Source organism: Sapajus apella, unplaced genomic scaffold (genome assembly GCF_009761245.1).
Source record: "Sapajus apella isolate SASKATOON/1434 unplaced genomic scaffold, GSC_monkey_1.0 scaffold2, whole genome shotgun sequence".
NCBI classification, from domain to species: Eukaryota; Metazoa; Chordata; class Mammalia; order Primates; family Cebidae; genus Sapajus; species Sapajus apella.
Window position 1 is genome coordinate 47,343,346 of NW_022436942.1, and position 72,089 is coordinate 47,415,434.

The 72,089-nt window shown below is 35.5% G+C and overlaps 1 long non-coding RNA gene and 1 other non-coding gene across 2 annotated transcripts; one reads left to right on the plus strand and one right to left on the minus strand.

The window, feature by feature from the left end:
* Positions 1-26,208: 26,208 nt before the first annotated feature.
* Positions 26,209-50,478, minus strand: LOC116557053. The gene is made up of 3 exons (XR_004271333.1): positions 50,466-50,478; positions 41,073-41,077; positions 26,209-26,284 (listed from the first exon to the last, which is right to left on the minus strand). It is a non-coding gene; the product is annotated as an uncharacterized LOC116557053 (long non-coding RNA).
* An 8,456-nt stretch (positions 50,479-58,934) lies between these two features.
* LOC116527776 lies at positions 58,935-59,037 on the plus strand. Its single transcript, XR_004258731.1, has one exon. It is a non-coding gene; the product is annotated as a U6 spliceosomal RNA (small nuclear RNA).
* The last annotated feature ends 13,052 nt before the right edge of the window (positions 59,038-72,089 follow it).

A 72,089-nucleotide genomic window follows, 5' to 3' on the forward strand; every position in this document is an offset into this window, starting at 1 on the left:
TGAAGGAAGTACTAAATATGAAAAGAAAAAAATGGTACCAGCCACAGTAAAAAACATACCAAATTGTAAAGACGTTTGACACTATGAAGAAACTGCATCAACTAACAGGCAAAATAATCAGCTAGCATCATAATGACAGGATCAAGTTCACACGTAACGATATTAGCCTTAAATATAAAAGGGCTAAATGCCCCAATTAAAAGACAGACTGGCAAATTAAATTGAGTCAAGACCCATTGGTGTGCTGTATTCAGGAGACTCACTCATGTGCAAAGACACACATAGGCTCAAAATAAAGGGATAGAGAAATATTTATCAAGCAAATGAAAAGCAAAAAAAAGCAGAGGTTGCAATCTTAGTCTCTGATAACACAGACTTTAAACCAACAAAGATCATAAAAGACAAAGAAGGACATTACATACTGGTAAAGATATCAATGCAACAAAAAGAGCTAACTGTCCTAAATATACATGCACCCAATAGAGGAGCACCCAGATTTATGAAGCAAGTTCTTAGAGACCTACAAAGAGACTTAGACTCCCACACAATAATAGTGGGAGACTTTAATACCCCACTGTCAATATTAGACAGATCAACAGGGCAGAAAATTAACAAGGATATTCAGGACTTGAACTCAGCTCTTGACCAAGTGGGCCTAATAGACATCTACAGAACTCTTCACCCCAAATCAACAGAACACACATTCTTCTCAACACCACATTGCATTTATTCTAAAATTGACCACATAACTGGAAACACTCCTCACCAAATGCAAAAGAATGGAAGTCATAACAAACAGTCTCTCAGAACACGATGCAATCAAATTAGAACTCAGGATTAAGAAACTCACTCAAAACTGCACAACTACATGGAAACTAAACAACCTGCTCCTGAATGACTACTGGGTAAATAATGAAGTTAAGGGAGATATATACAAGTTCTTTGAAACCAATGAGAAAACGACACAATGCAACAGAATCTCTGGGACACAGCTAAAACAGTGTTTATAGGGAAATGTATAGGACTAAATGCCCAGAGGAGAAAGCGGGAGAAATCAACATTCTAACATCACAATTAAAAGAACTAGAGAAGCAAGAGCAAATAAACTCAAAAGCTAGCAAAATACCATAGATAACTAAGATCAGAGCAGAACTGAAGGAGATAGAGACACACACAAAAAAAAACCCTTCAAAAAAATCAATAAGTGCAGGAGCTGGTTTTTTGAAAAGACTAACAATATAGACCACTAACCAGACTAATAAAAAAGATAAGAGAAAAGAATCAAATAAACACATTAAAAAATGATAAAGGGGAGATCAACACTGATCCCTCAGAAATACAAACTACCGTCAGAGAATACTATAAATACCTCTGTGCAAACAAACTAGAAAATCTTGAATAAATTGATAAATTCCTGGACACATACATCCTCCCAAGACAAAACCAGGAAAAAGTCAAATCCCTCAATAGACCAATAACAAGTTCTGAAATTACAGCAGTAATTAATAGATTACCAACCAAAAAAAGCCCAGGACCAGATGGATTTACAGCCGAATTCTACCAGAGGTACAAAGAGGAGTTGGTACCATTCCTTCTGAAACTATTCCAAATAACAGAAAAAGAGGAACTCCTTCCTAACTCATCTTATGAGGCCAGCATCATCCTAATACCAAAACCTGGCAGAAAAACAACACAAAAAGAAAATCAGGCTAATATCCCTGATGAACATCAATGAGAAAATCCTCAATAAAATACTGGAAAACTTAATCCAGAAGCACATCAAAAAGCTTATCCACCACAATTAAGTAGTCTTCATCCCTGAGATGCAAGGCTGGTTCAACATAGGCAAATCAATAAACATAATCCATCATATAAACAGAACTAATGACAAAACACGTGATTATCTCAATAGATGCAGAAAAGGCCTTTGATAAAATTCAACAATGCTTCATGCTAAAAACTCTCAATAAACTGGATGTAGATGGAGCATATCTCAAAACAATAAGACCTATTTATTACAAACCCACAGCCAATATCATACTGATGGGCAAAAGCTGGAAGCACTCTCTTTGAAAACCAGCACAAAACAAGGATACTCTCTCTCGCCACTGCCATTCAACATAGTATTGGAAGTTCTGGCCAGGGCAATCAGACAAAAGAATGAAATAAAGGATATTCAAATAGGAAGAGAGGAATTCAAATTGTCTCCATTTGCAGATAACATGATTGTATATTTAGAAAACCTCATTGTCACAGCCCCAAATCTTCTTAAACTGATAAGCAACTTCAGCAAAGTCTCAGGATGCAAAGTGAATGTGCAAAAATTACAAGCATTCCTATACACCAATAATAGACAAACAGAGAGCCAAATCATGAGTGAACTCCCATTCACAATTGCTACAAAAAGAATAAAATACCTAGGAATACAACTTACGAGAGATATGAAGGACCTCTTCAAGGAGAACTACAAACCACTGCTCAAGGAAATAAGAGAGGACACAATCAAATGAAAAAACATTTCATGCTCATGGATAGGAAGAATCAATATCCTGAAAATGGCCATACTGCTCAAAGTGATTTACAGATTCAATGCTATCCCCATCAAACTACAATTCACTCTCTTCAAAGAATTAGAAAAAAAAAAAACCCTGCTTTAAGTTTTATATGGAACCGAAAAAGAGCCTGTATAGCCAAGACAATCCTAAGCAAGGAGAACAAAGCTGGGAGCATCACACTACCTGACTTCAAACTATACTACAAGCCTACAGTAACCAAAACAGCATGGTACTCATACCAAAACAAATATATAGACCAATGGAACAGCACAGAGGCCTCAGAAATAATGCCATACATCTACGACCATCTGATCTTTGACAAATCTGACAAAAACAAGCAATGGGGAAGGAATTTCCTATTTAATAAATGATGTTGGGAAAAACAGCTAGCCATATGCTGAAAACTGAAACTGGACCTCTTCCTTACACCTTATACAAAAATTAACTTAAGGTAGACTGAAAACTTAAATATAAGACCTAAAACCATAAGAATGCTAGAAGAAAACCTAGACAATACCACTCAGGGCATAGGCATGGGCAAAGGCATCATGACTAAAACACCAAAATCAATTGCAACAAAAGCCAAAATAGACAAATGGGATCTAATTAAACTTAAGAGCTTCTGCACAGCAAAAGAAACTACCATCAGAGTGAACAAGAAACCTACAGAATGAGAGAAAAAATTTCAATCTATCTATCTGACAAAGGGCTAATAGAATCTACAAGGCATTTAAACAAATTTATAAGAAAAAGAACAAACAAATCCAGCAAAAAGTAGGTGAAGGATATAAACAGACATTTCTCAAGGAAGATATTTATGTGGTCAACAAACATGAAAAAAAACCTCATTCTCATTGGTCGTTAGAGAAATGGAAATCAAAACCACATTGAGATACCATCTCACGCAGCTAGAATGGCAATCATTTAAAAATTCAGTAAACAACAGATGCTGGAGAGGATATGGAGAAATAAGAACACTTTTACACTGTTGGTGGGAATGTCAATTAGTTCAACCATTGTGGAAGACAGTGTGGCGATTCCTCAAGGATCTAGAACTAGAAATACCATTTGATGCAGCAATCCCATTACTAGGTATATACCCAAAGGATTATAAATCATTCTACGGTAAAGACACATGCACACATATATTTATTGCAGCACTATTCACAATGGCAAAGACTTGGAACCAACCCAAATCCCCATCAATGATGGACTGGATAAAGAAAATGTGGCACAATTCACCCCGGAATACTATACAGCCATAAAAAGGGATGAGTTCATGTCCTTTGCAGGGACATGGATGAAGCTGGAAACCATCATTCTCAGCAAACTAACACAGGAATAGAAAACCAAACACCATATGTTCTCACTCATAAGTGGGGGTTGAACAATGAGAACACTATACAGCAGGGGGAACATCACCAACCAGGGCCTGTTGGGGGTGGGGGACTAGGGGAAAGATAGCATTAGGAGAAATACCTAATGTAGGTGATGGGTTGATAGGTGCAGCAAACCTCCATAGCACCTGTATACCTATGTAACAAACCTGCATGTTCTGCACATGCATCACAGAACTTAAATTATAATTTTAAAAAAGCAAAAAAAAAAAAAGTGCACATTATTTGATGTGGTGAAAATTAAAGAGGCTATTCTCTTAGGAAGTTACATAGATTAAACATACAAATTGATTTAAGAATAACTTAGATAAGTTAATGAAAGATAAGTTCACAGGTCATTGAGGGAAGCTTTGTGTAGTAGCAGGAAAATTTTTAACCTTTTAAATGTACATCACAGTGAGCAGCCATCTTTCAAAAAACATCTTGGTACTACTGGAAGAGAAAGAATATTGCAATAGAACTTTGTTTGAGTATTATAATTCTTTCACATTTATATAAGTTGTTAATAAAAGTGAATCAATAAAAGTGATTAATAAACGTAAATCTTGACTATCAGTTTTTAAAAGGTGACACAAATTTAGTCAATTATGGGATTTATGAACAGTAACTTCCATAGTTATGCAATAAAATAAAATATTGATTACCGACCGGAAGATTTTATTGAATTTGTATGCACATAGCAAAGTTAGTGAAACTTCTCTGGCAAATTTTATCAGAACATTACATGAACTGAGGCCAAAAAATATTCAGCATGATTTATCCAGTTTGGCTGATATAATAAACTAAATCTCAAATCTACATCTGGTGATTTGCTTTTCAGAGGCTATCTTTAACTATAATTTTATATTTCCAAAAATAGATGTTGGAAGAAGCCAAAATTCAGTTGGTCTATTTCCTAGCATTCTTACTAGTGCATAAAGTTTTGATTATTTGTGAAATGAATTTAGAACCGTGTCACAGGGACTCAGATGAAGTCTCTGACTGCATTCATGAGACTGAATTCTTACAGAGGGCCTAAACAATGCATTCAAGTTAAATTCTCATCAAGAAGAAAGATAATTATCCATGAAATGATACAAGAAATAACACATTATCACAATTCCTTTCTTAGATCTAAACTCCTTAAAGGCAGGTATCATATTTTATGCTTCTTATGTAACCACATCCACAACATTTAACACACCACTGATTGCATTAGGCGCTCAATGAATACTCATTGTATGACTTATTTTACTTTATAGATTTGGAAGGTACTCTTAAATTTATTTTACACCTGGTCATTTATTCTGTGCTCTTCCATTATTGATATTAAAGTGATACTAGGAATTTTAACTGTATTAGGCTACTGCCTACCACCGTTCTTTTACTGTTTCAGTCTCCTTAAGTCATTTTAAGTGATAAAAGAGAACAGATATTTTCACGTGTCAGAATTTTAGGAGTTTTTGAAATACCACCTTATCTTTTGGAATTGTGGGATTGTAGCTTTGGAGAGCTCTCAAATCAGCTCAAGGAAAGATATCTGATGAAACTTTATAAGCTACATATTCTTTCTCTAATTGCAACATTCCATAGACTCTAGTAAATTTCAGTAAGTCTCCACCTTCATCAGCATAACAGGCATTAATAAGAGAGATGGGAGGAGTAAGTCACCAATGTTACCTTCATCTTTAATTTGGCCTAGGAACACTCACATTTTTCTGTAATTCTCTAATTCTTGACATAAAATATCTTTTCTTGAGCAGTACTAGGGTTCTAGATGGCCTGGAGATTTCTTTAACATCTTAGCACTAAAGGATTTGTTTCGATTTTTCCCTGTAGACTGTGCAATTAGATTAGGCAAGTACCTATATATGCAAAAACCCTATATGTCAAGTTTAGGGGGAGTTTGATGGCCAATTATTTTAAGATAATAGAAAATGCAGGTGATTGTTATGTGTTCAATATAATAAATAAGACAATTTAGGATGATAGAATCCAGGAATCGTGCCTAGTTTAACAGAAGAGGTAATAAATAACACCAACCAAAGCAGATTTGAAAATCTTTGCCAATCCTTATTGGCATCCCTTCAGAAAGCTTACTTATTTTCTACAACACTAATTTAAACAACCCAAGCTTAAAGACCTGATATCTAATTAGGTACTACTCAACTTATAAATGAGGTAGTAATTTTATTTAGAATGTGTAAGGAAAACACTAACACCATTCAGTACTGTATTTTATGCCCCCCCCATTCGGAATTCAAGCCTCAACACCTCTTCTCCTTCTCTTATAGCACTTGCCATCTGTACCAAATCAGGACATTTTATTAAATAGTTTTGCAGTGAATGCACTTCCTTTTCTAGCAAATAGAAATTAGTTTGCTCCCATTGGTCTTGCATCTTAGTTTTGCAGAGCTGATCTGAGTATTACTCTCCTTAGCTGAGTTCAGAAAAACACAAAGTAAGTCAAGAAGGTGGTGTAAAGTCCACTAGCGATGATGACAACGGTCTGGATGAGAAAATAATAGACTGATATCCAGTAGTTTTTTTTTTTAATGAAACTGGTGGTTGAATCACTCTGGAAGGACAAAGTCTTGCTTGAAGCCATCTGTTTATAAAGATCTTTTCCTCGCTTTTTAGCCTGTCAGGTTCACTGAGGCCAGCCAGGGTTCAGGAGGCCGGGAAAGGCCATTTATAATGCTCAGGCAACCTCTGGTCACAGGTGAAAAATCAGGCAAGAGACAGAAAATATGTAAAATGTACTCAATCAAATTATTTTAAAGTATATTTTATTCATTCATTCATTTTTATTTTAATGGAAAACTAAATAAATAAATAAATAAATAACCAAGAAACTACATTTAGGCTTCTACAGGATCCAAGTTCTTAGTGTTCCTTAAAATAGAAATGCCTCTTATATTACAAATCATTTGATCCATGGAAATAAAGGTAGCTACTCATTTATTTCAGTTCCTGCCCCTTCCCAACTTGGTTTAGAAGCAGAAACTACGTTTGCCCTCTTTGAACTAAAGCAAAGCAGCACGACTCTGACATGGGGTAACTTCTCCAAAAGCACTCATTAAATCTCTCTTTCTTCTCAAGATGAAAAAGATCTTTAAAAAACAAACTGAGGTTTTATATCTGCAGGTATTACATTCTCCCTTTGCATTTTCTTTAGTTCAATGTAGGATTTGTATGGTTTATTACAACGTCTTTCATGTAGCAGATCTAAAACCCCTTTGTGAAGTAGAAGATAATGGCATAGTGTGCTATAGGTTTTAAAAGATCCTGTTTTTTTAAGCCAGCAAGCTGCCCTTTGCAGAGAGAAGCTGCCGTGCCGATGTGAAAAGTTTCTTTTTCTGGCTTTGGTTTAATTCTCCATTCATTTTAGGAATTGCTTTCTATAAATACATTGTTTGGTGGCCATTTTTTCCTCTCTATCAGGCCTAAAGCAGAAGTTGCCAAATTTAAGGGTAAATAAGAGCCACCTGGAGTATTTACTAAACTGCTTATTCCTGGGTCCCTCAGCTAATACACTGATTGAGTATCCTGGGGAGTGGGGCCCAGAAACCTACTTTGTCTTTCTTTTGAGATGGAATCTCATTCTTGTTGCCCAGGCTGGAGTGCAGTGGTGCAATCTCTACCCACTGCAACCTCTGCCTCCTGGGTTCAAGCGATTCTCCTGTCTCAGCCTCCTGTGTAGCTGAGATTACAGGTGCCCACCACCACGGCCAGCTAATTTTTGTACTTTTAGTAGAGACAAGGTTTGGCCATGTTTGCCAGGCTGGTCTCGAACTCCTGACCTCAGGTGATCCACCCTCCTTGGCCTCCCAAAGTGCTGCGATTACAGGCGTGAGCCACTGTGCCCGGCCGAGGAACCTACTTTTTTTTTTTTTCCCATTTATTTATTTTATTGCATTTTAGGTTTTGGGGTACATGTGAAGAACATGCAAAATTGTTGCATAGGAACACACGTGGCAGTGTGATTTGCTGCCTTTCTCCCCATCACCTACATCTGGCAATTCTCCCCTTGCTATCTCTCCCCAGCTTCCCACCCCCCACCGTCCCTCCCCTGTTTCCCCCCAACTGACCCCAGTGTGTAGTGCTCCCCTCCCTGTGTCCATGTGTTCTCATTGTTCAACACCCGCCTATGAGTGAGAACATGCGGTGTTTGATCTTCTGCTCTTCTGTCAGTTTGCTGAGAATGATGGTTTCCAGGAAACCTACTTTTTAAGTGAGCACTCAGTTGATTTTGATGCAAAGGGATCGTTTAGAGAACACTGTCCAAAACTAATTCTAGAAAAACGTGAACATGAAAGTATTAAGCAGTTTTCTTTGCAAGATAGTTTCTGACTGTTGAAATCTCTTTTATTCCAAATAGTCATAAATAAAGAAGTAAATTATTTTTTAAAGGAAAAAAAGATTTAAGAGAAAGTGCCACTAGTTGGCTTGCCAATTAGTATGATGAATATTATGCACAAACATGAAATGGAAAAGCAAATTAATCCACTTGTTGATTACAAGGCACTACAGAGATTTCATGAAACCTAATTATATGTCATGAAGTCCAGTTCTTACAGAGTCTTGGTAAAGATAAACCTACAGATTAGACTGTAGATTAATAAGATTCTGCTGTGTGTTCCAACTTGTTGGCTGTCAAGTCAGCATTATACTACATGCAGAGATGGCAAAATGCCTACCATTCTATTATAAATGTTGACATGTTCTCCACTCAGAAACCTAACACAGACTTACATCCTTCCCTACTTGAGTTCAGTTCATGGCCTGTTGAAGGGAAAAATGATAGTAGGCCATTGTTGACAGCACCTGGAAACCAGGCACACCTGGAGACCCTTCAGTGAAACCCAGGAATGGGAAAGAGAATATAAAACATCTGAAGTATTCTGGTGGGCCACACAGTTATGCTGCTCAAACTTGCTCTGCCAGCTGCTGGTAATGTTGCCAGCTATGAGGAATTGGCAGGCAATCTACAACACCTTGAGAAATGACAAAGTCTACCTCTTGTAGTTCCATGTTACACAAACAGACCCATAATTAATTAATTTGGATATATACATGCTTGCTTAGCTGGTTTTAGTGTCAAAGTCAGAAGTTTTCAACTCTGTGAAATTGAATATTGCTAAGAAAAATGAACTATCATCGAATCAATCAATTATAGCAGTAGTGAAGAAATTAGAGGAAGTATAGTGAGGTAAATAGGTAAACAGGTTCTGCATTTAGAATGCCAAAATTAATAGACTAGCTCCACCAGTATCTACCTCTGAGCCATTCAGCATATTAATGGAATATTCTGTGTTTCAACTTCTTTATGTATAAAATGGAGAGAGGAGATGCCATACTTATGTATGAAGTATCATAAAATTCTTAAGAGGATCAAATTAGTTAACACGTATAAAGCGGTTATCATAGTGCAGGGCACAGAATAGGGGCTCAATAAATGTGAGCTTTTAAAAAAAATTGTTGTTGTTGTTGCTATTCTTAGAGAAAATAGGTGGAAAAAGCATCATTCTCAACTTGTAGATGTTTTAAATCAACTATATTGAGGTATACTTTTACATATAACAAAATACATGTTTTAAGTGTATAATTCATTGATGAATGTATACAGCTATATGACCAGCATTTTCACCAGGTGTGGTTCATGCCTGTAATCCTAGTGATTTGGGAGGCCAAGATGGGAAGATTGCTTCAGACCAGGAGTTTGAAACCAGCTGGGCAATATAGCGAGAACTTGTCTCTAAAAAAAAATAAAATAAAAATTAGCCAGGCAAGGTGATTCACATCATGCAGGAGCCTCAGCTATTCAGGAGGCTAAGGCAGGAGGATTGCTTCAGTCCAGGAGTTTAAGGTTGCAGTAAGCTAAGATTGTGCTGCTGCACTATAGCTTGGGTGAGAGAAGATAGCAAAACCTTATCTCTAAAGTAAGATACGCATATATCTTACTTTGTATATATATATACATATATATATATATACACATATATATATAATCTCCATTATTCCAGAAAATTCCCTAATGTGCTTTGCAATGTTAAACACACCCCACCCACACCCAAGGAAACAGTAAAAACCATAGCTTTACTTTTGCCTATTTTAGAACCTTATATAAATGGAATCATATAGGATGCACACTTTTGTATCTGGCTTTTTTTAGTCACCATGATAGTTTTGAAATTCATCTTCAATGTTATATATATCAATGGTTTCTTTGTAACAAAATATTGCTAAATTTTCTATTTTTTAAAATATGCCACAGTTTAATAAAATGCTGATGAACACGGAGGTTATATAGATTGTTCAGGTTTTCGTTACTGTAAAAAAAACTTACAACAGTCTTGTACCTATGTCTTTTTGTAAATAAATGTTTTCATTTATTTGGTGTAAATGCCTAGAAATTGAATTGTTGGGATATAGGTTAGATGTATGTTTAAGTTTATAAGAAACTGCAAACTATTTTCCAAAGTAGCCTCATTTTACACTCCCACCAGTGATGTATGAGATACCTTTAATCCAGATCACCATTAATTGGTATTGTTATTTTTAATTTTTTCCTTGTAATAGTACAATGTGATATCTAATATTGTTTTAATTTATATTTTCTCAAAAACTAATAATGTTGAGTACCTTGTTATGTATATTTTAGAAACTCCTATATTTTATTTTTTTAGATGTCTCTACAAATCTCTTGCACATTTTTATTGGATCATACTTTACTTACAGAGTTGGTGAGGTTATTTATGTAGTACTTCAAATATATAAAATGAATTATTAACACAGCCATTTTATTGTCTCAATGATGTCTCCTTAGAGTTTGATTTTGATAAAATACAATTTATATATTTTTTTGTTTTATGGTTAGAGCTTTTTATGTCCTAGGAAATTTTACCTATTACAACATTGTAAAGATATTCTCCCCTGTTTCTTATAGAAATTTTAGTGTTAGCTTTATATTTAGGTCTATGATTGATACAATTTGAATTTGTGACCCCACCCAAATCTCATGTTGAATTGTAATCCCCAATGTTGGAGGTGATTGGATCATGGAAGTGGACTGCATTTTGGTCAGATGGTTGTAGATGTGTGGCATTACTTCTGAGGTCTCTGTTCTGTTTCATTGGTCTATGTGTCTGATTTGGAACCAGTACCATGCTGTTTTGATTACTGTAGCCTTGTAGTATAGTTTGAAGTCAGGTAGTATGAGGCCTCCAGCTTTGTTCTTTTTGCTCAGGATTGTCTTGGGCTCTTTTTTGGTCCCATATGAAGTTTAAGGTGGTTTTTTCCAGTTCTGTAAAGAAGGTCAATGGTAGGTTGTTGAGGATAGCATTAAATCTATAAATTACTTTAGGCAGTATGGCTATTTCATAATATTGATTCTTTTTAACCATGAGCATGAAATGTTTTTCCATCTGTTTGTGCCCTATCTTATTTCCTTGAGTAGTGATCTGTAGTTCTTCTTGAGGAGGTCCTGTACATCCTTTGTTAGTTGCATTCCTAGGTATTTTATTCTTTTTGTAGCAATTGTAAATGGGAGTTCACTCATGATTTGCCTCTCTGTCTGTTACTGGTGTATAGAAATGGTTATGATTTTGCACATTGATTTTGTATCCTGAGTCTTTGCTGAAGTTGCTTACAGCCTAAGGAGATTTTGGGCTGAGACCATGGGGTCTTCTAAATATACAATCATGTTGTCTGCAAATAGAGACAATCTGACTTCCTCTTTTCCTAGTTGAATACCCTTTATTTCTTTTATTTGCCTGATTGTTCTGGCTAGAACTTCCAATACTATGTTGAATAGGAATAGTGAGAGAAGTCACTCTTGTCTATTGCCAGTTTTCAAAGGGAACGCTTCCAGTTTTTTCCCATTCAGTATGATATTGGCTGTGGGTTTGTTGTAAATAGCTTTTTTATGTTGAGATATGTTCCATTGATACCTAGTTTATTGATAGTTTTTAGCATAGAGAGCTGTTGAATTTTATCAAAGGCCTTTTCTGTATTTACTGAGATAATCATGTGGTTTTTGTCTTTGGTTCTGTTTATATGATATTATGTTTATAGATTTGGGTATGTTGAACCAGCCATGCATCCCCAGGATGAAGCCTATTTGATCATAATATATAATCTTTTTGATGTGTTGTTTCATTCGGTTTGCCATTATTTTATTGAAGATTTTGCATCAATGTTCATCATGGAATTGGCCTGAAATTTTCTTTTTTAGTTGTGGCTCTGCCAGGTTTTGGTATTAGGATGATGTTGGTCTCATAAAATGAATTAGGGAGGATTCCCTCTTTTTGTATTGTTTGGAATAGTTTCAGAGGGAATGGTACCAGCTCCTCTTTGTACATCTGGTAGAATTCGACTGTGAACCTATCTGGACCTGGACTTTTTTTGGTTGGTAGGCTATTAATTGCTGCCTCAACTTCAGACCTTGTTATTGGTCTATGGAGGGATTCAACTTCTTCCTGGTTTAGTCTTGGGAGGGTGTAAGTTTTGAGGAATTTATCCATTTCTTCTAGATTTACTGGTTTTTTGTGCATAGAGTTGTTTGTAGTAATCTCTGATGGTAGTTTGTATTTCTGTGGAATCAGTGGTGACATCCCTTTTATCATTTTTTAATGCATATAGTTGATTCTTCTCTCTTTTCTTTTTTATTAGTCTGGGTAGTGGTCTATCTATTTTGTTGTTCTTTTCAAAAAACCAGGTCTTGGATTTATGGATTATTTGAAGGGTTTTTTGTGTCTGTATCTCTTTCAGTTCTGCCTGATCTTAGTTACTTCTTGTCTTCTGCTAACTTTTAAATTTGCTTGATCTTGCCCTCAGGTTCTTTTCATTGTGATGATTGGATGTCGATTTTAGATCTTTTCTTGCTTCTCATGTGGACTTTTTGTGCTATAAATTTCCCTCTAGACGCTGCTTTAAATGTGTCCCAGAGATCCTCCAGAAGAAAATTCTAAGCAGACAAGCATTCAAAGGGTGGTCTTGATGCTTCTAACAGCCTATGCCTATATGCATTAGCAAATAAAGGATGTAGGACTGGAACATATATCTACAAAGGGAGTAGAGCATAAAATTTGAAGAATTAGCACCCTAGCTAAGTGGTAGAAAAGGAAAGCCTGTTTTTTTTTTTTTTTTTTTTGGAGACGGAATTTCGCTCTTGTTACCCAGGCTGGAGTGCAATGGCGCGATCTTGGCTCACCGCAACCTCCGCCTCCTGGGTTCAGGCAATTCTCCTGCCTCAGCCTCCTGAGTAGCTGGGACTACAGGCACGCGCCACCATGCCCAGCTAATTTTTTGTAGTTTTAGTAGAGACGGGGTTTCACCATATTGACCAGGATGGTCTCGATCTCTTGACCTCGTGATCCACCCGCCTCGGCCTCCCAAAGTGCTGGGATTACAGGCTTGAGCCACCGCGCCCGGCCGGAAAGCCTGTTTTTAGGGGAGGAATTTGAAAAGGCTGCAGAAATATGCATAATCAAAAGGAAAACAAATGCTAATAGCCAAGATAATAGGAAAAATCCTTTGAAGGCATTTCAGAGACATTCATGGCAGGCTTTTTCATCACAGATCTGGAGGCCTAGGAAGGAAGAATGATTTCATGAGTCAGCCTCAGGGTCTTACCACACTGCGCAACCTTGGGAAACTGATCCCTGCATCCAGCTTCAGCCATGGCTCAAAGGGGCCCAGGTACAGCTTGGGCCACTGCTACAGAGGGTGCAAGCTATAAGCCTTGGCAAGGGCTACAGGTGTGCAGAGTTCAAGAGTTGAGGTTTGGGAGCCTTTGCCTATATTTCAGAGGATGTGTGGAAAAGCCTGGATGTCCAGGCAGAAGCTTGCTGCAGGGGTGGAGCCTTTACAGAGAACCACTATTAGACCAGTGTGGAGGGGAAATGTGGGATTGGAGTCCCCACTGGAGCAGTGCCTAGTGGAGCTGTGAGAAGAAGGCCACTGTCCTCCAGACCCCAAGATGATAGAGCCACCAGCAGCTTGCACTATGTTCCTGGAAAAGCTGCAGACACTCAACGCCAGCACTTGAAACTAGCCTGAGGGTCAGAGCCCTGCAGAGCCATAGGGGCAGAGCTGCCCAAGGTCTTGGGAGCCCACTTGTTAAATCAGTGTGCCCTGCATGTGGACATGCAGTTGAAAGAGATTATTTTGAAGCTTTAGGGTTTAATGACTACCCTACTGGGTTTCAGATTTGCATGGGGCCTATAGACCCATTCTTTTGGCTGATTTATCCATTTTACCACAGGAGTATTTACCAAATGCTTGTGCCCCCATTGTGTCCTGAAAGTAACTAACTTGTTTTTGATTTTATAGGCTAATAGGCAGAAGGGACTAGCTTTGTCTCAGATGAGACTGTGGACTTTTCAGTTAATTCTGGAATGAGTTAATACTTTGAGGGACTGTTGGGAAGATATTTTGCAATGTGAGAGGGACATGAGATTAGGGAGGGGTGAGAGCAGCATAATATTGTTTAGATATATGTCCTCACAGAAATCTCATGTCAAACTGTAATCATCAATGTTGGAGGTAAAGCCTGGTGAGGGGTGATTGGATTATGTGGGCAAAATTTCCCCTTTGGTACTGTTCTTATGAGAAAGTTCTCATGAGATCTGGTTGTTTAAAAGTTTGTAGCACCAATTCCTTCTTCCTGCTCTGACAATGTGAGATGTGCCTGCTTCCCCTTCACTGTCCTCCATGATTGAAAGTTTCTGTAGGCCTCCCCAGAAACTGTTATCTTTTCTGTACAGCTTACAGAACCAAACCATGATCCAACTAAACCTCTTTTCTTTATACCAGCCTCAGATATTTCTTCATAGCAGCATGAGAACTGACTAATGCAATGTTACATCTTGAATTAATTTTTAGCTGTAGTAGAAATTGAGTTTTGTTTTTCTATGTACAGTCCGTTTCCCCAACAAAATTTCCTGAAAAAATTATTCTGCTTTTGAATTACCTTGCTACTTTATAGAAAAGATCAGTTGACCATGTAGGTGTGTGTTTATTTTGAAACTTGCAATTCCTCTATTTACCTAATTTTCTCTTTGCTACCACATTTTCTTGACAAATGTAGCTTTATATTATGCATTGAAAAGAGGAAGCAATTGTTTTGACCATTCTATCAATTATTTTGAGGAGGTGGTTTAAAAATCTGCACCTATGATGGTGGATTTTTCTGTTTCTCCCAGTAGTTCTGTACATTTAGCCTCATATTTTTAAGCTACATAATTAGATGAGAACATATTTAGAATTATGTCTTTCTGACTAACCAATTATTTTGTCATTACAAAGTAACCTTCTGATAATACTTGTCATATTGAAATAATCTAGTTGTATTAGATTTTTTCAGTTTCAGTGATTGAATGTTGTGTTTATATTTTATCCTTTTATTTCTGACTTGTTTCTGTCTTTATATTTGAAGTAAATGTCTTTCAAATAGTATTATTTGATTGAGGCTACAGTTTTTTTGTTTGTTTATTTTGGAGACAAAGTCTCGCTCTGTTGCCCAGGCTGAAGTGCAGCGGTACAATCTCGGCTCACTGTAACCTCTACCTCCCAGGTTCAAGTGATTCTTGTGCCTCAGCCTCCCATGTAGCTGGGACTACAGACATTCACCAGCACACCTGGCTTATTTTTTATATTTTTAGTAGAGACAGGCTTTCACCTTCTTGGCTAGGCTGGTCTTGAACTCCTGGCTTCATGTGATCTGCTTGCCTCAGCCTCCTAAAGTGCAGGAATTACAGGTGTAAGCTACCATGCCCAGCAAGCCAAGGATTTTTAAATGGCTTGACAATCACTCAGCTACCTTCTGGGATTTTATCTTAGCTCTTCTGATAGGTTTTCTTGCTATACCTATTTATATTATTTATAGTGGTTGCTTTAAAGATTATGATATACATATTTAGCTTATCAGAGTCTATTTGAATTAACATTATACCACCACATACAAGAACCTCACAACAATATAATTTGAATTATTTTTTTGCTGTCCTTTGTAATATTGATGTCATGTGTTTATTTCTACATATGTTATAAGCCACATAATACATTGATGTTGAATTTTTCTTTAAATAATTAACTGACTTTCAAATATTTCTTAAAAAGGTAAAACAATGATTTATACTTACTCACATATTTTCTATTTCCTTTATTCTTCATGGAGTGATACACTTCAGGTAGTAGTATGACCTTTTAAAGACATATAGAAGAAATGCAGACCATACATAAAAATTGCAGCTCATACATAGAAATCATGCTCTGCAGTAATAAAATGTGATGCAGTTCCCACAGGTAAAGCCTGAAACAAAGACTCCATCCAGCTCAAGCAATTTGTTAAAGAAGTGTTCTCAGGAGAAGGGAAGTGATTGAAGCCAGACAGGGCAGGGTCAGGGGAAGCTAAGTGAGACTCTGGTTTGAGCTGGAGAATAATTTTCTATCTGATCTCATGGGGAAGATCTGCAGCACAAATGGTATCACATAATTCCATATTGAGCAAGGGTGCTTATCTTTTGTACATTGTGTGGGTCAATCATTGGTTAGAGCCTACTTCCCTGCCCCTGGAACAGAGGTGTGCATAGCCTCCTGGGCTGAGTGGTTTCTGTTAGCTGAAGGCTATTCTCTAGTGAAGGGTAGATGTGGTTTGTTATCAACCAAGATCTGACTGGGGCACCAAGACATGCACTATAGGGCTATCCTTTACATGAAGTGCATACCTTAAAATTCACTCACTGTTTATTGATGTGTCCCCAGTAGGTAGAATATATAAGTTCAGAAATAAAGGGGTAAAAATAGGACCGTACCCCTTTTATCTTCTCTCCCAGTGAACTAGGTGGGGAAGTTATATTTTCTGTCCCCAGATGTTTAGGCTCTGTGTGTCTTGACATCTTGGTTAGGAGTGGGAGTGAGGTGCTTCCACCAAGGGATAAAATAAAATTCTGCATAACTTCAAAGCCACACCTGCCACCTGGTCACTTTGTGTTCCTTGTGCCTGTAGAAGAACAGGCACAGAAAGGATACAAACTGGCAGGTGAAATTGATCCTTATCTTCATGATGTAGCATGACTGCTGCTATGCGTGGAGGCTTGGTAGAATGTATCTAATTCAAAGGTGATCCAATGGGGCCTTTTTTGATGCCTTTGTGCACTGTGTTAGTTCCATAAGGGCATGTAAAGCAATTATGGTTTGATGAGACCTTGATAACCAGAGGTTTAGCTCCCTCAGGGATGAGAAACTATTAGAATATAGAATTGCTATCTTAGGGTGATGGAAAGATAGAAGATGAGTATTAATTATGTAATTAAATCAACTTCAGTTGAGAAATTGAGAAACTTTTAATCCCAATAATATTCCCCTTATAGGTTTTCCCAGGAATTACAATCATGTTCTTCTGGAGATGCTGTAATTAGTCGGAATGAGCTTAATGTGAAAAACAGGTGCATTTGGGTAGTGAAAGGGGTAGATCATAACAGTCTCTAGGGTGACTTCTGGAGTCATCTTCTCAGACTACTCTACTTGGCTGGTGCTTGCATGCCTCAGCTGATATGTTTGGTGGTTGCTTCTCTTTTCCAAGGAATTGCCCCAGTTTGCTGGGCTGATGGGAGCTGACTGAGAAAGCACTCTTCACTGGCCCATAGACAGTGACTGACTTAAATAGGATTCAAAAATCTGACGCTTTTGTTTCAAGAGGGAACAACACTGCAGTGGAATTTATGTTTTAGCTTCCTTTTTCCTTCTGCTCCCCGCATCAGACTAAGACTAGAATTAATAATAACTGAGCCTACATCTATGCATCTGAATTCCTACCTCAGGTTCTGCTTCTAGGAAACCTGAGGTAATACAGGGTGAAAATCAGCTTTTGTGTTCTACTTATCTTTTTGAGTTTTTGCTTTTGCTTCATTTTTTGCCTCTAGAGATTCTTTAATTTCTTGCCAGCTGACAAAATAGATTTTGAAAGATTTAAAAATATTTTATTCAGCAGAAGGGTTAGTTTGGGTATCTATTATAGTTCTATAGTTTCCACGTGGAAAATGGGTCACTTTATCTCTGCTGCTGTTTTATCCAGATCATTTTCTCAGTTATAATCTTTATTGAGCATTGATAATATACCAGGAACTTACCATATATGTTGCTTTACAGATAAAGACGTTAGGACACAGAAAGTTTAAACAATTAGCCCTGGGTCATATAGTAAGTGGTCAAGCTAGTAAGTGGTCAAACCAGGATTCTACTCAGCAGTGCAGCTTCCAAACTCACGAAATTCTACCACCTCTAAGAAGGAAACCCCTTGCTAAATTTATCCACAATTGTTTTACATGGCGGCCATGTGCCTTGAAGCATTTAGAAAGTGGTTTCCTGTCACCCAACACATAATGTTTTATAATATGCAAGTCTACATTGAGTTGTATATAAAGGGAGACAGTTCTGTTAACTATCTGGATTTTTGGTATCCAAATTGTGCCTAACCCAAGGGTTTTCTGCAGCTAATGTACAGCTAATTATAAAGTGTAATAAATTATACTTTTAGATCTGCAATAGTAGGAAATACTGCATCAGGACAATAATATCACCAAAATAATAATAATTGAACATAAAGGTTTGTGTTATTTTTGTATTATATTACTATGAATTAATTACTATTAATTTTTTGTATTATATTATATTGAATTTTTGTATTATGTTACTGTGAATTAACTACTATATTACTATAAATTAATACCATTTTGTATTATATTACTATGAATAGGTTTTTCTTGAATAACTCCTATCTTCCAGCAATTTTCAAATATTATCTTTAAAATTTGTTACAACTTTTTGAGAAAGCATTTGTCAGGCACTGAATAAGTATTTGTTAAATGAATGATGAATAAAGTGTAAAATAGCATTTTACTAGTCAATGGGCAAAAAATAAATAAATGAAAACAAAAACAGAGAGTTTAAGATAAGTCAGAGCTGCACAAATACTACATTGGCGAAAGTTCCTCTTATAAGATAGAAAGAGACCGAAGTACTATAAAATTTAGTAATGGAGAAGAGACTGTCTTCTCCCCATTGTGTATTCCTGGCACTCTTGTTAAAAATCAGATGACTATATGTGCATAGTTTACTTAATAGAACAGAGAGAACAGAAATAAACTATGCATATACAGTCATCTGATTTTATCTGTCAGTTTTTATGCCAGTATCACACTATTTTTATTACTGTAGCTTTGTAATGTACTTTGAAATTAGGAAGTATGAAGCTGCCTGCTTTGTTATTGCTAAAAATCGTTTTGGCTATTCAGGTCTTTTGTGGTTCCATATAAATTTTAGCATTGTTGTTTATTTCTGAAAAAAAATTGCCATTAAGATTTTTATAGAGATTTCATTGAATCTGTATATCCCTTTGTGTAGTATGTACATTTTAACAATATTAATTATTTTCATCTACAAACCTGGTATGTCTTTCTTTCCATTTTTTTGTGTCTGCTTTAATTTCTTTCATCAGTGTTTTATACCTTTCAGTGCACACGTTTTTTATCTCCTTGTTTAAGTTTGTTGCTAAGAATTTATTATTTTTGATGCTATTGTAAATGAAATTGTTTACTTATTTTCTGTTTTGAAAAATTCAGTTAGTGTATAGAAATATAACTGATTTTTGTATGTTGATTTTGTGTCTTACAACTTGGCTAAATTTATTAGTTCTAATATTTTTAATAAAATCTTTAGCGTTTTCTTGATATAAGATTATATTGACTGCAAACAGAGATAATTTTACTTCTTTCTTTTCAATTTAGATGCCTTTTATTGCTTCTTATTGCCTACTTGCTCTGGCAAGAACTTCCAGTATTATATTGAAAAGAAGTAGTGAGAGTGGGCATTCTTACCTTGTTCCAGATCTTTACAGAAAAGCTTTCGGTTTTTACCATTAAGTGTGATATTGGCTATAAGCTTTTTATGCATGGACTTTATTGCTTGAGCTAAGTTCTTTCTATACCCAATTTATTGAGATAAGTGGTGTTGGAAAAGAGTAAAATTAGACTCTTATTTCACATCATACACAAAAATCAACTCAAAATGGATTGAAGACCTAAATATTAGACTTAAAACTATAAAAATCCTAGATGAAAACATAGAGAAAAGGCTTCTGGATATTGGCCTTGGCAATCATTTTTTGGATATAATACCAAAAACACAGACAAGAAAAGCCAAAATAGACAAGTTGGATTGCATCAAACTAAAAACCGTCTGCACAGAAAAAAAAAAAAAAAAAAAAAATCAATAAAATAAAAAGGCAATCTGTGGAATAAGAAAAAATATTTGCAAACCATATATCTGATAAAGGGCAAATATCCAATTATTGAGGGATTCTTACAACTCAATAGCAATAACACAAACAAATGAATTTAACAATTGGAAAATGAATTGGATAGACCTTCTCCAAAGAAGATATACAAATAGCCAACAAATATAGAAAAGAAAATGTTCGACATCATTAACCACCAGGGAAATGCAAATAAAACCACAGTGTGATATAACCTCGTACCTTTTAAGATGAATTTTATTTAAAAAAACAAGAGATATCTTTGAAGAGAGTAAGACAAAAGATAATAAAGCCAACAAGGCTGTGGAGAAAAGGAAACTCTAGTATACCGATGAGAATGTAAATTGGTACAGGTAGTATAGAAAACAGCATAGAAGTCTTGAAAAACTAAAAATAATACTGCCATATAATCTGGCAAATCAATTTCTGGGTATATATCCAAAAGAATCTGGAAGAAAGTTAGAATTTCAAGGAGAAATCTGCAATGCCATGTTCATTGGAGCATTATTGATAATAGCCAAGACATGGAAGTAACCTAAATGTCCATTGACAGATGAATGGACAAAGAAAATGTGGTATAGCCATACAATGTAATATTATCTAGCCTGAAAAAAGAAGGAAATTCTGACACATGTACACCACGGATAAACCTTGAAGACATTAAATAAAATAATGTTAGACATGAAAACAAGTACTCCATGTTACTACTTATATGATAAATGTAAACTAGTCAAGCAGTGAGTAGAATGGTGGTTTGCAGAGGCTGCAGAGAGGGAAACAGAGAGGTTAGTCAAAAGGTATATAGTTTTAGTTATACAAGATAAATAAGTTGTAGAGATCTACTGTACAGCATAGTGTCTATAGTTAATAATTCTGTATTGTATACTTAAAAATTTGCTAAGGATGTACTTCTTAAAAGTTCTTATTGCAAATGACAACAATAATAAATAACAAAGAAAGAGAAACCTTCTGGGGATAATGGATAGGCTTATGGCATACATTGTGGTGATGGTTTCATGGAGGCATACTATCTCCAAACTCATCAGATTGTATACATTAAATGTTACAGGTTTTAGGTGTCAAAAATTAAATTTAAAATGTTGAATATGAAAAAGAATAATAATTCAGTAACAGGGAAACAGATTTCTGGAAAGTATCATAGTATAATCAGACCTTTATTCCCAACATTCTCTTGAAATTGTTCCTTTGGAAGATTTAGTGAGGCTCATGCTACATTACTTAAAGTTCCATTTTCAGGCCTCATGTTACTCAGTATTATTTCACACAGTTGATGATTCCTTTTTTTTTTTTTTAATGCTTTTTCCACTTAGTCTCTAGGACACTGTTCTCTTGGTTTATTTCCCACCATCCTGCTCATTCCTCCTTAGTTTCCTTTGCTGGGTCTTCCTCAGCTTTCCATCTATATGTTGAAGCTTCCAGTGCTCAGCCTTACATCCATTCTCTTCCCCTCTACACTCATTTGATTAGCAAACTCATTCCAGCTCACATTCATATGCCCAGCCTGGCTCCCCACTTGCCGTGAAGACTCATATAATCAACTACCTACTTAATGTTTCCTCTGGGGTCTCATTGCTACACTCAGCTCAAGTCTAGGATATTACAGTAGTTTTCTACCTTTCTGTCTATTCCCACATGGCCGCCAGAGTGACTATTTAAAATATGAATCAGATCATATCTCTACTCTGCTCAAAACCATCCAACTGCTTCACTTATCACTCAGAATCAAACAAAAACCCTTCCCATAGCCATTAAGGTTCTATGTGCTCTGGATGCTACTCCATCCTCTGTCCCCACCTTCTTGATCTCAATTCTTTTTTCACCTAGCTTGCTTTTCTTCAGCCATGGTAGCCTTCTTGCTAATCTTGGAATATGCTAAACACACTAATTCCTCAAAATCTTTGTTCTTTCTGCCCTCCCTGCTGGAACAGTCTTCCATTATATATTCATTGACTGCCCGCTGCCTTCCTCTAAGCCTTTGTTGGCATCTATATAAAATAGCATGTCCTCTCTAAGCCTCTCTGCCTTCCAAGCTTTCCCTACCACATATGTGGTTGTTTATTGTCTCTTCCCACTTTCACTCCCTTTGAAGCATGAGCTTTTTGAGAGCAATGACCTTGTCTTATTTACTGATGTATCTTCATTGCCTTGATATGGTAGATGCTTAATAAATATGCATTGAGACAATAAACGTGAAGGCATTTTCATTATTATAAAATAACATCTTACTAAGATAACATGTTACTTTACAAAGAACTTTCATGTAAACTATGTCTAAAAAATCTGCTCAAAATCTATTAAGATCTCTTTTTCTACTTTCCTCTGGAAGATCTGCATTCCTAAGATGCAAAGAGATGAGGAGGCTCTTCCACTTTTCTCCATTGTACCCAGGAGAAGGAGAGAATGAGTGAGAAGCAAAATATTTTCTTCTGCCCCACCTGAGGACAATACAAGATTTTTATGGTACATAACTATTAGGCATGCAGGGGAGGCCTTTTGAGTGATTAGGGTTTCTTAAGGACAAAGCTTAGACAAGCCTTTTGCTTTTGCTCTGCCATTGCCCTGACTGAAGTCTGTCTCTCAGTCTATAACCCATTTGTTTAGTAATCCATTAAAAAAAGCCAATAATACTGTTCCTGTATTATGATGGTGCTGGGAGGCTTGAGCAATTAGTAAAGGCTTATGAAAAGCTTTGACATTCTCAGATGAAAGGCACAAAAGGACCAAAGAGTGTTATTATAGTTTTTACAATTGGAAAACCTAACATTAAAGTAATGAAATTTTACACTATTATAAGATCAAAAGTTTTTTACAAGAATACCATTTTATACTCATTTTGTTTTGTTGTTTGATACAGAAACTGAAATGGGGGTGATGCCCATTTCTAGAGGTGATACTCCAAATCAATTAAACAGTCACAAATGGGTGTTATATGAACATACATACCCAGCAACTATTGTTCATTTAACCACCTTGACCATGAGAACAACAACAGGGCATCAAGAAGAAACAGTATATAGTAGGAAAGCCACCGGACCAAGAGCAGAGAGACCAAGGTCATTTATCGTGGTTCTCAGACCAACTCATGTGACATTAAGTAACTCATTTAACAAATATTTATAATATAACTATGCAGGTGTAGGGATTACTTCTCCTCTTGGAGAGATTGACGGCAGTGAAAAAGCTTGAGACAACAAAGAAACATGAGGCCTAGCTGTCTTGGATTCTGGCAGTGTCACTAAAGGGACATTTACCTCTCCTCAGGTAACTTCCACTTCTTGCATGTTTTCTGGAAGGACCCAAAAAAAAACCTGGGCATCCCGATTACCCTGGAGGTTAACTGCACCATAAGCTGAATTTTTCCTGGCTCTTCAATGTGAACAGAACTGTTGCCTACACTAGGAGGAAATGAGAAGCTCAGTAACTCCTTTGTGCCTCATCAAAGTGTTAATATTTATCAATACTTTCATAACCAGCTATTACATAAAAAATGCTGTGCTTCCTGACACTTTCAGGACAGTGTTCTAATCTGGTAAAGAGTGATGATAAAGATATTATGACTGCCTGAACTGTACAAGTGCTATGGGGACATAAATCCATACTCAGAAAAAGAACAACCTAGTTAAGGAGATCCAGCTACCGAAGAGAGGAAGAACAAATGGCTATCACTGTGATTGAATTAAATGGAGGAGTCAGAAGATAGTTTTGACAAATTGGTAGTTACTGTCAGGTCGCATACCAAAAATATATTTTCAGAACCATTTAAATGGAGAATCAGTGAAGAGAAACTAGTTTCTTTTCTGAAGTTCAAGTGGTAGAAAATTTAACAAAACAGAGCAAAATCACAGTGTTTAATGTTGCTAAACAAAAGATGAGTCCTGGGGAATGTATTCTAAAAACATGCAGAAATCATAGGAGTTCCATGGGAAGAAAAATGAAAAATAGAGTGGTAATAACTTAAGTAACTCAAGAATAATTAGCTGGGCTGAAAATTAATTTGAGTCTGCCAATTGGAAAACCCTACTGAGTTCCAGGAAGAATTAATTTTCAAAGCCATACAACAAGGCCTATCTTGATGACTTTTCAGGATTTCAAGAATAAAAAGGAAATCTTAGGCCAGGCATAGTGGTTCACCTATAATCCCAGCACTTTGGGAGGCAGGTGGATCACTTGAGATCAGGAATTCAAGAACAGCCTGGCCAACACAGTGAAAACCTGTCTCTACTAAAAGTACAAAAATTAGCCAGGCATGTTGGTGCACACTTGTAATCCCAGCTACTTGAGAGGTTGAGACATGAGAATTGCTTGAACCCAGAAGGCAGAAGTTACAGTGAGCCCAGGTCACACCACTGCACTGTAGCCTGAGCAACAGACTGAGAGAAAGAAGAAAGAAAGAGAGAAGGAGAGAAAGAGAGAGAGAAGAAAGAAAAAGAAAGAGAGAGAGAGAGAGAGAAAGAGAGAGAGAGAGAAAGAGAGAGAGAGAGAGAGAGAGAGAGAGATAAAGGGAGAAAGGGAAGAAGGGAGGAAGGGAGGAAGAGAAAAATCTTACAGTTTTCAGAGAGTAGATAACATAGAAAAGAAATAGCCCCATTCCAGTACTGAAAATGTCATTTACAACATTGACTGCCAGAAAACAGAGATGTTACTTTAATAGACGATTAAGAGAAAAAGACTGCAGTCCAAGAATAATATACCCAGCCAAGATATTATTAATCTAACTGGATGAAGGAAAGAAATCTTCAAAAATTCAAGAGTTCAAAGTATATGACTCTATATTTTGTCTGGAAAATATCTTCAAATCTGTGTTCTAACTAAGTGAAATATCAAATAAGAGCTCAAGATCTCAAAATGGGACAGAATAAAAAGGGATAGGTGGTAAATTGAAGGGTTAGATAGTAAATTGAAAGTAAATTGAAGGTGATGTTGTGAGACACATAAGTTTGAAATAGATGATATATACCTTCTATAATAGAAATATCCAACAGTTGCCTAAAGCTATTTTTTGTGAAGTGGAAAGGAGGGAAGGAGAGAGAGAGATATATATAGAGAGACAGTGACAGAGAGAGAGAAAAAAAGAGCGAGAGAGAGACTGATTTAAATACCTTTAACAATTTTACTCATTTCACTCACACTCAATCAGCAGAAACCCTGGAATGAATGTGAAATGGAAGACATGACTGTTCTTCCTTCCATCAGTGACAGCCTCCACATGCCTCTGACAGTGTATCTCACCATGTTGGATGATTCTAGTGTTTAAAGACATAGTCACGCACTAAATAGAGACATTTCAGTCAACTACAGACCACATATACTGTGGTGGTCCCATAAAATGATAATGGAGTTATAAATTACTATAGCCTAATATATATTATACTATACTTTTTTATTGTTATTTTAAAGTTTACTCCATTCACTTATATTTTTTGTTAACGCTACAACAGCTACAGGTGGATCCTTCAGAAAGCATCTAAAAATTTGAAATAGATTATTTCAAAAGAAGGCATTATCACAGATGACAGCTTCATACGTGTTCTTGTCTCTGTAGGACTTCAGAGAGGCAAGATGTAGAGGCAGAAGACAGTGATATTGATGATCCTGACCCTGTGTAGGCATAGGCTAGCGTGTGTGTTTATATTTTAGTTTCAACAAAAATGTTTAAAAAGTAAGAACAAAATTGAAAATAGAAAAAAGTGTATAGAATAAGGATATAAAGAAAGAAAATACTTTGGTATAGCTGTAAATTGTGTTTGTGTTTTAAATTATTATTACAAAAGAGTCTAAAAGTGAAAAAGAATTTAAAAGTTTATAAAGTAAAAAATTGCAGTAAGCCAAGGATAATTTATTATTGAGAAAAACATTATTTTATAAATTTAGTATAGACTAAGTGTACAGTGTTTATAAAGTCTACAGTCATATAGGACAATATCCTAGGTCTTGACATTTACTCACCACTCATTCACTGACACCCGTAGCAACTTTCAGTCCTGCAAGTTCCAGTTATGGTAAGTACCTTATACCTACGTATCTTTTTTTTTTTTCTTTTTTTTTTTTTAAATTTTTTATGTTGTATTTTTACCAAACTTTGTCTATGTTTAGATATACAAATACTCATGCTTGTATGACAATGGCCTACAGTATTCAATATAGTAACCTGTTATACAGGTTTCTAGCCCAAGAACAATAAGCTATAACATAGAGTCTAGGTATGTAGCAGCCTTTACCATCTGGGATTTGTGTAGGTACACTCTATGATGATGTCCACATAACAGCAAAACCACATAATGATGCATTTCTCAGATCTTGCCCCATTGTTAAGTGATGCATGACTGTACACTTATTTGAACAGTATGGCTTGTAGATCAAGATAATGACTTCATCTTGTGGTCAAAAATAATTAAGGGTAATTTTGCCTATGTGCAATATTATTACTTAAAAATCTAAACTAAATAAACTGCACCTTTACTGTTGTATTAGCCCATTCTCATGCTGCTATGAAGAAATACTCAAGACTGGGTAATTTATAAAGTAAAGAGATTTAATTGACTCACAGTTTTGCATGGCTGGTAAGACCTCAGGAAACTCGCAATCATGACAAAATCACCTTTTCACAAGGCAGTAGAGGAGAGAATGAGTGCACAGCAGAAGGGGAAGCCGCTAATAAAACCCCCAGATCACATGAAAACTAACCCATTATCATGAGATCAGGATGGGGGTAAACACCCCCATGATTTAATTATCTCCATCTTGTCCTTCCCACAACGTGTGGGGATTATGGGAACTATAATTCAAGAAAGATTTTGGTGGGGACACAGCGAAACCGTGTCATTTTACCTCTGGCCCCTCTCAGATCTTAAGTCCTCACATTTCAAAACGCAATCATGCCCTTCCAACAATCCCTCAAAGTCTTAACTCATTCCATCATTAACTCAAAAGTCCAAATCTGAAGTCTCATTTGAGACAAGGAAAGTCTCTTCCACCTATGAGCATGTAAAATCAAAAGCAAGTTAGTTACTTCCTAGATACAATTGGGTACAGGCATTGGGTAAATACACATGTATAGAGAACACATCATGAGAACAGGATGGTAGAAACAGCCCCCATGATTCAACTGTCTCCATCTGATCGATCCCATGACACATGAGAATTATGGAAACTACAATTCAAGATGAGATTTGGGTTGAAACACAGCCAAACCATATCAACTATTGTTCAGCAAAACCATGAATTTAGGTATTTTAGAGAATTTGTACTTGGTTATGAAGTGGTCCAGTAAAAAAACTTCTAAAGATATCACCTTGATGAGTTGGAATGGAGTGGAGGAAAGGAAATATAACAAAAGATTGTGAAGATATTAGGAGAACTGTAACAGAACATGTCTTGCAATTCTGAGGCAGTGAATTTGAAATTCAAAAGGACGCATGTGAGTTTCCAGCTAAAAGGAACCAGGTGATTTTCTAGGAAAATATCAAAACTAACTTACGTAAAAATGGAAAGCCATAGCAGACAGTAATTATATTTGGAAGATAACTAATATTGTAAAAAGGCTACTGTTTAAAAAATAGATAATTACTATTCAAACCATTTTTAATGCTAGGGACAAGAAAAATTTCCAGTTAGGTTTATGAGGCTGGCATTTGCTTCACAAGATAGTACAATACCACAAAAACCATATGTATTTAAAAACATAAATATAAAAATTGTAAATAATTATTAACCAATAGAATTGAACAGTCTATCAAAGATGAATATACTATGATCCAAGTTGGATTTATTTAACAAATGAGAATACAGCTCAGTATCAAGAAATCTATTAAAGCAATTAATTTATTTTAACAAATTAAAGAGAAAATAATTTATTACATTACACGCTTAAAACATATATGCTAATTTGAGGCATTTCTAATTTTTAGAAATCAATTATATAGTAATGAAACAATCTAGTGAAATATAACATTTACTCAAATCCAGTAAAACAACTCACACCAAATAAAACTCTATTAACACTTCCATTAAGATGAATTATCTCTCTCTTTCTTCTTCATAAGTGTGTGTTCATTGTTAAAGAAACAATGATAAAAAAAATTAAGAAGTATAAAGTGCAGGCCGGGCACAGTGGCTCATGCCTGTAATCCCAGCACTTTGGGAGGCTGAGGCAGGTGAATTGCCTGAGGTCAGGAATTTGAGACCAGCCTGGCTACCATGGTAAAACACCATCTCTGCTAAAAATACAAACATTAGCCAGGTGTAGTGGTGGACACCTGTAATCCCAGCTACTCTGGAGGCTAAGGCAGGAGAATCACTGGAACCCTGGAGGTGGAGGTTGCAGTGAGCCAAGATCCCGCCACTGCACTCCAGCCTGGGTGACAGAGCAAGATTACCTCAAGAAAGAAAACAAGAAAGAGAAAGAAAGAAAAAAAGAAAGAAAGGAGGGAAGGAGGGAGGGAGGAAGGAAGAAAGGAAGGGAGGGAGGGAAGGAGGAAACAAAGAGTGCAAAAGAGAAACGAATAACCAAAATCCCCAAATCCCATTAATCATCTTCATCAATATTTGATGAATATAGTTCTAGACATGTATTTATGCATATATAGATGACAAGATAGATTATATAGTTAAAAATAAAATTATACAATAAAGAGAATATAAACGAAAATATTATGATCAATTTCCTTGAATTTAACAGAAAAAACTGAAATAAAAGCAAACCGAATGAAAATTCAGATGAATATTTCTTTCCAATAAATATTAATTTATCTTAAAATTTTCTGGATAAGGGAAAACTATATAAAATGCACTTAGAGATCCTATCTCTTTATTTAAACTCTAAGACGCAACTACTGTTGCAACTATAATTCAATGACTCTTTCCTGTTATGAAAACAAGGAAATTACCACCTTCCCTTCTCCTGTCTACCAATTCTTAAAGTATTATTTTATTAATAATACTTTGGGGAGGAATAACATTATGAGAAATATCTAACATAGATAACAGGGGGGATGGATGCAGCCAACCACCATGGCATGTGTATACCTATGTAACAAATCTGCATGATCTGAACATGTACCCCAGAACTTAAAGTATAATTTAAAAAAAGAGAGAGAAAATAAAAAAGAAAAAAAGTTGCTGTGGAGCATGGGCAAGCGCTGCTGCCTGAAAAAAGACTGAGTGTCCTTGGGAGGGTAGTGCTGACGCACAGGTTTCCCCAGGCGGGCTTATGTGTTCTCTACTGTAGGTCTGCAGCCAGGTGTGTAAGGAGAGCAGGAGTCTGAGGAATTGATGTAGGTTGGGAATGCATGATGTGAGGAGACGGAGTAGAGGATATGAAGAAGAAAGTGACGTGATGGTGGCAGTAGTTCCACAGGTATATATATTTGTTAAACTCCACTAAAAATTACATTTTAAATACAAAAAAAAATTATTTGCTGATTTTCTGCATTGCTGATCTGTCTAGTGTTGTAAATGGAGTATTGAATTCCTCCACTATTATTTTATTGCTATTGATCTGTTTCCCTAGGTCAAATAGTATTTTTTTATGAATCTGGGTGCTCCAGTGTTGGGTGCACATATATTTAGGAAGTTAAATCTTTTTGTATTGAATTCTTTATCATTATATAATTCCCTTCTTTGTCTTTCTTTAGTGTGTTTGTTTAAAATCCGTTTAAATCTGATAAAATGATGGGTACTCCTGCTCACTTTGATTTTCCATTTGTGTCAAATATCTTTTTCCACCTCTCTGAGTCTGCAGCTGTCTTTAGCCATTAGGTGGGTCCGTTGTATGCAGCAGATAATTGAGTCTTGTTTTTAAATCTAATTTGTCAGTCTATATCTTTTAAGTGGAGCATTTAGGCTATTTATATTCAATGTCAGTATTTACATGTGAGGTTTTGTTTCTGTCATAATGTTGCTGCCTAGTTCCCTTCAAGTTTCAGTTATGTAATTGCTTTATAGGATCTGTGAGCTTTGTACTTATGCGTCTTTTTTATGATAGTGAGTATTTTCCTTTTGTTTCCGTGTTTCTAACTTCTTTGTGCATTTCTTATAGAACCAGTCTAGTGGTGGCAAATAGCATTAGTGTTTGTTTGTCTGGGACATATTTTATTTCTCCTATGTTTATGAAGTTTAGTTTAGGAGAATATTAGAATTCTTGGCTCACTTTTTTTTTTTTTTTTTAATGTAAGCTAAAAATAGGCCTTCAATCTCTCTGGCTGGAAGAGTTTCTGCTGAGAAGTCCACTGTTAGTCTGATAAGATTTCCTTTATAGGTGATTAAACACTTTCCTCTTGCTGCTCTTAAGATTTACTTTTTCATGCTGACTTTGCACAGTCTGATGACTATATGTCTTGGTGAGATTCTTCTTGCAATATATCTTACAGGGATTTTCTGAGCTTCTTGTATCTGGATGCCCAAATCCTCCCACAACCAAGGAAATTTTCCTGAATTATTTCCCAACTATATTTTCCATACGTTAATTTTCTTCATCTCCCTGTGAAATGCCTGTACTTGTAGGTGTTGAAATTTCACATACTCCCATAGTTCTCAAAGGTTTTGTTTATTTTATAAAATTCTTTTTTCTTTATTTTTGTCTGACTGGTTTAATTTGAAAGACCTGCATTCCAGCTCTGAAATTCCATCTTTCACTTGGTATAGCCTATTGTTAAAGCTTTCAACTGTATTTTTAATTCTTTCAATGAATATTTCATTTTTGGAAGTTCATATTGTTTTAAAGATATCTATCCTTTTTTAATATCCTGAATTGTTTTTCTGATTTCTTTTGTTGGTTTTAGCTTTCTCCTGGATCTCACTGCACTTCTTTAAAATCAATATTTTGAATTCTTTATCTGGTATTTCAAAGATTTCATTTCGGTTCTGATCTATTGCTAGAGAGTTAGTGTGGTCCTTTATAACACTGTTTTATATATATGCTTTCAGAGCTTTTTCTCTGCTTCTTTCTCATCTGGACAAGCTATTTCTCCTTATTTTTTGAATTTTCTTTCATTTGGACAGAACTCTTCTTCCTTGAGGAGGTGTCTATATGTATATTGTATAGGGTCATTTGGCGTGTGTGTGTGTGTGTGTGTGTGTGTGTGTGTGTGTGTGTGTGTGCTTTCAGTGGCGAATAGTGTGTATAAGTTCCTTAGTTATAGGTAGCCTTTGCATGCTGACTTTTCCAAATCCTTGTCATAGCAGTGATGTATTGGGCATTTGAACAGGTTCATTGCCTCCTGTGGGGCTGGGGTGATGGAGATGTCACGTAGTTTATCTCATTTCCTAGTGCTATGCATTTGTGTTAGATATTTCTTATTGGGTTATGCCTCTCAATCTCCAGGCCAGTAAGTGGCACTTATGGGTAAGAGCTGGATATGGACAATGCAGATGTGTATACACTTAATTCTTGTTTACTGGAAGAAGCTCTATGTTCCCTTAGGCAGTATGCTGATCTGTGAAATGCACAGTGGTATGAGGTCCCTGCTCAGCCCAAGTCAGTGGACCAACATGGGTGGGGCAGACTAGACAGGCCCACCTACAGGTCCCCCAATGGTAGGCATAAACACCAACTCTGAAGGAGCTTCTAGTAGATGGTTGCTATGCATTCAGAGGTGTTCCTAGGTATGAGATTGGAAAACTGTAGCCCTATATTCTCTGGATGGAAAGAAGAGGCAGCCTAAATTCCTAATCTAGAACAGTGGGTGCCCCAAATGCCTGAAGATTTGTCTAGGCATCAAGCAAAGACAGTGTCACTGCACCAGGATCTCTGCATCTGAAGGGAGGGGAGGCTCAGGCTCCTGATCCAAGCAAGTGATTATACCAAATGCCTGCAAATATACCCCAGCAAGAAGTGGAGAAACCATTGCTGCAACAAGGTCTTTGCAGGGGACAAGAGGAGTGACTCAGGCTCCTAATCTGAGGGAACATGTATGCTCCTCAAGCCAGGTGATACGCCTGGGGAAGGAACACAGAAATGGCTGCCATGATAAGACCTTATCTTGGAAAGGGAGGAGCAGCTAAAGCTTCATCTGTGGGAGCAGGTGTGCCAAATGCCTGGAGTTATGTCCAGGTTTGGAGTGGGATTCTATAATAAATTATTTGTGTGGATATGGGATTCTATAATACGTTTTCTGTATCGCCCTTTTACTTAGTTCCTATTCTCTTTTCTGAGCACAATCTGTCTAAATGTGGTTTTATTGGGTTCCTTTCTTACTACTACTCATGCTTAAATGAGGCCAGGTATATGGTGAATGTTTATTTGTGCAAAGGAAGGGGAATGTGCACACATAAACTTAGGCTTCAATTGTGTTTGCTAAAACAAACACTTTTCAAAAATTATCTGTTTTGTCTGCTTTGGATGGCATTTTCATTAGGTTTTTTTTTTTTTTTTTTTTTTTTTTTAGTTTTAGTTTTAGTTTGGTGAGTCTTATAGCAAAGACCTTCACATCACAGGCGTTATGGTTTCCCATCAAATGGTAACTGCTTTGAGGGACTGTGTTAAAGAAACTTCTCTTCCTGGGTCCGCAAGGGGAGTGGTTTCAAAGGCAGGAATTTTCCAGCGCCATGCTTCTATCTGGGGACCAGAGGGGTTTCAAATGTAAAGTTCTTTGTCTGGTTTTCCTGTGAGCACTGGCTAGGTAGGGAAAGCTAGGTGGGGCTCCTTTGTCCCAACAATCCTGCTGACAGCTCTGGGAGGAGGGGGCTCTGTAACTCAGGGCTGTGGTCCAAGCAGCCAGTCTGGTATCAGAGTCAAAGACTGATCACTCCAGAGGCGGTTTGAAAGAACTCCTCTCATTGGATGAGAACATGAATGGGGACGGAATAACTTAGGGGTTAAAACTTCAGCTGCTCCTTATCTGAAGGGATATCCCTCTCTAGATTCACGTCCCACAACAGCGTGGGAGCTCTCTCTCTCTATCTCTCTCTCTGTCTAATAAATCACTCTTCCACAAAACTCTTTGGGTCCACAATATTTATTTGAACAGCAAACTCCCCGTGCCTCCAAGGCCCCTTTCCCCATTCTTTGGGGTTAGAGAGGCCAAGAACCTCTTTGAAACTGGGAGCTGGGTACACTCCCCCGGTTACACATTTGCTTCCTCTGTTTTATTCTGCTACTCATCCACAGACTTCTTGTCAAGAACTAAGTTTGGGCAAACGACCTAAATAAACATTTCTTCAAATAAACAAAACTCTGGATGTCCTTGGCTTGTGAGGACATATACAAATGACCAACAAGCTAATGAAAAGATGTTTGAACATCATTAATCATTAGAGAAATGTATCAATAACACGAGGAGACGGCATTTTACACCAGCTAGGATGTAAAAGAAATGTAAGCTGGTGTTGCTACTTTGGAAAGCAGTTTAACAGTTCTTCAAGATGTATATACTCCTAAGTATATACTTAAGAGAAATGAAGCCATGTGTCCACACGAAACCTTGTGCATGAATGTTCATAGAGGCATTATTCATGCAGAATTATTCATTTTGATGAAAAGTGGAAACATTCTGAATAGCTATTGATTAACTAATGGATAAATATGCTATATTCATACAATGGACTATTATTTGATGTTAAAAGAATAAAATACAGATACATGGTACAACATGGATGAATGCTGAAATGATATGCTATGTGAAAGACTATATATTGTATGATCTTATTTATATGAAATGTCCAGAATAGGCAAAACTATAGAAAGTTAATAGTTGCCTAGGGCTGGAAGAGGGAGAGGTTGGGCATGGATTTTTGTGTGTGTGTGGATGTCGAAAGTTTTCTAAAATTAGACTGTGGTGATAATTGTACAACTCTGTGAATTTACTAAAAACTATTGAATTACATACTTTAAATGCGTAAATTGTATGGCATGTGAATTATCTGTCTTTATATGTTTATTAATCTGTTTTTTTAAGAAGACTGAAGACTCTTGAATCAGAATGCCCAGATTCAAATCTTGGCATCCCCACCCATGTCCATGTGACCATGGGCAAGCTTCTTCACATCTTGAAGCATATAAGTGATGTGGTTGTGATAGAGCCAACTTCAAAGTTGGGTTGTAAGGACACATGAGTTTGTGCTTAGAACATTATCTGGTATGCAGTACATGGAAATATCCAGGAAGTGTTCATTATTTTATGTGTATTGACATTTTTAAAATCTCAATGACTATATTTTTCATTTCTAGTTCTAATTTTTTTATTTTCTAAATCAGCTTGTTATTAACATTGCCTTTCTTAGATTATAATTCCTTATTTTAAATGTTTTCAAATTTATTTTTAAAATTTTAAAATTTTATTTTATTTTTTTAGAGGTAGGCTCTTGCTCTGTCTCTAAGGCTAGAGTGCACGTCCATGACCATGACTCACTGCAGCCTCCACCTCCTGCTTAAGCAATCCTCCTGCCTTAGCCTCTGGAGTAGCTGGGACTATGAGTACATATAACAATATCCAGCTCAGGTTTTATTTTTAATTTTTTTGTTTTTTATTTTTATTTATTTATTTATTTTTGAGATATGGGCTCAGTCTGTTGCCCAGGCTAAAGTCCAATGATGTAATCACAGCTTACTGCAAACTCCACCTTCCAAATTCAAGCAATCCTCCCACCTTAGCTTCCTGAGTAACTGGGACTACAGGCACACATCACGCCTGGCTAATTTTTGCATTTTTTTCTAGAGACAGGGTTTCGCCATGTTGCCCAGGCTGGTCTGAAACTCCAGGGTTCAAGCAATCCATTCACCTTGCCCTTACTTTTTAAAAATTTTTTGTAGAGATGTGGTCTCCCTGTGTTGCTCAGGCTGTTCTCAAACTCCTGGGCTCAAACAATCCTACTGCCAGGGCCTCCCAAAGTGCTGGGATTACAGGTATGAGCCACCACACCCAGCCTAATTCCTTCCTTTGTATCTTTACTTTTTAAAAAATTCTTGTTTAATAGTTTATCAAATACTTTGTCTAAGTGTAATTACTTTGTCTAATTAAATAAATGTAACTATCTAACACAAATGAGGTATTCAGTAAATATTTGTTGATTTTATGAATGACTGCCTAGTAGATAATACTGCTTTCCTCATTTTTTTCACTGTGTTTCCTTAATGAAATTATTCCTTTAGTCTTTGCTTAGGTTTTTTTCACCTGTAACATGGGAACAATAATATCTACTTCTTAAATTTGTAGTAGGGTCTAAATGAAATCATGTCTAGTTTAGTGCTTGACAGTAATATATGCTTAACTATATTAGTTCCTTTTCCTCCCAGCCATAATCATCTTTCTATATGTGTTATCAGGGTTGCTAAGTGCTCAGTTTTCTGTTATTTCTGTTTGGGCTTTGCTGCCCTCCCTGCAAATCCTTATACAGTCTGTTTCTCACTCTTATTCTTCTCTCATTATGGGCTCTTGGGGGGTCTCATATATTTTTATATTTTCCTGTATATTTTATCTTTAATTATTTTGTTGCTCTGGCTGCTCTGACTCTTTAGCTACTGAATTAATTTCTACTTTCAGAAAGATAATAAATACAAACATACCTTAATGTCTACTTTACAGAGTAGAAACTCAATACATAACAACTGAATTTAAATTCTGCCACCATCCCTGATTCTGCTGCCTGTCATTCAGTTTCCTTTGGTGCTCCACTCACTGCCTTGCTGAGGGAGTGCAGAGTAGCATGCTGTACTCTACAGGATCTTTGATTTATTCTCTTTCTAACCCTAAATGGCCAGACTTGAGGCTTTTTTTTTTTCTGAATTTTTTTAATTAAAAAGAGTCTGAGTTCCTAGCAAAGAGATATCAGTGCTACTAATTGGAAGAAAAAGCCCAAACAATCAAAAATCTCAAATTGCATATTTGGAACTTTTCAGTTCTTGCCTATAATTTGGATTAAAAGTAACCAGCTACTCTGGGATACAGGGACCTATAAAATGCTACGATCTTGTATTGCCTATTCCCTTTGGTGATGAAAATGCTATATATGGTGCTCAATAGATACTACATTATTATATGTACTGCTTTCTTACTAAAACGTAAGATGAAATTGAGCTTAAATTTTGAGTAATATATATTTGCTATCCAAGCAAATATATATTACTAGAAGGATACTGTGATAACACTGTTTTATCAACAAGTACTATTTGTAGCCTTGATATTATAGGCTTTGGGGTTAATAGTAGGTGGTTTCTTTATTGTAAAAAACGTTTGAAGCAAGGAACAGGGATAACAATGGGAGAAATTTTTCTGCAGTATTCCACCATACTGGAATAAGCTTGCAGAGATTACTGTCTCTATGAGAAAGAAATCCTCACTTGCTCACCAAAATTCAGGAGATTTATAGATAGATTCTAATCCACACAAATTTTGACATGAACCCATTACATAGGGTGTAACAATGAATAATGAAATGTGTAAGAATGTGGAGGTGCAGGAAATTAAGAAACTAAAACCTTAAGTCTAGGTTTCTTAGACTATCTAAAATGAACAATTTGATATATCAAAATAAACAATGGGAGTATATTTTTCGAGGTGAAAGTGTAGTGTGAATTCTGAAGATATCTATTACCATTGGCATGTAAGTATAACTTGACCATAGCTTCTACAAGTAACCAAAAATACTTTCTAAAATTTCAAGTTATTTGATAACCACAAATCCTTAAAATCCTTATGGGGTAGGGCCTATATAGAGATACTGTTTCACCTTGTTCAGAAGTCCTCCTTAAAGATAGTGATTTTGTGTATAATAAGCATACTTTGCCCTTAAGTCTTGCATCTAATGTTGCCCTTCAAATGATTAGGACTCTCTGAGAAGTGCTATAGTCCCCTAGAAATGTGCTGTTTAGCTTTTCTCAGTGCTGTTATAAAAATTACTAGGAATGCATAAACTGGAATTAAGAAACAGTGTTTCTTGCCAGTTAAATGAATAGAACTAATGTGTGTATGTTCAGTCATGTTTGCTGTATGAAAGACAACTTGAGATAATTTCTTAATTGAATTGTTTAAATGATGCTATTCAAATCCCAAGTATTTTTGCCTGTTGTAAAATTGATATTATGCAATTGACATTTGTTTTCAGTATTTTTTTTTCTTTAAAATCATGAAAAAGTGACAGGATCACTTTTATATAATGAATGTGTGAACAAGTCATTAAGAAATGACTTGACATCTCACTGGCAGATGCAATATAAATAAAAGTCATTCCTGTTTTGTTTTTCTTAGATTTTTCTTCCATTTCTGCTATAACAGTGAGAAAATTTAGTGATACTAATATAGTTGCAATCACTATCTTTGTAATGCTCTATTAAGAAAAAGAATTGAGTCAAGCTCTTGAATGGACACTTTGCTTTATAACAAGAGAGCAGTGGTTGTGTAACCAAACATTTGCATTTTAAATCTGTAACCCGGTCTTGCTGATAGAAGGTACCAGCAGAACCAACTCTAGAGACTCCATTCCTGCCTAGACATACTCTACTTCTCTGACTCCAGAATTTCTTTAATTTCACCAGACCCTGCCATTCACAATCATGTTTTCACTATCAACATGTCCTCATGTCCTTTCTGCTCTCCTTCACTTCTTTCTATATCCCCAAGTCTTTTTGAGACTGTCTTCCTGCATCATAATCACCTGGAAAAAGACCAGCTGCTGTTCAGTCAAACTTTTGGTATATCCTATGTATTTACCCTCATGTCAGAGCTTGACTGAAGAAAAGCACACAATCAGGCTGAACTGTCTTACTCACATGCATGACCATGAATCTGGGTCTGAATCCATGCCTACATACTTTACATTTTACCCTCTTAATTATGGATAAACAATCCCTACTAAGAGATAAGGCCACTTCTAACTACTGCATCAGGCCCTCCCCCTTGTCACCAAGGAAGTCCTATCAAGCTGATCATTTGTGTAATCATACACATGAATAACAGTTTCTCTGTCTTAAAAAATATCCCCCAAGCTCTTCTCATTCCTGTCAAGGTCAGTTTCCTTTTCTCTGTAGCAAAACTCCTCCAATGAATTATCCGTATTCTCTCTCTTCAATTGCTTTATTCTCATTCTCTTTGAAGTCTTTCTAATTAGGCATCTAAACCCATAACTCCACCAAAACTGCTTTGGCTAGGGATACCAAGGACATGTATGTTTCCAAATTCAGTGATCAATTCTCAGCCTTCATCTTACCTGAGAACTCCATTGCATTTGACAGGTAGATTCCTACCTCCTGCTTAAAACACCTTTCTTTAATTCATTTCCAGGATAATATAGGCCTCTGGTTTTCCAAGCCACTCTTTTTCTTGTTCCTTCCAATTCCTTAACTTTAAATGTTGGAATGCATCAGGACTCAGCCTTGAAAAAAAAATTTTATAGCCAGATTTCTTTGGTGATTTTCCTTAAACATCACATGACTTTTAAAACCATCCATAACACTGATGTCTCCTAACTTTACATGTTCTTGAACTGAGCCCCCTTCCCTTATCCCAAATTCCCACTTGACAAAGGCACTTAATAACTAGTAGATACCTCAAGATTACCCTGTCCAGAGCAGAGCTACTGACTTTTCCCCTAGACTTTGTTCTTCTAACAGTTTTCCCCAGTTTAGTAAATGGTAGCTTCATTATTCCAATTGTTCATACCCACAACTTTTGTCACAATATAATCTTTAAAAAACAAAGAGTTGTGACTCTTATACAAACATAAAGTGAGTGTGTGTCAAAAATGTCTTAGTTCACATTTTTGTAAACCAGCAGAGTACAAAAGTTGATTTAAAAAATCAAAGGACTCCTAAGAGGTAAAGCCGATTCAAAGGAGAAACAGACATTACAGAGTCAGCCAGGAACACAAGCAAAGTAAGTTTGCTAAATGAGAGAACAAACCGGTTGGTGAACTTCAGGAAAATAACACTGTTGAGATTATCTTCTCTACTGGATGAAAATATTTGCATCCCTACTGGGCAAAAGTTTCCAAGTGAACATGCAGCTCCACATAAAATTTCACAGTAGTGAAGTTATTTCACAATAGTAAATAGTAAGTCAACATGAGTTCGTGTCTCAGAGAATTAAATCATCCTTGCCAGTGCCTGTGAGGCAATGATCTGATACAAAAGGACATACTGTCTTTTTTTTGTTTGTTTTATTTCCAAGTTGCAGATATTTCCTGACATCTTTAGTCATCCATGATTTTTTTTTTCACAATTTAAATTATCAAATCTTGATGACTCTCACTTCAATATATAATCTGAATCTTATCACTCTCACTACATTTACTGCTATTACCCTGGCCCAAACAACTATCATTTCTTGCCTAGATTGTTGACATTCCTCCTTACCGGCCCTTATAATCTGGTTTCAGAAAAGCGCAATTAAAGAATAAGTCACATCATGACTCTTCTCTTGTTAAGATTGAATAAGTTTACATGACACTCTGTTGCTCCCACATAATAAAAATGAAGAGTCCATCTGGGGTTCTCCAAGGCTCTTCATGACTTTTACCTCTCTCCAAACCTATTGGTTCTCTGAGTTCATCTCCTACAACACTGTCTCTCCCCCAATGCTTGACCCACAGGGGCCTCCTTGCTGTTTTGTGAGCACACATAACATGTTTCCACCTCAAGGTCTTCGTACTTGTTCCCGCTGCCTGAAATATTATTTTCCCAGATACTCACCTGGCTCACTGCCCACCTCCTGCAAGTCTTGCTCCAATATCACCTTCTGAGTGAGGCCTTCTCTGACCACCCTACTAAAAATTCAGTCCATTCTCAGGATACTTCTCTCCCTAGCACTTGCTTTACCTCTTTTCCACTTTGTCCATAGCAGTTACTACCCTCTGACATATATTAATTATCAAGGGCAAGCATTTTTGTCTATCTTGTTCACCAGTGTTTCCCCAAAGACTTATAACACTACCTGGCACATGAAAGTCATTCCAATATTTTTGAATAAATAAATGAGTGGGTGAAGTATTAATTTCTTATCTATTCCTAATTTCTTATTTTCTTCCTAGATGGTTCATGTTAACTCTAAAATGAAGCCATTATTTATTACTGATTTCTAACCTGAGATTGTTTCTAATGAAATCAAATTAAAATGAATTATTGTCTATATCCAAGGCACTGGCTTGACCTTATGGAGGATACAAGAAACAGACACAAAGGTTTTGCAATGTAGTTAGGGATAGAGATGATATAAGACTAGTGGATAAAAAGTTAAATGCTAACAATATAAGTAAGTATCATTTCAAACCAAAAATTTGATGAACTATTACGAGACAAAAATATTTAATGATCAAAGGTACTTGCTTTCTGGTCTCACATTTAGATATCAAAGAATCAAAAGTTTGCAGGTGGTAATATATTTTTCAAGATAGAAGAAAGAAATGCATTTAAATATATAATAAATATTTATAATATATAAATAAAAATATATAAATATAAGGTAATGATGAAATTTACAAAAGGTCATCAAATGACATGCTTTTGTAAAAAGCAACAGAGAAACTCCTTGTGAGATTCAAATGTAAAGAGAGAAACATGTTCCTAGCTCCGGAGCATTTATGTGATGTAATTGGGAAGACCTATTTGGGAGCAGGGGGCTGGCAATTTTATTCACAATATTTTCTTCAATGCTCTTAACATTTTTCCTGTCTAGGATTTGTATGTGTACTGAATTACTTGTTCTGCTCATTTTTTTTTTGTCCTTTTTCCCCATTCTGCCTCCTCCCCTACACACACACACACACACACACACACACACACACACACACACACACCTTCTCCTGATTGTGTTTAATGGAATGATCCGGTCCTTCTGTAGTTCTGATCATAGAGCTAGAGGCTTGTTCATTATGTACGTGTGCTTTGATTCAAACAAGTCTTTTCAATGATTTGCCTTTTTTGGTTTTCCAATCTTGTCACAAAAAGAAATATTTAAAATATATCTGCCTTGCCCCTTTCACCATAATCCAAGCACCTCAAAATTGTACCTAGATAAGTTGGATATCCCAATATAACCAGTGCTGGCACTGAAAGGAATGTGCTTTGCTTAAGGAAAATGTTTATGTTTCATTCTCTGATTTCTTCCAAAAAAGGTTTTAAGCTACTTAAGTAAATGGAGAACAATGAAAGCAGCTTTATCAGCAGTGTTTAATTTCTTTTGAAAGTAACAGTGCTAACCTTTCTGCAGTGTATTAGTTGATACTACAGAGAAAATGCCATTTGTGCTGAGAAGCTGCCAAATATAGCCAAAGTCAAAAGATAAATATAATGTACGTATTAAGGCTGTGTTCTCCTCCCATTTTGAATTTTTTTTTTCCTACCCTTAGGGCAGGCACCAAGCTGTCTCTGTTTGATGTAGTACTAACTTTATCAGTCATGTTAAATATGTGGAAAATAATGAATTATTAGGTTTTCTGTGGCAGCTAAAAGACATGTTCCCTGTCAAAACTGGTTAGAAGCAACAATTAAAGACAAAATTTCTTTTGGAATAACCAAATCCTTAAAATTTATGTTTTACAACAGATATTCTTGTTCTTTAAATATAGTTAACAAATTACTGGTTTAAAAAATAATCTGAAAATCTCCCTAATCTGTAGCAAAAATTTGATTTAAGTATTGGATATTCAGTTTGCCCAACCTTTTCTCATTGTTTCTATGTTGCAGTACTTTCCTTTATAAATGTAGGTCAAATGAAAATCATGTTTCCTTTGCTTTCTCTAAAGTCATTCTTAATTTCTCTTCCCTTTTGTCTGAGCTATTTTGGCTTCCCTTGATGCTTAATGTTCCAACGTAGTTGAGGAATGTGAAAAATATTGCCCTAGATATGTACATTGCTAACTATTATTATTCCCTGTCATCAAAGTTCTTTTAATTCTAGGAAGAAATGATATAACTCTTGGGAATAATTTATTGATATTAGCTTCAAATATACTCCACATGTTAATAACAATAATCAATTCATTTTTGTTATGTATTTTGTTTTTCTCAAAGTGTAAATTTTTGTTTTGGGAAGTCATTCCTTTACATGTGTAATGAAGATCTGGATCCTTCTTTGTAATGCTACTGCCTTCTGGGGTCATAATCACAGGTTTCCTTATAACCTATGTCATTAATAATAAGTATTATTGGCACCAAAAGTTATTATTAATAATAATCACAACAAACTGTTATTTACTATCTGTAATTACTGCTACATCCTTTATGTGCTTCATCTCATTTAAATGTTGGGAGGTACTAACATTAAATTCTTAATAGCTGAGAAATAGGAAGCTTGGGAGATTATGAAACTTGCTCTAGGTAACACAGGCAATGAAAGTAGGTGGCACTGCCAATTAAAGTGGAGGAATAGGGATATAAACACAAGTCTATCACACATTTCTTGAGCAAAGAATTGTCTCGGATGATGTCATTTAATTCTTTTACAAATCTTAGGAGATAGGTGTAACATACCAATTTTATAGATGAAGAAACAATGACCTCTTAAAATCTCATGTTGAAATCTAGTCCCAGCATTGGAGGTGGGATCTAGTGAGAGGTATTTGGGTCAAGGGGCAGATCTTTCATGACTGGCTTGGTACCCCTCCCATGGTAAGGAGTGAGTTCTCACTCTATTACTTCCTAGGAAATCTGGTTATTAGAAGGAGCCTGGCACTACCTCCTCTCCCTCTTGCTCCCTGTCTTGACATGTAATGCACTGACTCGTCTTCCCCTTCTGCCATAAAAGAAGCAGCCTGGAGCCCTCACCAGAAGCAGATGCTGGTTCATGCTTCTTTTTTAGCCCATAAACTGTGAACCAAATAAGCCTCTTTACTTTATAAATTACCCAGACACAGGTATTCCTTTACAGCAATGCAAAATGGACTAACACACTCACAATTACATACCCATCAAGTAACTCACTCTATTTATTGAATGACTCAGTGAACAAAATACTTTTTGAATGACTACTATGTCATTGAAAATTGTACTAGATTCTCGGTTTATAAATATAACACACACACACACACACACACACACACACACACACACACACACACACACACATATATATATATATATTCACTGTGTTGTGGGGAATTACTGCCTAAGGAGAAACAAACTATTTCAGTATGGTGCTTAATAGAGAAGACATCCACAGTGGCCTATGGGATCCCATTGGAGAGGAGTATCCTAATTCTGATAGGGCATGGGAATGCTTGAAGAAAGAATGATTTCTGAGAAGAAATGCTGCTTGAACTGCAACTTGAAAGATAAATAAGAATTACCTAAGTGAAGGGAGGGAAGAGAGAAAGGAGAGTCGAGAAAGAGGGACAAAAAGCATGTGCAAAGTCTGGAGATGAAAGCGTGACAATTTCTAGGAGTCACCAGTGTAGCCAGTAGAATAATGAGGAGATAGAAGGGAGAGGTCAGGCAGAAGGAGTAAGAAGGCATGAGGCCATGGAGCTCCTAGGTTCCATCTTAAGTTGTTGGGAATTTTTTATTCTGAAGGTAATAGGAAACTATAAAAGAATCTTTGAAACATAAGATCAGAAAGATTGGTAAATATGAATATCAAATTGGAGGTGGAAGGAAGGAAGGAAGAGGAATATTTATAAAGCCATTGTGGTAAATAACACAACATAATATCAAACTAAATCATTGACTACCAGAATAAAAGACATTTGCCAGAATCAAAGATACGAAGGTAGTAGAACTGAAAATATTTGGTAAATGACAAGCTAAAGGGGGCTGACAGAAAAAGAGGCCTTTAGGATAACTTCAATAATTCTGGAAACTTTTTGTGGTTTCTTAATTTTGTGTAAAGTGCATATTTATGTGGTATAACTGAATCAGCTATATACACTGCCTACTAGCCTATATGTCATGAAAATTTGAAGTCAATAGATTGTGCAGGTATTCTTATCTGAGTTGTATTTTCTATGTTAGTAGAGTAGTTGAGATACCAAATAAATTTTTCTAAAGCCTGAACTAGGTGAATTAGCTAAGGGATGATTCCTTAATTCATTCCACTAAAATTTTTATTTAAAAAAATTGCAAACTCCTGGCTATCTTTTGTACATCTTTTGCTTCTAAAACTTCTCCTTGCTTCAGTGATCCAGCATGATAAAATTATACTGTGAAGATTGAAAGAAAAATTTTTAAATTAAGTTAATCAAAAGAATTTTTGGAAGCTGCCAATTTAGTTGATACATTATTTTTTTTTCTTATTCAATCTTTTGTTTCAAAGTTCTGAAATGATGATTACATAATCTAGGATTAAAAATATAATAAGCCTGTCTTCTAAATTGTTGATTTGTTTGCAAGATGAAGGTTAGAGACTTGGATTCCCTGGAGATTTCTTTATTCTATCCTAAACACTAAGGGGCTGTTGAGAACTCATTCATGATCTAAGAATTCTCTGGGGGTCTTAGGGTTACTCCCTAACTCCATCTCAGACATCGTGATTTGTTCTAGGCTACTGTTGAAGCTAGGACCTGTTCAGAGGGTTAGAGAAAGAAAACTTCAACATGCAGGTATTAGCATTCAATGTACTGGATTTCTGAAAATTACTCATTAGCCCTTTCTGAAAATCAAAAGCTAGTAAAACTGCAGAGGACAGAGATGTCCTGCCTTTCAGGTGGAACTAAGGGGGATATAGAGGTGTTCATTTGGCCTATTCCTGCCACCTGTTCTACTCAACTGTTACAGTTCTGGTTTGAGATGAACAACTAAAAAGTTAGGTGTTTATCTCAACTCTAGTTGTTTATCTCAAACTAGAGCTGCAATGGTTGAGTAGAATAGGTGGCAGGACAGGCCAAATGAAAAAGAGGACTGAAAACTGATACTCAATTCTCCATGAAAAGAAGAAAGCCAGTGAGTGGTGCAAGAAAAGAGCTTAAAGATGAGAGCTAGCATAACTGCTGGAGGTCCCAGAGGTGCAAAGATTCTATAGCCGGGTATAAGCAGAAGATGGCTAAATCTGGGCAATGACAATGGTCATTTCCTCTCTTGCCTGAGCTAAAGGAAGAGTAGAGTATCCTGAGCCATATACACTACCAAAGAAACAGTCATGAACCAGGTCCCCCTCTGCCTACACCCTGTAAGCCCCTCACCCTCACTCCAGAACCCCCAGAGCTTCATCACCCTAAAGAGAAGAGACAGATAAAGAGAGAAAAGTCCTGAGAGAAATTCTGAAGTAATTGAGTAGTTTCCCAGAAGAAATGTAGTTTAAACCAGAAGTAACTAAATTCTCTTGACTTAAAAGAATTCAGTTTTGCATTATCAAATAGAATTGAGGCTTGAGAGCTAAGTGTCGTTATAGAATACAAATGAAGGTGAACTCTTAGGAGGATTGTAACTGCAGAATTACTGTCAGAATGTGAGTGCTGGCTGAAGGTCAATGATTCAGGGCTTGTGCAAAGTAGCAGAAACAGTATCAACTTTAAAACTGACAGATCGGAATCCTCCAGTAGGTGTCTTTGGGTAAATTATTTTATTTCACTGAGCTTTTGTATTCCCCCACCCACACACCATAACATGGGCTTAAAAAAAAACATATTTTTATAGATATATATGCTTTGTCATACCGGAAAGAATCACTTACCATACAGTAAGAAATAGTAGAACATCGTTGGCCTGTGTCATAGCTCTGCCTCATGCTCAGCAAGTAACTTTTTCTCCTGTTGCTAATATTTTGAGATGAATTAAGTAAGATGAAAATTAATTTCTAAAAGTGTGAGAAAATTAATAAGTATTAGTACTGGCTCTAAAGTTTTTCTTCTGGATACATATTTTTCAGGTTTTTTTCTATATAAATGATCTAGGTGAGCTTTATACTTCTTATTAGCCAATTTTAATGATTTATATATTTTCAGAAAACAATCTATTTCGTGGAAATTTATAAATTATTTGAAGCATGCATACAAAATATTCCCTTAAATGTTTTAAATTTCCTTTTCAGCTGTTTGCCTTGTTCTTTTTAAAATTTTTTTGTTTTTCTTCATTAGACCTCAGAGAGGTTGGTCAGTGTCACTGCTTTTCTTTGAAAAAAAAAAAAAAAAAAAAAACTGCTGGGTGCGTAGTTTTTAATTTCTCTCTGTTTCTGCTTTTTAATTTTTGCTCTGTATGATACTTACTACCTTCTGCTTTCTTGTGGTCTTTTTTTTTCTCATTTAAAACTCTTGAATTGGATATTCTTTCTACTTATTTTCTCTGTTTTAAAATAATAATGTTTAATAATGTCAATTATTTATAAATGCTACTTATTTACTCTAATAATAATCAAAGTATTAAAAGCATGAAATGATCTATAACTACATTTTATTGTATTTCTTAAATTTAAAATGTGGCATTCATTTTTGTTGATTTCTAAATAGTTTGTTATTGACCAAATATTTAAGTTTTTAAATCTCTAAGCAATTTACTTTTCAAAATATTCCAGTTAGACTTATGTAAAATTTCTACTTTATAAAATATATAACATTTTGCCACCATATAGTTGATCAGTGTTTTTAATTGTTCCGTTGACACTTGAGATGTAGTTGTATTTTTGTTGCTAAAACAGCATAATGTTTAAAATTACAACTTACTGATTCTGTTTTATTAATAACAATAGGGTTTTTCTCTATGTTTTGATTTATGTATTTTATTTTGTTTTTATGGGCTGATAATGGATTGTTAAAATATTACCATTGTCTGTGTATGTATTTCCTTTTTATTTTTAGAAGTGGATTTTTAAATATATTTTAATGCTATGTTATTTACTTGTAAGAGTGGACCTATTACGTTTACAGTTTAGATGTTGCTTTTTATCAATCAAAATGTCATTTTATACCACATGCTTGACTTTGGTTAACATTAATATTGTTGTTTTTGTTTTATTTGGATAGTGTAATTATTTACTGCTATAATTCTTGAACATTTATGAACATCTTTCCAAATTATACTGAGTGTTTTTCCTTTACTTTAATGAGTTTTTTCCCTGCATAATCTAACTCATTATTCATTAAAGAACAAAAATGCTACCATGAATGCAAGCTTATTAAATGTTTCCCCTGCTTTTCACACGCTGTGTTATTAAACATGCCACATCTGAATACATCTAAACCATCCCAATTTTAGCACTTTTCAACTGTTTTCTTGTCAACAGCCTACTTCTTAATTTTGATTTATTATAAGATTAATATTGGGGAGAATAGTTGAAGCATTTACTGACAAAGCCTTTGGTTCTTTGGCAATTTTCTTCTTGGCCTTGAAGTAAAATAGCCTTAATGACAAGAATTCTTACTGTTTTCTTTTTATTCATGTATGAAAAATGATCATTCTGGAAGCTAAAGAACATTTAGTCCTTTGAAATAAAAAGAAGTAAGCACCCATGAAAGAAGAAAGATGCTCTAGAAAAATAGGAGGATTAGAACGGGAGTGAACTGCTTTTTCTTCCCCATCTGCTTTCAAATGTGTGGATCACGCCTTGAGGTCTGCATAAAATAAAGCAAGTGGGTAAGGGCAGAGGTTCATTCTTGGTTAGAAAATCTTTGTTATACTTGTCAGCAAGAGTTGCAACGAGGCTCACCATTGAGAAAGACGTTTTCTTATATTTGTTCCTAGGTTGTGATTATCCAAATGGATATCTTCTTTTCAAATTTGAAATCAGTGTAATGTAATTTCTGAATTCAAAACCAATAACTTTGTCTTTGTAATTCCCTTTCCCACCCAAACTGGGATGACATATATCTCCCCTAATCAATTTATTTGTGGAAGGTGTTCGCTGTACACACTGCTGCTTTGATTTCATTCTTAATGGATTTCATATTCACTGTAGTTTCACTCTCAGGTAAGCTAGAGGTTGAAGTTGTCAAACATAAAGATTAAAAAGCATTGACTCATTCTAATATGTTATCTCTTTTTAGCTTACAGATCTTTACTTTTGACCCTTAGTGAATCTCTTATCAGAATAGTTCCTACCTCATCCAGAAGACAAGTAAAGAGTGATGATTTTCCTAAATGGCCACAGAGGGAAAATTTTTTTTAGTAAATATCCACATTTTTTAAATACGGCTAGTTTTACTTATATTCATTACATTCTAACTGCTTAAAAAGCAGGCTTTTAGATCCTTGCCTAAGATTTATTTTTTTTTTGCCTTCTGCTTTTTTACAGGGATACATTTTCTTATGTTTAATTTCAGTAGCTTCTAATTACCTACAGTTGGTCATTTCTCAGGGCTCTTTCAGAGCTGAACAATGGGTAAAGAAAAACATTCCTATCATTAGTGAAGTCCTATGTATATACACAAGGGTCACAAAATGATAGAGTGAGCTTCAAAGAGTAGACATAGGTCACACATATAATGAGATGGTGGCAAGAAAACAGTTAACGACAACAACAACATTACATTGAAAATCTAAAACATACGGCTAAAAACATTTCAAAGGTCTAGAGAATATACCAGTTCACAGAAAATACTCCTAATAAATACTGTGCTTGTTACAGAAGTGATAAAAGAGCTTATGTAGCTATATTTCAGATTTGTTGACTATGAACATCCACTTGTTTCAGACTGCATAGTTACTAGAAATGTGATGTTAATTAGACCACGGTCACAGCTTTAATTCCCATGTGAGTTAGTTAAACAGTGTGATTGGTTGGATCAGGCATAGCAGTAGGCATCTTTCCAAAGGCATGGCTTCCAGTACCGTGGCTGTGTTTATTAGGCAAGTGACTCTGGAGAAATCTGTTAAATTCTCTGAGCCTCAATTTCATCATCTGTAACATAAAAGTAATAATCTCTTGCCTTTCTATATCTCAAAGGACTGTGAAGGAACAGGGAGATGTTTTCATTGAATGTTCTCTTAAAATTTAGAAAGTATGATGCAAATGTAAATCATGATTAGTGCAATTCCAGTCATACACTGCAATGTCTATTATTCTACAAACCATACCTCTCATTTGCAAGGATGACCAACCATCTCAGTTTACCTAGGACTGCCTCTGTGTAAGTAGTGAGAATTCTATGTTTCCAAGAAATGCCTAAGTTCTGGAGAAGCTGGGACTATCGTTCACCCATAATGAATAGGAGACGAGTTCACAGCATACCTAATTCTCAACTCAGTGGTGGTTTCCCTCCTGAACAGCATGTTCGTTAATATGTTTACTATAACTTTTAGAATATCTACAATGCAACAGCACTTTGTGAGACAGTGAATATATAACAGTAAACAAAACAGATTGGGCTTCTGCTTCAGAGAAAAGTCATTCTATTCTGGGAGAGAAAAATCAAAACAAGTAAAGTACAAATAAGAATATAATGGCATGTTGGGAGAAATGTATCCAAGAAAAAAAAAAGAGCAGGCTTCTGTGAGAAAGAATAGAAGAGGAGACTATCTTTATGGAATAAAAGGATGTGATATAAATTAAAACTGAGGCCTAAAGGATTTTAAAAAGCCAACCGAAGAACACTAGAATGTATGCATGTGGTGGTGGAGTGAACTCATGGAAGAAGGAAGAACATATATATGCTAGATTATCTCTTTCAGTTTTACATTCTTGGCATAGTACAATACCTGTCATAAAGTAAGTAGGTGCTCAAGGACAAATTGAATGAAGGAATGAATGAATGTGCCCAAGAGTACACTTTCAATACATAGTAATTGACTCTAGAATTTCAGTCCCTCTCACCCTTTTAAGGGAAACATTATTTGGGACACAGTGACCTTCTTGGTATTCATTACATCACACTGAGAAGATGTCTTTTACCTCTACTATCCTTTAATACTATGTGATCCAGGGACAGGGGCACACGACCCAATGCCATCCCTCTTGGCTGTCTGTGCCATGAAGGCCTATGCCTGATGTCTCATAAGCTTCTAAAATTAGAAACCTTAGAGGAATTTTGCTGCCTTTTAGTTTTACTTATTTTAAAGAATTAACAGGTTTTGTACACATATACTCTGAAGTGCTACAAATTATATTATTCTCCAGTTTCTTCCACCACCATTTACCTGTATACTAAAACCTTTAGCTTTTCTGCCTCCAAGTTTGGTTTCTAGTCTATCATGAAGCATTTTGCTTTTGTAATTAAAGAAAAAAGTTGCTACTAAATGTTTCTATCTGTCTTGAAGTCTTTCTGTTTATCACACCGTGTTCAATTATTCTGTGTCCTTCCTTGCCAGGTTCATTTCTATTCTTCCATGAAGAAGAATAGGAGCTCTTTAAGTATTTGTTATTGCTTTTCTGCCTTGAGTTTTCTTTGTTTCTTTCTTTTGGTAATTACTACTATTTAAAAACCTCATTAAATATAGTTACTTAGACACATGGCCATGCTAGTCTATAATCACCTCAAGAGCAAAATCAATATTTGTTTTTTCTTTTAATTAAGGCTCCCTCCCTCCCTCTTCTCTCTCATCCCTAGCTATACCATGAATGTGGTGGTAGTAAATAAATAAGTTTTTGTGTAATGAAAAAAAAATGCTTTCAGATGATACAAACAAACATGGAAATATTTTGAGAATAATTTGAAGTAGAGAATTAGAGTTTGGGGGAAAAAAGGGGGGCCCCTAACTGGATAAAAGTTAGAGGCCTAGAGGTCCCCCTTTTTCCCAAAAAAGGTGGGGGGAACTGAGGCCTAAAGAATTTTAAAAAGCCAACTGAAGAACACTGGAATGTTCTTCACTGGGTAAAAAGTATAATTGGACATTTTTGTAGTGTGACATCTTACAAGATAAAAGTAATTAATGAGGCAAAGGACACTGTGACCATGTATCAACCAGCACTCTCACTTATTAAAGAAGGGTGCAACCAGTCTTGTATAGGAGGAATTGTCATTGGGTCAAATTGTTCCAATATGTCCTGGGGTGTTCTTGTTTGAAGTCATCAGTCTTGGAGATAAAACTGGCAAATCCTACATTTAAAGAAAAAGGTAGGGTTATTGCAAGCCTTGTGGTGTATCTCTTGAGGCTGCCTCCCCAAATGGACTAGCACCTGAAGAAGCTTCATTATTCCGTGCACGGTGTTAATCCCTTATTCTTGGAGGATAGGTTCCAAGACTCCCAGCGAATACCTGAAACCATGAAAAGTATCAAACTCTACATACAGGTTTTTCCTACCCATAAATACCCATGATAAAGTTTAGTACATAAATTAAGCACAATAAGATATAACAATAATTAATAACAAAATAGAACAAACCTAATGTACTGTACTAAAAGTTATGTGAATGTGGTCTCTCTCTCTCTCTTTTTCTTTCTCTCTCTCTCTCTTTTTCTCTCTCCCTCTCTTAAAATATCTTATGGTACTGTATTCACCTATTTTCTGACTGCAGTTGACCACAGGTAACTGAAATCTTGGAAGGCAAAAGCACAAATAAGCGCAATACTGTATTCAAGTGTGACCAATAGTAATCAGAATGCTGGAATTACCAAAATCATAGGCTTTAAAATCATGATGTCAGCACATTGGTTACCTTATCTGATTTAAGTGTTCATCTAATCATATCAATTGCCATAATCCAATCAGATGACTGTATTTAATAGATTGGGAGATCCTATTTTAGTTTTACATTTACAGATTGGATGAAATTATGGAGTAAATCTTTTTTTTTGTTTGTTTACTAACTTTGCTGACAGTGAATAGGACAGCCACTTTGAGAGCTGCAGCATGACCTACACCCTCTCTTCAGGCCCCTGGATCTCCCCTTATCATAGGATGAGCATTCTAATGTTTAATTTTTAAAATAATACACATGCATTCCATTTTTTTGTATATTCCTGTAAATAATTGTATTTTATATGTTTTAAATGTTAGAGTAAACACAGAGCAATTAATGTGAATGCGTCATTTTAAAAAGAAAAAATAGGAAATTTTTAAAAGAAAAGAGTGCATTATTGAAAAGTAATTATTTAACAAACTTGGATTCTCAACTTTTAAAAATCATCTATTACTCCTTCCTCCTTTTGTAGACACCACATTTAGAAAAAGTCTGGACACTACCAGATAATAAAGTGTTTTCTCATTTTTAATTAATTTAACATATATGAATCAGAAATTCCGGTAAGCATGAAATATCTAACATTACCATTAAATTGTCAAAATTTCTGCCAATTGCAAGAAATAGTCTTATTTATAACACATGTTATTGGCCAATAAATGTTCATTAAATACCAGGATAAAAAAATACTAAGACTGCTGAAAATGTGTTGATAGAAACAGTGTTAGTGTAATTTCTCTTAAAGAAACTTTCTATCCAGGCAGCTATTTTAATTTAAACAGAACTCTTATTTTAATCTTATTTCAGAGTCCACAGTCAGCAACAAGTTGTATTTTTCTATGAACTAAAGACAAAATGTGTATTCCACTTATTTTTTCATACTTAGCTATATAGTGCTCTGTAATAATTCATGATTCTTTATGCATGTATGTATGATTGATTCGTTTGTCTGTCTACTTATTTTATCCATCCAAAAGTCCTTCAGTGGTGGGCATGACATTAGCACAGAAGGGTCAGTAGAATAAGACTCAGCATATCCTATAAGAAAATAAGACACAGACTTGTCCTAGATGGACTCAAAGTTTAGTAGGGATCATGGTCCCTAAAATACAGTAGATCACAGTCTCACTCTATCACCCAGGCTGGAATGCAGTGGCATGATCACAGCTCACTGCAGCCTCCACCTCCCAGCATCAAGCAATCCTTCCACCCCAGCATCCTGAGTAGCAGGGCTATAGGCGTGTACCACAATGGCCAGCTGATTTTGGTATTTTTTGTAGAAATAAGGTTTTGCAATATTGCGCAGTCTGGTCTCGAACTTCTGGGCTCAAGAGATCCTCCCACCTCAGTCTCCCAGCGTACTGGGATTACAGGCATGAGCCACCGTGCTCTTTCAAGCATTGCAGATACTAACTTTCATAAGGCTAACAACTTTAACATGATAAACTTTTATTTATTTACTTTTCCTTTTCAAGACTTGTTCTTGGAAGTAATTAAGATAAAAATGAGATTAAACAGAAACATTAAGTATCCTCTACTTGGACCTATCTTGGAGTGCTCATTTATTAAAAAAATAGATTCTGGTAAATATTAAACATATTAGTTTAATCAGCTACCTCTTACTCTAGTAAATAATTAACACTTCTTTTCAGGCTTCCAGAATGAAATGCCACAGCTCCTTTTGCTTGCAGAAAATCAGCCTTCAGTTGAGGAAGTGCCTTTTGAAAGTAAAACACTGCTTGTATTTAAATGGAGTGGGGGCATCTTTAAGGAAACCTATCGCAGATTGATTAAGGACTTGTGCCTTTCAGTCAATAATTAATAACTACATAGCTATGCCCAAAGAACAACATGTGTTCTAGGGTTAAACTGAGGGCACAAAAGGGATACCAAGTTCCTAGACTCTTAAAGCCATTTAGGATATTAAGTTCTGAGAACAAATGTAATTTTAGGTCATGGTTAAAAACCCAAGAACGACATTCTTTCATTTAGCACTTCCCTTACCTGTTTTAACTCCTCAACTTTGTGAACTTCCTTTATTTATTGGCTCTTTTATGTCAGCCTAAACTGTTGGGTTCAGGGATCTACGTATATACATATTGTGTGTATATGCATGTGTATATACATATATATATATGTATCTATATATATAAACATATAGGTATTAAAAATTTAAATGACTTCTTGTCTTTTTCTATAACCAGATCTCTCTAATTTTCCACTAGAATACCTGATCTAGACTTGGAAATTAATTAATAATAGTTAAATTAATTTGTGCAAGGCATGATGCTTAGCGTACAACATGGATTCTTCTCACATAACCATCGCAACTACTCTGTGTGGATTTAGACAATTTATTCTCATTTACAGATAGAAAAATGGACTAGCCCAAGGTTTCAGAAGATATCTATGATAGTGATGATGATCTGAAATCCATTGCCATTGCTCACTTTAGCTGACAGTAATTGAAAGGCAAACCTTTGTTTGCTTTGTAAATTTAAAGTGTATTCAATGTGAGAACACTGATTGCAAAAGAAAAAAAATTCAATCTATGAAAGCTGATTGCAAAAAAAAGTAAAAATAGAAATAGATTAAAAGTGTGTCTAATTATTTGGAACTTTGGTACTGCTTTCTTTATATGTCAAGGTAACACATGCTACCCCTTCTGGCTAGAATGCTCTTCCCTCCCAATTTACCAAGCTAAATTTCTTACTAAGTTTTCAAGCCTCAGCTCAGGATTGCTTCCCTGAAGAAGATATCTGTGGCAGCCAAACTGGGTCAATTTCTTCTGTAACACCTTGTACATAGCTGATTCTTAAGTACGTTTAACTATGGGAGAGTTGGATATTGACTTCTTGTATGGTCAGTTCCTAACATAGACCTGTCATAGAAAAATTACTTCATGAATTACTGCATGATCGAGTTCCCTAAATATCAAGTTGTTCTGAATTAGATTAGAGTTATATGTCAGGTATGCAACATGTTGCAACAACAGATGAAGGAACAAGAACATACTATGTAGCAAGATAGGACAGAGCTGATTCATGAGGAAAATAGTTTGAAGAGATCAAATATGTCCATGGAAAAATAAAAGCATATATTTAGAAAGCAAAAAGAGCCCAAGAAAGACAATTGAACATGTAATTGCTGAGAGTATGAAGAGTAAAATGGAGACGAAGATGAAGTTAAACTGAAGATATTTCCTGGAGCAAGTTCTGAATCCCTAGATTTCCCCTTCTTACACAACCAGGTGTTTTGGAACTAATGTTGATAGTAGAGTTCCATTGTGTTCTTAACCCATTATGCAGCCACAAGCAGATGGGATATTGTATCATTTTTAGTAGCATGGAAGTGACTATAAATATGCTAAACATTAGTTCACCAACTGCTTATTTTCTTACTTCATTAGAGAAGAAAATTACCCCATTCATAGAATGTTTCATTTCCTTTTCCACAGAGCTGATCACTAGCTTAGGTCTCACTGACATGGCAATTATTTCAGAACAACAAGAAGAAAGCTACATTACATGTTGTCTAAATTATTGAATTCTTACAAAATCAAGGTAGAGGTCAGAAGTAGGATGGAATATTTTCCAGCTGTTTAGGAAGACATATTATTAAGGGTTTTATACAATGATACTATGAGAAGTTGTCAGGCCATAGGAAGTGACCTGGGCTCAGTCTTCCTTATCTTCCCTATCTCGGACTCTATCATGAGGACACTGAACAAAGTGATCTTAAAGGTCACCTTCACTTGTAAAGTCTATGCACTAGGCTGCTTTTTGTTATATACTCCGCTGATTACTTGCCTTTTAGTTATTTTATTGATCATTAATGATCAATATCTATGATGGCGTGACACTCTCTAATCATTTTATTTGAATTCTTATTAGCAGTTCCTGGGTGGGAATAGTTAAGATAATAGGTTTTGGAGAGATTGAATAGCACATTCACTGGAATTTGCCAATTTACCAACTATCTGAACTCAGTTAAGTTTCTCAACTTCTACAAGCCCAAATTTCCTCATTTGCAAATTGGGGTTAATGATAGAACCATGCTCATAGGGTTGTGGTAAGTATTAAATGAGATAATTCATGTAAAGTGGCAGATATTTATTGACTAATAATAAGTATTATTTTTGTTAGTTTTGTGGGAAAATATGTTCAAAGTTTCATATATCTGGATTTTTGTGTGCAAAGTTTATTTATTTACATGTTCTTTCCTATTATCCCTGAATAAAACAAGAGGTTACTTAAAAAACAAAATTCAGGGAGTCAATGACTATAAGAACCATACATGCAGTCTATTTGCTTCATAAACCCTACAGTGTTTTTTTTTTTTTTTTTTTTTTTTTTATGCCAAGAACCCAGTTAACTTCAGCTGACTACCTGTGAAGTATAAATCTCTACTAATTATTGATAAAACAATTGGGTATAACGTAACTGTGTCATTGAATAAATCATGTTTTCTTTCAGTTGATTCAAATCCCTGGCAGTACATAATCATAAAGACAGGCAGGCATGTTGTTACTTTACTTATAATGTGATTCCAAGATCTCTGCCATCTGCTTTGAATGGCAAACTGTCGACACTCTAATAATTTAGTATATGAACTTTGTTGCTTGACTAATGTATGTTTATCATAATTAATGATTTTTTTCACTATATCTGTAGCTTCTTTGTGCCTTGCAATTTTTTTCTCTGAAGGTGGTTTGTGTTAGTGATATTATACTATGAAAGAAACTCTTCCAGGAAACAAATTATTTGTTGTTTCAGTAAAAGCAGTCCATGATCCTGAGACAACTCCATAGATAGCATGAGTTTTACAAATTATTTTATTCACAGTTATGATTTCCTAAATAGGATATAAAACATGAAATCCTGTACAAAGTAGAAAACCAAAGTCACTGGTTCTTTATTTAGTATTACAGTAATGTCGATGAGTTTGTTAGGGATTGGAACTAATATTATGAAAATTTTCTCCATGTACCGGGTACTATATACATGTTATTTATTATTTACAGCTACAACCTTGGCCAGTTAAGTTGCATACATTTTGAATTTATCTATGTTTACATTGACACTCAAAGAAATCAGGATAACCTATCCTAGATCACACAAGTACGTAAGCAAGCATGCATTTGAACCCAGGTTAATTTTATTCCAGAATACGTGTTTCCAGTATACTACAATCACATATTGTGGTATATTGGTGTTTCCATTATACCACAATGGCAAGTATTACGCACTCATGGATGTCTATCATGGTCCCTGAAATTCAGACTTCCTGTGAGTGTAGGTTTTACAGGGTGTAAATTGTGCATTTACATCCTATAAAATGCATATTTTTAAATAACCCTGCAATATATGGTTAAACAAAATAATCCTAAAATAAATTTTCAAAGAAAGAATGTAAGGAAACTCTATGAAAAGAGATGTTTGATTCAAAAGTAGATAGTAGACTCAAAGTGGACCAAATGATGCTGATTAAGTGAAGAGACTTCTTATTCACTCATTAGATAATTGTCATTCTTTCATTTTCAGCCTTAACTCTGTGCCAATAACTGAGCTGGCTGCCAGGGATACCAGAGTAATCAACAGCTAGAATAGTCCGCATACTCTAATTTCTTAGAATCTTATTAAGGAGATATGTTAATAAATAAAATTATGAAATTATATCTACTTACTGTGATCTGTGTTTTAATAGAAAATATAGGGGACTATGAAAATTATAACATGGAGATATGGACACACATATGCTACAAGAGAACCAATTAAAAATCATTATGAAAACACAAAAGCATTCTACCTATTCTGTACATTTAAATATTCAGATTTGTAATGAGGATGTAATAATGATATGAATAAACTCATATAATTGAATTGTTTTTTAATAATTCTAGTACAAATATTTTTGTAATTTCATTTGTGATATATTAGAATGGTGAGATTATAGAATTTTTTTCTCTTTCATTTTCTATTTTTAAAATATATGCATAGTTACATGATTTTTTAAAGTAGATGTAAAATTATCTCTCATATTAAAATATTTTTTAAGAATGGTGACTGAATCTTGGGAAATACTGTGAGGTGAATGTGTGGGTATATTGGGGGGGTATAATTTGATTTTTTTTCTTTCTTGTTTTGGGCTAAATGAACTTTGTACTCCTGATATGCCTGATCTTCACTTTTGAAGGTGAGGAACTACAGCTGCAAGTCAGCTACAGTGATCTCCTTTCCTGGTTTCTGGCTCATAGACTTGATTAAAAGGAAAATTGAAAACATATCCAACCTTGAATTAATGCTACAAGATTAGGGCAAGCCTACGGAAATCAGACTTTCAAGGCACTAGCTCATTTCTGCTTTTGCTAAGTAATCAGAGTGCAAAATAAAAATGAAAACTATTTCATTGATCATTTATTTACAGTCCTATCAACCCAGGTTTAGATGCATTTTTGTGTGACAAGACATGTTCAGTGATATATCTTAAATTATATAAGTACATAAATATCTATGTGTGTATATATATATATATATATATACACACACACACATATATATATATACACACACACACACAAAAATGCAGTCACATGTATATATATATTTTAAAAATATTTTTTCCTGAATGACGTAAATCTTACTTAAAATATATTTTATTTCTTTATCTTATTAGAAAAGTAATCCTATAACATGTTACTATAAAAGATTTTTTTAATGCTATAAGTATAAAGGAGAAGCTAATAACCATCTGTAATCCCAAGGCATGAAGATAAACCATATTTCCATTTTTGTGAATGTCCTTCCAGTATTTATCATACATATAAATATATATTCTACTATATATATATATATGCACATATACAATAAATATATATGTGCATATTTATTTTGTAAGTATAAGATAATATTTTATGATCTTATATTCTTACTTATAATGATATTTTTCAATATCTTGTAATGGCTATTTAACATCCTGCCATATTAGCATTCTATATTGATCAATTAATCCCTTAGGGTTAGACATCCAAGCATTTCCACCTTTTTGCTGTTATATACAATGTCATGATAAACATCCTTACAGAGAAATCTTGAAGTCACTAACTTGAAGATGGAGTTTTATCTGCATAAATAAGTTACAGAACTACATGGGCTAGAAATACAATTCCCCAAGTCTAATTCCTTTCCCTCTTTCCATCTATCCACTGAATCCATCTTCAAACTGACTTCTAAGGTAGAGTAAAAAATAAGCTGAATTGTGCTCACGTGACAGCATATATACTAAAATTGTAACAATACAGAGATTAACATCTCCCCTGCGCAAGGATGACATGCAAATTCGTGAAACGTTCCACATTTTGAAAAAAATTAATAAATAAGCTGAATTACTTTAAATAATGTGTGTGACAATGGGATCTTAAATGAAAATTATATAACTACTGACTATGTAAGTTTGATCCTTTTTTTCATATTTTTGCCAGGTTAATAAGTTAAAAAATGCAAATATAAAAAAAGCCCATTTGTTCTTGGATGTTCCATGACTACCTTGAAGTTATTAATACTGTATATACTAGATATACCGTATACACTATAAGATTGCAAAATGAAGACAGAGCATAAGTGATAGAGACTTTTAGAATGTTACTATTACTGGGATAATGACAAAGGCTTTATGAATGCTAGCTTCCTCTCTCCTCCAGCAAGTATACATTCTCTACTGTCTACGTCAGATTCAGTTGGCCAGCATTACTGACTGAAAAATGATAGAATTACTTTTCTTTTATTGTTTTTTTTAATGACTGTGAATATAAATCTAGAGTAAATTGCCCAACTGAAAAAGGAACATTGAAGAAGAAAACCAAAGTAAGTTTTCTTATGTATGTGACATTAAGGCACTGAAAGCCAATTAGCAGACTCTGCCTCACTTTGTTTACACATCCCTCATGGGGTTAATATATATGGCCAGTGCTAATGAGCTAGTTATATGGCCAAATAATGATAGCCTGCGGAAAGAGAAGGGGAGCTGACGTCCTGACATTTATTTTCAAAATAGCTGAACATTTTCCAGGCACATTTTGTCGGTTCTACTGACAAAAGTTCTTCTGTTAGCCATCTAGAATAAAATTCTTCTCAACATGACATAATTGAGGATCCACCTTAAAACTCTGAAAAATAAAGATCTTTTCAAATTCAGATTGACTTTCTGACTTTCTCTGTTTTTACTTTGTGAAGACATTGAGCTTGAAATGAATGTAGTTCTTCTTGTAAGTATAAAAAAGTTGAAGAGCAAAGAAGATCCTTTAGGAATTGCTGTTGAATAGATTGATATTTAAAAATTTGAAATAAAAGTGACTACATAAAATTGTATTTGTTCATATCTTACAATTTTAATATTTTAGATTTTGAACTGATAAACTAACAGCTGACAGAGAGGGTTATTTAAAAAAAGAGTCCCAGGTTTTAAGCCTAAGCAATTGACCTTTTAGCTTAGCAAAGCTATTAAGTATTTTAGATAGTGAACTAGAATAAAGGTTTTTCTGGAAGGAATAGCTTGAGGTGTACATGGGCACATCATAACAGATGCCAGAGAAGATCAAGGGCCTGCACAGTACGCTGAGAACCAAAGAGAGTCAATGAAGAACTTGGCATTAAAGAAGTCACATGAAGCTAGGCACAGTAGCTCACACCTATAATCCCAGCACTTTGGGAAGCCTAGGTGGGAGGAGCATTTGAGCCCAAGAGTTTCAGACTAGCTTGGGCTACATAGCAAGACCCATCTCCACAAAAAATACAAAAATTAGCTGAATGCGGTAGGGCATGCCTCTAGTTCCAGCTTCTTGGGAGGCTGAGGAGGTAGGATCCTTTGAGGCTGCCCTGCACTCCAGCCTGGGTGACAAATTGAGACCCTGGTAAAAAGAGAAAGAGAGAGAGAGAGAAAGAGAGAGAGAGAGAGAGAGAGGAAGAGAAAGAAAGAAAAAGAAAAAAGAAAGAGAGAGAGAGAGAAGAAAAAAAGAAAGAAGAAAGAAAGAAAGAAAAGAAAGAAAGAAAGAAAGAAAGAGAAAGAAAGAAAGAAAGAAAAAGAAAAAAAAGAAAAGAAAGAAAAAGAAAGAAAGAAGAGGAAAGGAAAAGAAAAGAAAGAGGGAGGGAGGGAAGGAAGGAAGAAGGAAAGAAAAGAAAGAAAAAGGAAGGAAGGAAGAAAGAGAAAGAAAATTGCATTACATGGACAGACTGTGAGAGAATGGGAAGGTGATGGGCTGAGGTGAGAAAATGTAGAAAGAGAGATAAACTAAAATGCAATTGGAGCATTCTAGGTGAAAAAATAATAAAGGGTCTTACCATAGTTCAGAAAAGAAATAGAATTGATGGCTATGTAGTTAAATTCTTTTTTAAAAAATGAGGAAGAGTTGGGATTTGGAGGCGCTTAAATGTTAATATGGACATCTGACCCAAATAATTGGGTTGTGTGTGTAGATTGCAGACCCAATCTACACTGACATCTTGTTTTTAATCATATGGCCAAAGCTCTTTTTAAATACCATTTATTCTCTCAATTTACCCATAACCTTTACATTTTTGAAACTTAGAACAGAATTTGGATGGTGTATTGTTATCCATCAACTTGGGACTTTGGACAAGATGGAGAAATTATATGTATATTCTAGATCCTTTCCTGACACACTATTTGACCATTTGCTTTCAACATAACTTTGGCATATATACTTTATTTGATTTGGTGAGCCATATGTCTTCACCAGAAGAAAACTAAAACAAAATTAAAATTAAAAATGTAATGACACTCAATTTCAATTTTTTCTGAATTGATTGTAGTGATTTATTATCCTGGTATTTTTGACACTGAAATATATCTATAGTTGCTTTTAAATTTTCGTGTCCCTCTGAATTACTTTCAAAGCAAAAACTTTTCCCAAGAAAGACCAGATGTGGATCTAGGTTTAAATGTAGGTATATCTTTGAAGAATTATGTCTTTGGGCCCCTCCTTCCTAATATCTAGCACAGAGTAATGTCTCTGAGAAAGAATCAAACTTGACAATTTCCATGGTGACATCATCCCTTCTCTAAAAACCTTTATGAAAAAAGTGTCCTTGAAGCCAACTCTATGGTAAGCTTGGAAAAAAACAGAGGCTGAGCTGCTTAAATAATGAAGCAAGGTCATCCTGTTTCCTTAGAAAATGTTTTTATTACTCTGAAAGGAACTTTGGAATGGAATCAAAAAGTGAATTGCAGCCCCTCCCAGCTTAGAAGTTGTGTTTGGATTATTAAAAAGACTTAGCTAGTGTTAGTGAAATTAAAATGGGGAATATGCAGTACCAGTTCAATATAAAATCTGTATAAGTTTCCATAAGTCATACATTAATACTTATTTGCATATCTTGTAAGATTTATTTCTTTTACGTATTATTAGAATCACAACATTAGAAAGCGATCTAGCCTCAATAGCTGTGGAAGAATAAGACACAGATTTTAGTATGAAATGATTTAATATGTGTGCATTCTCAAAGTTTTTTTTCATATTCCCTCCTTATATTGTCAAAATTTGTTTGAAAAGTACATTAAAATAAAACACCAAATACAGTTATAGTGATACTATCAATTTAACTTTTCATTTCTAACTGTCCTATGTTTGACATGTCATTATAGTTAATTTTTGTCAGACAAATGCACAGAAAATAAAATAAATGTACTATTTTATGTTGTTTGTTCATACAAATAAGTGAATTCATTGGACAAAACTAAAATATTGGGGGAGAAACCCAACTACTTATAGAATTGTATATTTTATCTCTTACTCATTATTTTTTCCTTTTGTTTTCAAATAACTGTTGTCTTCTCAATGAATCTCATATTTTACTCCTGCTTTGAAAATTAGCTTTAGACACATTCCAACACAATTCTGTACTTAGATAATCATTAACAAATGTTACCCCAGCCTGACCTTTCTGGCCAGACAGCCACCAAGAGATAAATGTTTTATGAGGCTTCGCCTTTAAAAGAGACTACATCCACCCTCAGGCACCTATACCTCAGGAACCTTTCTTTTTGTACAAACCTTTGTCTCTCTTTGCATTTCAAAATGAAATGATTTACGTTGATTTAAAGTTTTTATAAACATTGGTACAACAATAGGCTTGATGCAGTGATTCTCTTTAGCCCACCAAGCATTCCCTAACCCTAAATCTAAAATGAGGATTTGAAATGTCTCTCAACACAGCATGCAGGTGGAAAAGAACATGTACTAGGGATTAGTCTTATTCACACAAATTCCCTGGCCATGTTTTGTGAACCTCAGTTATGCCAGAACTGGTCTCTTTCACTTCACTGAGCTCCTAAAGCACACAGGACATGCCTTTTTTATTTTCTTCAGAGTGTGTCTGCTTTGCACAAATTAGGTGCTCAACACAACTTGGCTCTGACTGTCACTGCTGGTGAGATTTCCTCTTGGCCTTGGTTATTTGTCAGATGATTGCATGGTTGTCTAACTGATTTCCTGGTTTCTAGGCCTTTTCTTTTCCAATTTAGCTCACATAGTACTACTAAATTAGATGAATGCATTCATTCTGTTATTGGGCTGCTCAGCAGCCCCTCCACTCTTGTTGGAATTTTACTTGATTTTTCACATTCCTTCTTAGATTTTTATGTCCTGTTTAAAATTTTTACTATGAGTATGTAGTTTTACTTAGATGTAATTAAGAAAAAAAACTGTTTTTATTCCAAAAAGATATTCAGATATTCAAAGGAACAAACACCTAGTCTAATAAAATAACTCTGAATATAACAGCATCTTGGGTTTCCAAAGGAATATCATCAGCCTCTGCACTTGATTCTGCTGCTGTCAACAACCAAGTATCAGCCATTGTGGAAAGGAGGAGATACCTACACAGATACGCATAAATATAAACACACAAAACTAGCAGATGGATTTATAGAAATGCACCTATATATCCATAACTAGACATAAAGGTCTAAGCGATGTGTACCCACAGGCTGACAGTAGTTGTGTTTGTACAATAGGATAATTTAGTGTATTTGCATTTGTATCATTTTCTGAAGTGAGTTCATAGCTTTCATTAGAGTTTCAAACACATAGGTGATCGCCCAAATAGTAACATCTACTTTTCTAGACTTTCATGTCCAGATAGCTGGTCTTCTACCTTTATCTAGAAAAAATATTAACTGTGTCCTAATCTTTCTGCATTGCTGATGCTTAATCATTTTCCTTTTAAAGTTCTCTTTCCTCTTTTCAACAGAAATCATTAAAATCTGATCCCTCTTTGAAAACTCAAATCATATGCTGTTCCTTCTCTTTTATGAATTACTGCCAAATCTCTTCTTCCTCTCAATTCTGATAGAACTAATTATTTAATTTTGTATTGATCATGTAATAATGTTTTGGTTTTATTTTTTATGATAAGATGTGGCATTTTTCCCATCTAGATGGCAAGCTCACTATAGGTAGGGATTACCTCTCAATGAATCGTCTAGCTGTGTTTCTTTCAGCCCGATAATATTTGAGATATGATCTGATTTCTCTAATCTGGTAGGGGAAAGAATCCTGTGACATCTGGAATATGGAGTATTTTAAATGAGATAGAAACACTTTATTCTCAACGTATTGGAAAGAGTAAATGTTAAACTCAATGTTCATGTTATCATTTTCCTCAGAACTCATAAAGCTACAGGAGAAGGTTATATCTGAGGACTTCACAGAAATATGCATATTTAAGACTCGAGGTATGCAGACGTGCCAATAAGGTTTTAAGATAGATCACCTGAAAGACCATTTTTAAGGGTATCTTTAAGTGATTCAAGATAACAAAAAATTCTAAAGAGCAGGAATTTCAAATTCATCTTGTCTAAATCCAAATGAAAAACAAATTCTTTCTCACACACTGCTGCTGTAATATCATAAGGACATAAAACTTTAGGAGAGTGAACATGTTTTTATAATTACTATATAACATGTAAGTAAACAAAACTATTCAATTTGCTAATGAGTCATTCTAATTCTAAAATATAGTCTAACCTACAATTTCCACTTTACCACTGGGACCTCGTCAAATGTAGTAGTTAAGAACATGAGCTTTGGTTTCAGGTAAATCTGGGTTTGAATTTTATGGGACAAATAGATCGATCTCTCAAAACTTTACTTTCCTCATTTACAATATAGTCTTAAAATATTGCCTTATAGGATAATTAGAAAGATTAGAAAATGCAGTATATTTTTAAAGCTCTTGCCTCTGTGCCAGGAAGTGACAATGCAATGAATGCTATCTATTCTTATTAATATTACTAATCTTGTTTAAGTCTAATCACCTCCCTCTGTGCTGCATATACTTGTTGAGTATGGTACACTCTGCCCTCTAATTATGACCACTGTGCTTCTCCAGCCTCTCCTTTCACTGCTTGATTGTCTGCATCTTTACCCTGAAATAATACCCATTGTTTCCCAAGCTCATCAGGCTATTTCAAGCCTTCTATAGTATGTCATACTCTGTCTCCTCTTAATGGAACACCCCTTCCCTTTGACAGTCTTACTCTTCCCTTTAAGGGATTCCTTTCTGAAGAATTCCTACCTTGACAATGAACCCCTAAAAATACTTCAGCTTATTCATTCTTCTTTATGTTTCTGGTGCCTTACACAGTGCCTGGCACAAGCAGATTTTAAATAAATGTTGATTAAATTTTCAACTGAAAACAATGCCATTGTCCAAGGTACTATATGAGTTCAGAATCCCAAATTCCTCAATATCCTCTGGCATTTGAAATAACATGAGACTAAAATCCAGATAAAAGTAGGAGCTTTTGAATCAAATAAATTAGTGCATATTCTTTGCTTCCTATATAATTTGAGGCAAGTTATTTAAACCATCTTTCTGAATCTACAAACTGGGGTTATTTAAAGTTGTCTAATAGGATTGATGAAAGGGAGTAAAAGAAATCATGCAAATATTTAACACAGAACTTGGAACATTCTATGTATTTAATACAATGCTGTGTTGTGCTGTTGCTGTTATTGTCATTGTCATTTCAGTGAGATCCTTCTTATCATTATGCTCATCAATATTTTCATTATCAAAACTTCTCACCATCAGGAGTCAGGAAACCTATTGTAAAAGGACCTGAAATGGAAAATGTTAAAGCATGGAGTCTGTCTCTCCCTCTGCATGGGGATTTAAGACACATGGAAAGATGCTAAATGGAAGGCACAAAGGAACTGAGAAGTAGAGAGGAGGTATACCTTGGTGACTGAGAACAGTTAATAAGAGCAGGAAGTTGGAAAATGAAAGGCACAGTGTAGAATCAGTTAATTGTCTCTTGATGAGAGTGACTTTCACTTGGAAGCAACTAATGAACATGCAATACAGTCCAAAAGATTAGATTGGAGTAAGACCTCAGAAGGTCCTGTACAGCAGGTTAAAATAATTGGAATCCATTGACATAATGAACAATCATTTAGTCAAATGATTTTGTTAGTTTCCTATTTCTGCACAGTAACAGAAATAACTTAGTAGTTTAAAACAACACCCATTTATTATCACACAGTTTTGTAAGACAGAATTCAGCACAGGGTGACTTGATTCTCTGCTCAAGGTCGTACAAGGAGCAAGTCAAGATCAGCTTGACCTTTATCTGTCAGTTGGTTTGGACTTTTGTCTGGAGGCTTGGGCGAAGAATCTGCTTCCAATTTCGTTTAGGATGTTGGCAGACTTCAAGTTCTTGCAGCTGTACAACTAAGGTCCTGTTTCCTTCCTCCCTGTCAGCTGGGATTTACCTTCTTCTCCTAGAAGCCACCCACATTCCCTCTCTTATAGCTCCCTCCAACTTCCAGGCAACAATAGAGCAACAGGTTCTTTTTGTGCTTCCAATCTTTTTGACTTCATATTCTACTACCAGCCTGAGAAAACTGTGCTTTAAAGGGCTCATGTAATTAGATTATCCCACTTAGATAATCTTTACTAATTACACCTGCCAAATCCCTTTTGCCACGTAAGGCAACATAATCACAGGAGTAACAATAGGAGACTAAGGGCGTGGAATTCATCATCTGGAATTCTGCTTACCTGCCTCGTGAAGTGGCTCACACCTGTTATCCCAGTACTTTGGAAGGCCAAGGTGGGAAGATCACTTGAGCCCAGAATTTTAAGACCACCCTGGACAACAAAGAGAGAACATGTCTCTACAAAAAATGTCTTTTCTAAATTAGCTGGACATGGTGGACACACCTGTGATCCGGGCTACTCAGGGGGCTGAGGTGGGAGGTTTGATTGAGCCAAACAGTTGGAGGCTGAAGTGAGCTGTAATCATGCCATTGCAGTGCAGCCTGAGCAACAGAGCAAGATCTTGCCTCTAATTATATATATATATATAGTCTTCTGCTTAGCTTACCACAATGATCCTTGCAATGAGGTACAGGATTGTAAAAGAAAGATCCTAAATGCTTGAGGACCACTCAGGAGCTATTTTAGCAATTTGAGCTGAACTGTTAAAAAATTCTAGTTAGTTAGTAATCACAGTTTGTATGCACTATTCCTTATTTATGATTTTAACTCATGGAATCTTCACAATGGCTTTATGGCAGAGGTGCTATTATTTTTCTTATTGAACAGTTGAAGACATTGAGGCTTAATGAGGTTAGGAAATGTGCTCAACTTCATACAACTTGTATTTTGTAGATCTAGGAATTAGACCCAGAAAGACTGACTCCAGAGCCCAGGATCTAAACTATTGAATGAGTTATGTTTCATCAAAAGTATCCAGGAAAAGACAATATATGGTGTGTGTTTAATACACAAAGTAAATCAGCCTCCCATTGTTGCAGGCTGAGGACCTATGGCAAGCATGGAGACAATACGATTGGCACCTTGGTTCTGTTTGAATCATCCTCATATTACAGATCTCCACTCTGATTTACTTTGTGTATTAAACACACACCATATATTGTCTTTTCCTGGATACTTTTGATGAAACATAACTCATTCAATTTTCATAGCACTAGAATTTTCCTGGTATTAGAAATAAGAAAACAGAGTTTGGTTACATATCTCATATCTTGTTTCAGGTCTCAGAGCAATGGGATAGCAGGTGTAAACTTTGAACTCCAGTTTGCCTTACTTTAAAGGCTTTTTATTACACTGTATGATTAACCTCAGGACATTAGGCACAGCATGTTCAAAGCTCTGAGAAGCAGAAATATGTACTAGTGATAAGCATGGAAGCTGATACCACATTAATACTACCTGTATTAATACTACCTGTATTATTACTACCTGTATTTGAAGTCCAGTTCTTCTTATTTGTCTGTTCTTACTTGACCTCAGTTTCCTAATTTTTAACAGAAGGATATGACCTGTTTTACGGTGACTCTGTGAAAATTAATGGGTCATTACAGGTAACACTCTCAGAACAGTTCCTGGCACATAGTAAATACTAAAAATTTGTGAACTACTAGAGAGGTCTGGGAGAAATGCATGGTATAGACAACTATGAATTAGTTTTACCTGTTCTTTGTGTTATTTGCATGATTTAAAGTTGGTGGTACTAGGGAATAGGGTTGGTTAAATGATATAGCATAACGATGTTGCTCAGCGGGGCTGGCTAATTAGGCTAGCGGTGAAGAGAAACTTAATTGTGAGTTGAATTTTGAAAACCTGGAGGGCATATAAAAGTAGCAGAAGGTAAGGGGAAAGTGCTGTATGTAGGTCACTTGTGAAAAGGATCATAGAAGGCGGCTTGTGCTCAGGACAAATGAAGTAGACTTTCTGCTTGGAATGTGGAAGATAGTGAATAGTGTATCATAATTTTTGTCAGATGGTAAAGGCTGAAGCAATGAACACATTAAAGCAACTTATATTTTTGCACTTATTTGTTCATACATCTAATTATTTTTATTTGATAAGCATTCATAAAGCTCCAAAGTACACTGTGTTATTAAAAACACCAAAGTTAATTACACAATTTGCCTTTAAAGAACCTATAAGCTAATAGAAGTAACAAAACAAGTAAATAATTATAATTGAAAGTGAAAATTTGCATGAGTCATGAGTGAGGCAAGGATGAAGTTCTAATGATGTTCACAAGACAAAGAGGTTCCTTCAAGCAGAGAGAAATTGGGAAAAGTTTGTGGGGATGATGGCAAATATCTAAAAGGGAAATTGATGGAAAGATGTTTAAAATAGGAATTGAAAGGTGGCATTGGGCTTTGCCTTGGCCCACCAATGTGTGAACAAACATGGACTTTCATTAGAGAAATCATAGTGACAATGGAGGTTAAAAAGCACATAGGAGACACTGGGACAGAATTGATAGAAGCTGACAACTAAATGCATTTTTGGCATGAAGAGGAAAGAGAAGTAAAAATTAACTAGAGTTTTGGCCTCAATGACTAGGAAGTTGGTAGGATTAGCAGAAACACTGAATACATGAGTACATTGGTAGGGAAAGAAATGGATTTTTGTTTTGCACAAACTCTATTTTGCTTACCGGGTAGCCCAAATCACCTAGAATGTAAGGTAGCCTGGTTGGATTGGTTCTGCTGGCAGAACTTGTAGCTACTGCCTGATGTGTGAGGAAAGGAGTCACCTGACCTCCAGATTGGCTCTAGACTAGTGGTTTTCATCTGCATTCTGTAAGCCCTTCAGTTATGTGGCAGTGCCTCAGAGGCGGGATGGCTATGCAGATAATTAAGGTGAAAAGGGAACCTATTTATAATTATGCCAGAACAATTGGTATAAACCGGGACAGCTCTGCAGCAAGGGGGCTCCAGGTTTACTCTCTCCAGAGGCCACAGGAGGAGGATGGGGATAACCAGACAGAGGCAGCTCTTCTGGCAGGGCTTCAAATCCTTTGCCTCAACCAGAGCAGCTCTTCTTTCATGTTTTTCATGGGTTATGGTTCTGCAAAAACATAATTTGAAAAATGGTTTAGATTACCTTAAGAAACATTGAAAACCATTGGCCTCGGCAATAGTTAAGATTCTCAAACAAAAAGGTGGAAATGGTGGACGTCTGTTTTTCTGGGGGAGAAAAAAAAAAGAGGACTGCTCGCAAGGAAAGGAGTGTTAACATATTATGGTAGCACATGTCCTTTTTAAATTACAACTATATTTTTAAACAAACCATTTGTTGGTGATGCAACTGTAAAAGGCATCTAAAATTATCATGTCTATATTTGATTCATAAAATTGCATGTTATAAACAAATGAATAGATTCTTCCAGACTGTTTAAAATTCCCTTGTGAGTTGTGACTTTGTAAGTCAGGTTTCATCCTGGATCACATTTTTTTTTTTAATAACGCTGTGAAAATGAGCAATTTTAACAATAGCAGCAAATGTGGTGTTATAATCAGTTGCTGAAGAGCATAAGGTTTCCTTTTATAGTTCACTAGTGTTGAAAAGGAAAAGTATCCATGTAACATGTGAATGCTAATACAAAGACCTTGAAAAATCCATAATATATAAGAACTAAAAATTCCATAAAATGAAATGAAAAATTATGCTCTAGATAATTATTAAATTGATATTAAAAATTAAATTCCCAGATTGTGTTTTTTCTGTATTTAATTTCATTGAAAATCTGAACTTCACACCAGAAAAAAAAATGATCTTTTCACTTAGGTCATTTTTAACAGTTTTTAGATTAATTATATTTGATTGGTGGCATGACAAAGTACTACAAATAATTTTATTAAATACTTTGGAGTTTTAAGTTGTAATTTTGTGTTTATGTTTAAGGAAAGTCAGTTTAAAGTTATGGGAATAATATTGTACATATTTCTCCTTCTCTTACTATTTTATCTTTTTTTAATTTTAACATTTACTAAATTTGGTATGTATTTTTTTCTCAAATATCTCTTTGGTTTTCAAGTTAGGCAAAAAGATAAGTACCATTTCCCCCAAATTGAGAGGCTATTTGTGACAGAAATACCTTTCTAGATCCATCTGGTGAAGAGTCTTTTTCTCACAACTCCAATCCATGAGTCGATAATCTCTAGAAGTGTCAGCATTCGCAATGTTATATTTATTTTTTTATAAGACACTACCTAGAGGTTTTAGATTTAAGACACAGCCCCTGCCCCTAGGATGCACACAATTCTGTGGGAAGACAGAGAAATTGAGAAACAAACAGGCAATTGCATACGATGGTAAGAGTCATGGTAAGTATAAGCACAAGATCCCACAGAACAACAAACAAGGATCTCCTAACTTAGTATTGGGAAATAAAGGAAGACTGGGAAGGGAATGTCTGAGCTGAGTCCTGAAAAACAGTGAAATTTCTACATAAAAATCTATGGAAATAGGGATTCAAGCATTTTAGCAAATTCAACCTCATGTTCATTCATTCTCAAATCATTGGAAAGGTGGAAGTGGAGAATAGACTTTTTTGAGAAAAAAATTTCTCCTAAGCAGCCGTCTCCATGCTGGAATCTGCCATACTGAGATAGCTACATTCTAATAGGAAGTAAAGGGAAGGCTAAGGACAATGTTTTAATGGATCACACTTCAAGGAACATGAGATTGAGTAAAATACTCAAGCAGGGTCATGACTTTAAAAGAAGTCAGAGGTCAGGCTGGGTGTGGTGGCTCATACCTATAATCCCAGCACTTTAGAAGGCTGGGCTGGGAAGACTGCTTGAGCCCAGGAGTTGGAGATCCGACTGGGGAACATAGTGAGACCTCATCTCTACAAAAAATAAACAAAATTAACTAGCCATGTGCTTGTGGTCCCATCTACTCAGGAGGCTGAAGTGGGAGGATTAAACCTGAGAGGTTGAGGCTACAGAGAGCCAAAATCATGCCACTGTACTCCAGCCTGGGCAATGAAGCCCAGACTGGGCAATAGAGCCCTTGTCTCAAAAAAAACAGTTTCAGATGCCAATATAATGAGATCTAATTTTCAGTACACAAAGGTACAAGTGCAAACATTTTTACATGGAATATTTTTTTCTTTAAACCACCTGAATTCAAACTCCAAACTCCCAACTTATTAGAATGATTTGAAAAATTATATCTCAGTCATTTTTGAGTCTCTTCACTCTGTCCTAAGCAAAGTTCTTAGATCTTACATAGCCCAAGGCTATGGGGAGCTCTTTGGTTACAGGATATTGGGTCCATACCACCTACCGGGAAGACATCTCTTTTCCAAGTTCATGTCCCACTCAGGTTGGGCAACTGCTGCTTGACATGAAGATCTTTGTGTTTGGAGAAGATGAGAACCCTGACGCCTGGAATCCTATCTCTCTAAATGCACCAAACTCGCTTTGACATCTTTTCTTCTAGGATGCAGCAAGATTGCAGGGCATAACACCTACTTCTTGCTAGACTCTCAGACCACTTTCCTTTACCCAGACTTTGAGAATCAATCCCAGAGTCTCAGAGCTCCCCAAATGCTCTTGCC